General features: G+C 41.0%; 2 protein-coding genes across 2 annotated transcripts; both read left to right on the top strand.

Moving 5' to 3' along the window:
- Positions 1–55,827: 55,827 nt before the first annotated feature.
- LOC311007258 (heparan sulfate glucosamine 3-O-sulfotransferase 5) lies at positions 55,828–58,286 on the top strand (the record flags this gene model as incomplete). The annotated part of the gene is made up of 2 exons (XM_084000375.1): positions 55,828–55,934; positions 57,356–58,286. The coding sequence occupies 2 exons, from the start codon at positions 55,828–55,830 to the stop codon at positions 58,284–58,286; spliced, it is 1,038 nt and encodes a 345-aa protein (XP_083856501.1).
- A 1,950-nt stretch (positions 58,287–60,236) lies between these two features.
- LOC311007019 (histone deacetylase 2) lies at positions 60,237–70,507 on the top strand. The gene is made up of 14 exons (XM_084000101.1): positions 60,237–60,414; positions 61,434–61,546; positions 61,691–61,808; positions 62,696–62,770; positions 63,043–63,181; positions 63,303–63,444; positions 63,590–63,682; positions 64,148–64,256; positions 64,377–64,517; positions 67,074–67,182; positions 67,601–67,731; positions 68,595–68,750; positions 69,376–69,433; positions 70,310–70,507. Exons 1-14 carry the CDS (start codon positions 60,360–60,362, stop codon positions 70,338–70,340), a joined length of 1,470 nt encoding a protein of 489 aa, XP_083856227.1. The 5' UTR covers positions 60,237–60,359; the 3' UTR covers positions 70,341–70,507.
- The last annotated feature ends 1,582 nt before the right edge of the window (positions 70,508–72,089 follow it).

Genomic DNA, 72,089 nt, shown 5'->3' with positions numbered 1-72,089 from the left:
CTTTGGTTACTTAGCTGGGATCACTGAATCCACACAAACTGTGACATAGGATGAAACTGTATTAGTGTTCATTAATGTTATCACCACAGCCATCAAAGAAGCATTGCCAGTCAGTGCACTTAAAACAAGCTTGAAGGGAGGAGATGCTGTCCTCTGTCCAGAGCTTAACAGTTTCCGTCAGCTCAGACGTCACTCTCCTGACGTCTGATGCATGTTGGCAAGAGTAAAATGCTATTATGATACAAAGCCCCCACTACAGGCATAATAATGGACTTATAGTCTTCCATTAACCAACACCTTGAATGTAAATTTTTAATTAAAAAATCCATTCAGTGTTTTTGAATATTGATCCAGTATTGTTAATCAAAATATTGCGATATTTCAGTGTATCGATCATTTCTTACACCCCTACTGTTTACTGACTTAGCAGCTACCTCACTCCACAACAACAACAACTAATATGAGCACTCACCAGCTGCTTGGCAGCCAAGTCAGACAGCAGAGGCTTTGGAAATGAGTGGAGCGACATCAACTGTACAGCCTTGTCTGACTGCCCACTTTTCACAACACTAACTCTCAGGACCCCTGCCAGAAGCTCATATAAAAGAGACCATCACTAATGAGATAGCAAGATTTACAGTAAGGACAGGGAGCCAATTGGCAGTGTTACAGGAGACAGAAGAACTAGGATATAAAAATATAACTTAATAGATTCCTGGTTGTTTTGGGTGTCCAGTTGAATTATTTTGAACTTGAATTAAACAAAGCAGTAGACTTTTATGATTATTTTTGTATCCCCTTTAATACTGTGACCTCGTAGCTCACAAATCCAGGCGCTGTTTGTTAAAGTTGTGAAGTGGTGCTTTTTCAAATCACCATCCAGTATTCTTCTTTTTCTGAGTGAGTTCTGTAAAAAAAAAAAAATAATCCAGCAATGTTCAAATAATCCTCTTTTCAAAAATATACAGCCAACTTGAGCTGGATTCCAGCTCCATCTGAAATATAGTAATAAAAAAAACGTACAATAACATCTTCTGCTGTCAGTTCCCTCCATAACAAGCTGTCACTTTCTACCAAAATCCCATAAAAACCCTCAGTGGTGAAAAAAAAAGATTGAACATTATGCAACCTGTTACAATTCAGAATAGAGAAACAGGTGGGAAATGTTCCCGTGCCACCCCCTACCCCCCTCAGGACAAGATTTTCTCCTCAGAACCACATACAATACATCAAGAGTTCTTGTCATAGGATAGAATGAGGTGAAAATGTGTTTCAAGTCAGGGTACAGAACATCCGCCGGGATGTAACCTAGATGTTTTTATCAGCACAGCTCTGCCATGCCTGCCATATCTCTGACTCAATACTGTTGCTCCGTTGACCTTGGGGGGAACAGAGGAAGACAGGATATGTATTAGCCTGCAAAAAATAAAAAGTGAGTAAGCTCGGTTTGTTTCGGGTTGTATTTTTTTCACACATGGAAAGAAACATTTCATACAAACACCTGGAGACTTTATGCTAGGACGTTGGTCCTCCAGGGGAAGCTATGCTGGATGTTAGATGGTGTAAAATCTCTGAGGCTGCAATTATTAGTGCTGAAGGAAACACAGCCAGGCCACAGTCCTCATTGCTCAGCACTGTTCTGCTGAGTCACCCTTTATATGCTCTCACCTGTGCAAAGTACAGCAGTGAGCCGTTTTGCTCCTTCAGCAAACACCCTACACTTTATCACCTTGATTTAAATGTATCACTGCAAACAAAGGACATTTGGGCACCACTGTGTATCTAAGAAATATTACACAACAAGTAATCTGATTGGACGAGAGACATTCCATGACTGCTGATGTAGAGTACAATAGCACTGAGACTAACTACAAGTATCACTCCACCTAACAGGTGTTTTATGACCCGTTAATTAGCATTATAGAAATTGTTCGTATCTATTTCAGATTGTCTTTGCACAGATTAGAATATTTTTGGAATAATTAGATTGATTCAAGTGATGTTAGGTCATCAGGAGAGGATGGAGGTTAAGGAGAGAAGCCTGGCTACAGCACACACCTGAGGTATTTGTATGTTGCTTAGCAACAGTCCTGTGCCCATCCGGTTGTGAAACTATATCCAAGTAAGTGATGAACTAAATAAACAAATCATATCTGCTGCTTATTATTGTTATCTAATATGGTGCTCATAGAACTAGTATAAAAGGATTATAACAGGGAGCGATGTTGTGAATAATAGCACGGCTCAAAGGAGAGGTAGCATGTTGCGAGACCTGCCAGTCATCAGTGAACAAAAGCCTGCGGAGGAGGAAGAGTCTAATGTTATGAAGCATAATAGCTCTTAATATGCATTAGTTAGCATAGTTGACCTTTCAGCTCTCAATGTGCCAAATTCTGTGACTACAGCTATCTAGGTATTCTAAGACCTTTCATAACTAATAACATCAATTAGTTTCAATGAGGGGAAAGTTATTGTTTAATGACAGCTCCCATTCAGAAACATTTTGACAACACTCCTTAAAAGCTTTGCACCTCCATTGAATGAGACACTAAACCTGTAAATGCCCCTGTTAGTCTCTCAGCAGTCTGAAGTCAAAGACTGAGGCTGCACTGGGAAGCCCTGAGGCATCGGTGTGGGTACCTGTAAGTAGGAAGCACCACAGGACAGTGTTATCTCACTCAGCCTGGCTTGATGACTGAGGGTTCAACCACAAGAGAGGAATCAGTGAGCATAAAAATACTTTACAGGAAGTCTAGAAACTGTGATGTCTGGGTGAGGAGTACCAGAGGTAAGGAGACGGTACAACATACCGACTCTTTGAAACAACAACAACTGACCTCCGGGTTAACAAATGCATCAATCTCCCCTGCTACCCCTATCCATTTGGCTGAGGACCGTAGCATTTTCCATGATTAGGTGCCACTTATGCCTCACAAGCACAATGGAGATGAGGGAGATGCTGGGGGGAGAAATGGGGAGTTGGTGGAGCGGGGTTTGTATCTGAAACACCAGCAGACCCTGAAACTCATTCTGGTTGCACAGTCTTAACCGTAGTTGTCTACCTATGAAATTGCAGATAACTGATATAATCAACTCTGCACGCTCCGTTCATGAGCATTTTTCTCAGTGTCTGTGTAATTACTGTGACCGTTTCATTGGTTTTATCAGCTCTTAACATGACACAGGCTTTAGTGATGATCTGATCTTCACGCGTATGCAAGTGCACCGTGTATAAATATCAATCGGATTATGTGAAGTGTGGATATTTTATTATATCAGGGAAAAAGTAGCAGAATGATGTCAAGTGGCTCTGTCAAGTGGCTCCACTACACTTATGGTGAGACTGTAACACCACAAAAAAGCAACACCATGGGACACTGATAGGTTCTGTTTGTCAATCTCCTCCAATCACAACTCACAGTTAATGCAATTATGGCCGAATGTGGTTACATATGTTAAAGTGGCAGACAAATTGACATAAAAAAAAAAAATAACAATCCTAGGAATAGTGAGTCACTACAGTGTACATTAATGGGAAAATAAGTCAAGCATAAGTACAAACACATGAACAGTGGTGGTTGATATAATGAGCTTTGAGGGTGGGCTGTGTAGAGACAGCTCAAAACCTGACCTCCACAATTTAAAAACATTTAGCCCACATCAAAGTAGCAAAAATTGCAGTTCCATTAATGGCCACAAGAGTTTGTCTCCAACCCTGAGTCAGTCCTCATTGACTCCCATGTTAAATTGTCCAACTTTGCAGCCGAAATAAACATGTTTGCACCCTGTTGCTTTGGTCTCTAACAATAATTTCCTCCTTCATGACAACTTTTATTTAACATTTCTATACAACACTTTTTTTTATCAAGGCTGAAAGTTCTGCATCACCGAGGGCATGTAGCTGTGGTTAGGAACCTTTTGCTTGCCACGAACCAAAGTGCACCAAAGTCTTGCTCCACAAACGTTCCACCTCTTTGTACATCCCATCCCACCCCAGCATTCAAAAATGGAAATGGATTTTTCCAGTGACTGCACCTCAATCCAAATAAACTATATCAACCATTTAAACAAGTAATTTTTAAATGACCTTGACCAAAGTTTGTCTTTATCCTTACCAACAGGTGACATCCATACCATGCTGAAAATCTTAGACCTAAATGGTCCTAGAGGAAGATTAATTAAAAGACTGCAGTGGCCTGGGGGTGATGAATATTGATGATGAATTCCACACCAGTTCTAATATTATACCCTGGACCCTGTGAATCAGATATATGTACTACACATGCATGATACCCTATTTTTCTGAGATGATAGAGAATCACAGTATATCAAAATGAAGTTTACCCTCAACATATCCGCACTGGGTTTTCTCTGAAACTGAGCAGCAGTTCTTTCTACTTGATTTTATTTTTATGTCACCATGATAAATATGTTGCACAGTGAACGCCTACAGTCCCAATGGTATGATCATTTTCCACTCCACTGATCTGACTTCGGTTTAATGAGGCTGACACCTTCACGCTCCACATAATGAACCCACCTGTGACTTCTCTAACTTATGCAGCCTCAGTCTCCACATGTAGGTGGTAAATATGTGCAGCTGCGTTGCATCATTTACACGGGTAGTGCCACACTACATGCTACACAATGGAGCATGTAACTTCAACTTTGTCACATTTATGACGGCCATTAAAGGAGACATGGAGCGACACAGGGATAAATCCTGAAGGCTGTTTTTATGAGTCTGTATCTTTCTGATTTTCCTTCCCTACATTTGTTTTGTATGAGAAGATTAAAAAAAAAACTCTAGGTGACTGAGTTGTCTGCGTTTGGCCGACAGTCAGCTTCTGACAAGATAGTGCTCAACAAGTTTTATACGCAGCTGAGATGTCTCTGCTAATATATTTTCAGCTGAGCCTTAAACTTATATCAATGTAATAATCTTTGACATTTTTATATACACAAATGTCTGCTTTGCCTGATAAAACACAAGAGAGATTGAGGGAGTGATTACCACATGATAAAGGCTTGCTAGCTGTGCAAAGTCTCCCTCTGGCAGACTTGAGCTGCATTGTGCAAGTGTTTGGAATTAAAAGTCCCGCATCGTATAATGGTGTCCATGTCTCCTTTGATTATTGATCTGGTTTAGGTTCCGTATTAATACAGTCAAAGTGTCAACATATTCAATCCACAGAGAAATGTTCACAGCCTGTATTCAGAAAGTGAGCTTTAAAACCAGCTGTCATGACTTCCTGTAACTTGTGATGTCACTGCAAACCAAGCTCCACCCACCTGGACCCACCATCCACTCTTACATGATTTGGTTTCCCTGTCAGAAGACAGTAAAGGCTCCCACATAGTCGGGCATACTATGCGCGTACTGTGAGCGGCGCGGACTGCATTGGGTTCGCTTTGAGTCCGCCTCGAGTATGCACGGACGTCCACGGAGTCAAGTCCGCCCGATTATGTGAGGGCCTTAAGTCAGTCAGTTTTTTAAGTATTTTTCCGGGCTTTTATGGCTTTATTCTGTCGGAACAGCCGAAGAGAGACAGGAAACGGGGGGAGAGAGAGAGGGAGAGAGGGAGAATGCAGCAAAGGGTCACCAGGTGCAATCGAACCCAGGGCCGCTGCAGCAAGGACTATAGCCTCTGTTTATGGGGTGCCTGCTCTCTTGAGTGAGCTTTGTGATGCTCCAGTCACTGAATGTTATATGTGCAGTGTGTGCATCATAAGTCCAAATAACTAGATGGTAGATGAGGTGTCTGACAGTTCAGGTTTTTCCAGGTGGCTAAACCATACAACAGAAAGTGGTTCCCAATCACCAAAACAACTCACAGAACATTTCCCGAACCAGCTCCTCACAAAATAAATTTCATCCTACACTAGCACCCTAGTATGCACAATACCTAGTACTGACAACCCTGCTTGTGGTCAGTGGGCACAGATATATTGGTTGACCTATGTGTTTGCGTTGTGGGCCCTTTAATCACAAACTTTCATCTACGTCAAAGCACTCACAATCTTCAACAGCATTCTTTTTGCTCTCTCCTGCTGCTTTCAGTTTGTACAGTTACTGCAGTCTCTCTGTGCATCGTCCTTTTTCAGTCTAGCTGAAAGAGAGAGATGCAGATCAAAATGTTTGTACACTCATCTGAAGCCCAGTTACTGTGCACTTACAGCATTAAGCTCAGCAGGAAACTGCAGTGGTGAGCTGAGTTTTCACACTCAGGCAGGCTACACATAGTCTGGTCCTAACCAGTCCCTTGCACTTCATTTCATTTGTGCAAAGACACTGGCCAGGCTCCATTGAGACATGTTTTCTTCCTGGTAGGTGGTTACTCTGTTTAAGTCAAAACTATTGATCTGCCACTGTAATGTTTAGTCGTGACATACTGTATGTCATGTGCTGGTACTGGCCGGAACGCAATGAAGCTGCTGCTCGCTGTAAACAAGAACCATCCTCCATCGCAATGGGCAATGAGCAAATTAAGTATGTGCAAGATGTTCGTCAAAGACAGTAGCATTGCCTCAACGGAATGAATGGCTTAGCAAACATCCAGCTCTTCTGCCATTATGCATGAACTACAACTTCCAACTTAGTGTATAACCGCAACGTCATTGTTCTCCGCCACTCCCGCTGTTTCCTTATTGGCTGTAGATTCTCTGCAGGAGAAAAGCCACAAAAGCATTTTAATTCCCGGTGGAGTACTGGAGGAAAATGAAAATTGAGTGGAAGTATGTAGGTGGGCTCAGAACTGAATAATAATATTGGACAAAGAACCCAGAATTGAATGTAGAATTAACGCTGTACAAAGTCAAAAAAAAGTCTAAGAATTGCCATCCTGTGAACTGGAAACACTTACAGTTACAGTTACTGTGAGACAATTATAGAAAATGTAAACTTAGTTAAATATGGAGAGAAACATGGGAGTAAACCCTGTTTAAGTCCAGAAGTGGCTACAGTGCAGCAGCTGCCGAGGATAATGGTTTTTATCGAAGTAGAAGAATCATGTTAGTCATAGCTGCTGTCCATGGTGCTGAATCAGCCTCTTCCCATGGATTACACTGCACACTGACACACAATGAGGGGATAAGAGCTGAGGGCAGCACGCTCATCGGCTTTTTGTCACAATAATGGGTTTTACCTTTTAGGAAAATTAATGTAATGATTCTTTGCTTATCTCTGTTGACAGAAAGGTATTTGTACATGCAGTTAAGGGAAAATATACATAATCCAAACACTGTAGCTCATTAGCATCGTTGGGCAAAGTGTTGTTACAGTTCAGGAGGTGTGTGCTGCATCTGCAGGCTGCAGCTGTTTAATAACACTCTCCATACGCAGCATCATTCAGCGGGATACATGTGAAACACTGCACTTCTGTACCGTGTAGTGTAACACTTCCTGTCAGGCTGTTCTGAGCACTAAGCAAGAAAAAGGAAGTTGTAAATAAATCTGTTAGGATGTGACACAGGCTGCACGTAAAGGGCGCGGCTGTAATATCATTGTATCTGCGGCACAAAGCAAATAGATGACGATCAAGGTCTCAGTTATGAGGCAGAGTTTATATGAGCCCTGTGATCGCTGGAATGCGTTTTTATCCTCTACTGTAAATAAATCTCTTGCAAGAGTGGCCACAGACAGATGAGCTTCTGTAAAACTGTAGAATCCCATTATTTCTTCTCTATGTTTTTTCTTCTTTTCTTTAAAACAAAAGTGACCATATTTTATGAAGCTGACTTGACTCAGTGTTATTGTCATGGTCCAGAGCTTGGCATTGGAATGTGAGTGCAGCAGGGATCCCATTATGATGTGTGTAGCGCAGGCCTGTGCAATAACAGACCATACATCACACGTGGCGCACACATGTAAGCCAATGTTCTGCAGGCTTGTATCGGCTTTCGGCCTCTTTCTGCCTTTTTATTTTGTGGTTTCTGCCTTTCTGTCACACACCGTAACAGATTTTCGTTGAAGAAATAGTTCAACATGTGGGGATTTTTTTTTTGTTTTCTTTTTTTGACAGTGAGACAATAGCAATAGCATTGAGCTCAAACTGGTGTGTGTAGAGTAATAACTCTGGAGTCGCTGGGATATTTGATCAACATTAAATGAATCCTCTAATATACTACATTTATGTCACAGGATGAGTTTTGTGTGTGTTGTCAAAGTGATGATGTTATAGTTTCAGAATTTGCAGCACATTTGTTTAGGCCTATTTGCACATGTTGTTTTTCTGTGCGTTGAGCTCTCTGGGCCACCGTACTGATGTTCACCATTAAGACACTTGTAGACAAATAGGGCTGGAGCAGCACATACCACTTGTTTAACTTGACTGTTTGCAGTGCAGACTGGGAAATAACAATAATACGTAACTTTACTATGGAAATAAGGCCCAGTCAAAACATTTCAGCTTTTGCTACTCAGGATATCTGAAATGGGTACCAGTGACACGTAAAAGAAGATGATCTTTTTTTTAAAGTTTGCTTTCTATTCTATTTTTTGGAGTTGGATACAGTTCCATCTGATGTACAGTGGCAAAGCGTAGGTTGAATATGCTGCATTGGACTGTTTGACACGAAGGCTACACAGCAAAGATGATGATGTTTTTCTATAAACATGGGAAGCCTTTTTGTCATGAATTGGTTTGAATATTTCCACCATTCCATCTTAGCTCTGAGCACTTTGCCTCATTACTTCCTTTTTTGTTTGTTTATTTTATTTTATTTTTTACTTATAGGATGTGGCTCTCTCCATGAATTTGAATCTATGTGTGTATGTGATTCAAAATTGTTACACATGTTCTTGCGTTGTCTTTTAAACATTTAACAAACATACTGTACGTGAAAAAAAAGTCTCAGCTCCGTAGTTGGAGAGATGAGAGGGTGGTATCCATCCTCGAACCTGCAGGAGGATGTTGTCGGTTTTCCTCTACTTGTGATGCATCTATGTACACAACACGCGCACACACACACACACAGGCTGAGCTTCCATCACTGAGGTAACTCCTGATCTGGGTTCAGTGACTTGACGTGTGGCTGCTCATGTTGATGTGATTTACACGGCGCCGCCAGCTGATGCTCCCCACGTTATTTGTCAACACAGCAGAGCATTACTTATTAATGACTTCTTCGTGCTTTATTAAACTCACTGTCATAACACTTCATCGAAGGAGGGTGGGTGGGAGGGAGGGGTCGTGTAGGAGGTTTATTTGCTCGTCCTCCTGCTCCCGCTGGTGAAAAATAACTCTTTAACGCTGAAACCTAAAGTAGTTTATTTCTCGTACTTACTCCATTTTGATCACAGGGTGTGACAGGCCACCGACTGCACAGCCCAGAGGAAGTTAGATCAAACTGTAGGGGGGATAGGATTGAGGATTGAGGTGTGGGGGGGGTTGCCAACAGTCTGCCTGATGTGTGCTGGCCATCTTGGAGGAGGCTGTGTTACTTAAGAGGTGTGTCTGCTTCCGTCAGGCAGGCAGGGTGTCAACTTTGGCTCGCTCGCTCATCACCATTTATCTTTCCTGTTGATGTCCATTTTGCAGAGCTTCACGCTTGATGATTTCAGCAATCTAAAGTTATCACTGCCTCACCAGCAAGTGCAGTAATGCCAAATGGGCCCGGTGCCTGCCAACAGTACCACAGCTTCCCCTGCCACTTCTTATCATTAGCTGCTGCCGTCAGACCCCCCACCCCCCACCCCCACCTCAAACAGCTTGGTCATTTTAGGGCACGTCTCTTGTCCTGTGTCCCCTGCAGCGTCTCCTGCAGGGCCTCTGTCATCTTTATGGATGTCACTCTCTGCAGGAGGACTTGGCTGTGCTCACCTTAGCCTGGAAGTCCTCTGGAAGGGGGAACTCGGTGCCAGGGCCGAGTTATGTGCAACCCCTCCTGAAGATGGGGTCGTGGCTTGGTGCCAGCTCTGCAGAGTCCTGCCCTGTTTTGAGCGTTTTCTAATACAGTGTCTGTGTAATCCACTTCAAAGAACAGAGGGGTTGATAAATATATCCTCAAAGGCATCATGTGTGTGTGTTATCTTTTCTGTTGTAATCTCTTCACGAATGATCACAACAGCACAGACACAGTCTCTTTTCAGAGGCATTGTTTACATACAGACAGGAGATGATGTTGTGTTGTGTTTTGTGTTCTTCAAAAGAACAAATCTTCCGGGTCAGTGAACTGAACTGAATAACTTCTCAAAATGATCTGTTCATTGCTAGGTAACGTCCAGAGAAAAGCGCTTTCACTCACTCAGTGTTCGCACATGGAGGTCATTCTTTTGTTTGAGTTAAGGGCTACACATGACATACATCACAAACACACACCGTCTATTTCAGACTTTCCTGGGACACTCCAGTGGCTCACCTTCTGGAGTGTGTACCATGTACTGTAGGACAAAGCCTACATGATATGTCCTTGTCCTCCCTGACTTTCTTGTGTCCCTATTACTGTCCTATCACAATAAAAGCAGAAATGCCCAAAAAGAAAACTTCCAAAAAGTCCAGCCTGTTTGAGGGCCTTTGTCTGATGCCACCCTGGATATATCACATATTTCACCAATGAATTATTGATTTTTATGAAATTTTGATGGAGCATTTCTATTTGAACTGGCACAGCTTTTCCAGCCTTTACAGTGCTGGCCACAGGACACTACTCAGCCAATCACTGTGAAGTATGACAGTCAGTGAGATACACCACATGACGAGAGACAACGGCAGAGAAAGAAGTGGGGAAAGAAAGAGGAAAAGAGCCATTTCACTTAGGGTTCAAACTTAAATATAAGTTTTACAACCCCTGTGTTATTTAGTTATTATACTTATATTACAGCCGTTATTTCCTTGAAATGCTAAAAGAACAAGAAAAATATAATAACAATAGAGAAGATACTGTATTTAAGTTTCGATTCATTCTTTTTAATTTTAGAATCATCATTGTGGATAGCAGCTAGTGGATAGCAGTTTTGAAGTTCACAAAACCAGTATCTGGCTAATTCCTATCTAATCCTAATGGTTTGTGGCAGTCTTACACTCCACCCACCTGTCACTCGAGTGGCCCGACCCTCAATTATTCACAACTTTAAACCTTCATAAATATAAATGAGTGAGTTATAGGTGGAGAAGGAGGAAAATTAGGTGGAGCGATCCAAAACAGTTTTTGTAGCAGGCTGTAAACATGTTTATTTCTGCTGTAAAGTTGGACATTTTAATGTTTTTCCAGCCCCGGAGGTTGATGCTTGTTACTTCTACAGCCTGAGCTCCTATGTTTGGTGCAGATTGGTTCAGTACTTTATAGCTTAGTGATCCCAATGGCCAACAAATAAAAAAGCAGACATGGGCGAAAGCATAATAGAGGTAAAATTCCTCATGGCAGCTTTTTAAATCTCAACAATTCTCAACAGAGTTTGACGTGTTTCTTGTTCAGGAAGTCAGGATCATAAGAAATACACGCTGTTTGGGTTCTGAGTGGTAGCGTGCAGTCGGAGCTCCGGTCAAGCCCCTTATGACAAACGACTGTTGATGAGGTGATTCTAGGGATTGGGGACACTGAAGAGAAGTGCTTTGAACATCACTAATAGGAGATAATATCATCACCTGAGTGTGGCATGATGTTGCACCATCTCAAGCTCAGATGATCAAAGAAAAGAAAAACAAGCTAATTGGCACTCCCCTGAGACACGGAGCTGCAGGGTAGATCCAGTCTGTCTCAAAACAGTAAAAATATTCTCTTTGAAATTATGCAACGCTTAAGTTTCCAGTCTGTGTGCCATTTAAACAGGCTATTTAAAAGTGAAGCTAAAGAGACAACGCTCTGTTAAGTTCCTATTAAGTTTTCACTGAACTGGCAAAACAAAACAGAAAATGCCAGCCTTACAGAATTACTGTAAAGCTGCGCTCTGCAAGATTTCTGTTCTAGAGAAGAACAGTTGTCTTGTTCACTGAAATCACAACATGTGGCTGCAGTAGAGGAAGAATGTCCCACCTCAGAGACTCTGCTTCCCTGTGTGCTCAGATGAAATGTTTCTGTTTGCTGAGTTCAAACTAACAGGAACAAACTGCTTATTGCGTGTTGTTTCATTGAATATATCTCCACATTGTTCTCCAGATATTTCAATACATCATTTAAAAAGTCAGTTGACAAACAGTGATGCTTATTTGATTCCATGTGCCCACGTATCAATGCAGCGCAGATCCACTGGGCCCCTATGAAGCCTCTGTTCCTCCTCCACTGTGAGAGCTGTGTGGGGTGTTATAGTTATTGGGAATCTGAGCAGAGTACGAGCTTTCATACCGACTGATTTGTTAAATTACTTCCCAAAATGTACAGTATGAAAAATACATACAGTACAGGAGTATGGATTCAGTGATGCTGCAGTACAAGAGGAGAAGAAGGTCGGGTTTGACAGAGAGGGACCTGAGTGTGGATGGCATGTAGCCTTTGCTGACAGCGTTTGTGGATGTCTGTAATGTGTTGGCTAAAGTTCAGTTAATTAAGTGATGCTGAGGTATCTGAAGTTCTCCACTTTTTTTTACTTTGTTTTTTTCCACATTGTATTAAATTACTGACATATTTTTTATTTGCAGAGTTAAATTAATATTGAACTTTGCCATAGTGTCACTTCTGCCTCCATCGCCTACAACAAATGCTAGCAATACAGATTCATGCTGCGCGCTGGCTAAGGATCACAGTGCAAGACTCTACTTGGACCAACAATTAGCAAATCATAATTAGTGTAATATCAAATACAACGCAAATATTTTACCAGTGTGGTAAATATGTTGCCTTAGGTAGATCCTCCCAGAGTAATTGGCATGAATCAGTCTTGTACTCGTGTATGAAATGTTTTGTATAGATCATGCTGCTAGGCTGTTTACAAATGTGAGCTGATTTTTAGTTTTTTTAAATGTTATTATATTTTTAACACTTCTCGCATGCACTCATTAATCCTCTGTGTGAGTGAAACAGGCAAACACACACAAAGACCCTGCTGGCTTCTTCATTATAATTCGCCTAAATGGGTCTAAATGTCAGGGAACAAGAGCAGCTGCTGGAGCATGGCAGGCCGCTGTCATACTGGTAATAGTTGACTGGCACATACAGTCTGCCACAGGAGCCGGGCAATTACGTGGGCAGACAAACTCCCTTATCTCTAATGAACACTTGCAGTTGCTTTAAAAGCTTTCACATCAGTCCTGGCAGGGAGGGGAGGGGAGGGGAGGGGAAGGAGGATGCTGGTCGTCTCTTACCATCATGCAGTCTCCTCTGAACTGCTTCAGCACTTTGAGTCATTTTCAGGGGATGTGGACAAACAGTTGATGGTTACTGTGGAGGGGCGTTTTGGAGAGTGGAAAACAAAGCTGGTTGCCAAGCTACTCTGCAAATTATGGGCTTTCAGGCTTCTAATCTTGGATTGCTTAAAGGTGGCCTTTTCCTGTCCAACCCCTCCCATTACTTCAATTTCTCCTATTAGATCAACTGTTTGCCCACTTTTTGAGCTCTGATTCAGATTCCTGCCACAACACAGATACAACAAAGCCAAAGTTAATGTTAAACATTACTGTTTGCTCTGGTTTTGACATTATTTTCTGTTAAAGCAGAAGTAAGTGGTCCGGTCGCTAATGCTGCGTTCCAGGCAGGCTTTTGAAATCGTAAATTACAGCTTCAAGTCACAACTTACGACTTTGTAGCGTTCCAGGCAACCCACTCGTGTTTTTCCGACCTGTTTTACCGGTGAAAGTCATTATAACGGCCACTCGTAACTTCCGACCGGTGAACTCGTACCAGATCGAACTGGTACGACTTCACGGTCGGAAAAATACGAGTTTCCTTGAACGCACCATAACAGTCCTCGTCCCTACGTCACCACATTCACGGCGTTCCTTGGCTGCACACACAGCCCTGCATGCCGTTCTCTCTCCTCATTGGATAAAAACTGTAGGATACGATAAATGTTTTCTCCTCGGCTCAGAGCAGAGCAGAGTGACTGACAGACTCGTGTTTCAGACCAAACACTCTATGTAAGTGATTGCTGTCGGAAGATATAACTATTTAAGACTTATATTAACACAAATATATCACTCACTTCTGCTTTAACTCCTGCCTCAAATCCAGTTTACCTCCTGTCCTAGAGAGTTCCAGTTGGGTAGGGTGGGGGGGGGGGAGTAGGGGTGTCTATGAAACTAACACACACACATTTACATTCACTCATATTGGCAATTTAGAGTCACCAATCAACTTAATTGGCATGTTTTGGAGGAAGCTGGAGAACCCACACAGACACAGGGAGAATGTGCCTAAGTGCCACAGGCCTGGGAATCAAACCAAGAACCTTCACTTTATACAGTGCTGTAGATATTTACGATATGGCACCCAAAGTGCTTTGACAAAATGTTATTATAAATATGAAGGATCAAGGGAGTTAAAACAGGAAAAACATGCAAAATAATAATTCAAGTAAGAATAATACTATACAATACTATTAGTAGTAGTAAAATAAAGATCTAAGAGCTAATTAAAAAGTAAGTTGGGTACATCATCCATAACTGACAAGCTGTTAGTGACATGTCTAAAACAAGTGTGCGGCATATCAGTGCAGTAGTGGAGGTTGGGGGGGGGGGTGAGTACACAGTGGCATATGCCTTTGATTACCTTGGTCTCCATGATAAGACATGTTGGAAACATTAGTCTCCACTGATTGGCAAGAGTAAAACAAAGCAAAAATAATCCATGTTTGTCTGAACAGAAATCAGCTAGCATGAGCACGAAGCCAGGCAGCATGAATGTGAAAGTGAACTGGAGATTATCAGGCTGAGGCTTGATCTTTTCCTTCCCTATGTCAAGAGGGTTTCATGATCTGTAAACAGCTGGCGGCTGCAGCTGGAAACACGACTGATGAGAATGACAATCCTGACCCAGCAGTGACATGCGTAGTTAAACCAAAACAAGAAGCTGAAAAACACTGAAAAGCTTTGGTGAGAGGGGAAGGTAATCACTCACTCAGCTTGGTTTTATCATCATCAGCATCACATACACCAATTCAATCCATTGTTAGCTAAAAAATATTGATTAGTGCATCTTTTAAATCTGGGTAAACTATCAGAAATACCAAATACCACAGGAGATAAGCGGTCTGATAATTTAGGGGAACTGACCCTTGTAATTAACACATATTCACATTATAATCAGGCTTCTAGAAGCATCACCTGCATGGTAGATGAGGTATTGATTTCTAACAACACTGTGTCCAGTTATTCATCCACTACATCCTCACACACACCAGTATGTAACAATGCTTCCCTGTCCTCTGAAAGGTTCTATATTATAATATATACTGTCCCTGTATTTTATTAGAAATAATGATCCATCAGAAGTTAAACTGTTTTTGTAGTTTAAAACAAAAAAAATCTCGTTTTAATTTTACATCTTCACTCTCAGGCTTCTCCCTGGCGCTTTAGTAACAACATGGCCGGTGGGCCAATCAGAAATAAGGGATCTCTGAGCTTCTCTTCTGATTGTTTTCTGGAGGTAAACAGCCAAGAAAAAAGAAATCCTGCAAGACTGGGTCCACGTGAGCAGGGCTGCTTTCTTTGTCCAATGGCTCATTATTAGAGACACTTGTTGAATATGGACTATGATCATTTTGTCTCTGGATTGAATATTCAACCTAGACCTGCTGAATAACCAACAAACACTTATAAATCTCACACTCCACAATGTGGGACCTTTAAACCTTGTGATTTTCAGAATTCTGTGTGTATATACCTCACAAATTGCATCAGCCAGAATCATTACCATAGATCAGTGTGGAAACTAGGTGGGGTTTATTCTCCACAGAGTCCAACTGAAGGCTGGCTGCATGCCCCATGGAAATTATCAGTGGAGGCTGAGGGGGGAAAAAAAGCAGAATAAGCCTGGTGTTATCACATGTCAGCGTCCCCTGTGTGTAGGAATACACATGTCAGCCGGGGCTGTCGGACTGTCTAGGCAAATGTAATGGTGCTGTCTGAGATAGCGTGGGATTACATTTTTCATTAAAGCTGCACGAGGCAGCTGGGAATGTTAGCAAGTCGGCAGATCAGCAAGAAGTCACATAATCCAGTGGGGTGTCAGTAAATACACACAGCATGCTCAGATTGGCACAGCCAGCCATGAGGACAGGAGAGGTGAAAGGTCAGATGTTGGCCACTTGCTGCTGTTTTAAAGACTTTGTTTCACTCTTCAGTGTGTCATTAGAAAAACTACATTTTCCCTCCCAAATGCTTTGTTTTTGGTCATTTTTCAAATGCTTTTTGCAGGTTGTAATAATTTCCCATGGGTTTATCACTCTCTATTGTTGTGTACAGACAGTTTGACCACAGTGCTTTCCTTTCATCAGTTGAATTGTAAGCTAGTTCCCACAGGACACACTGATCATGTTCAAATCTTTCTGTAATTTCCCTCCAGCTTCTCCCTTCCCTCTGTCCTCTATTAGTGATGTAGATTCACAAAAAATATTCTAACTAATATGGTCACGTGGAGTGGGCTCCAGTCCAGTTTGATAGAGAACTATGGAGTAAGATTATCTAGAATAATGTACTATTATAGAGTTTATTTCCCTCAAAAGGTATTTGAAAACTTACAATTAAAAATTACAGGCTACTACCCACAGCTTATACCTGAGAACTCACCCACTATTTTCAAAATCTCCTTCTCTACTCACTGAAAATGACATAGAGTGATAACAGGTTCAGCCAGACTGTTCTCCAGCACTCACACAGTGCTGTGGAGATACATTTGGGTGTGTGAGACTACACCAATGCATAAAACGTGTTTCAAGTAGTTTAGTAAACCAATTTATTCCAGAACCAGGGAAACAACCAGCTGGTTGTTTTCTGAGGACTTCAGACTGCAGAGAGCAGCTCTGACATCTGGAGACTGACTATGAAGAATCATCTTAAAATGAATCAAGACAGAGTGGCAACTGGTGTTGTAGCTGACAGTGGAGTAATGTGTTCTCCTTTTCTTACCTGTTAAATGTTGAGCAGAAGGAGGACCAAATGAGCTTCCTAATGTTTGTTGGATTAGAAAATAAATCTACAGTTGGCTTGATAAATCATTTAGAAATACAACTGATTTTGTATTTTTACTTTCACTTCACAGTCTTCCTGATGGAGCTGATCCATCACAGTACACAGAAACATACTCCTGCTGTTTACATATTTGTTTTGAAGGAAAATAGTTTCAGTAAGAAATTATTTTTGGAACCTTTGAAGCAAACACTGGATCACAAGAAGATTTACATAAACTGTTTTTGTAAAGGTTACTGCTCACCAGCTCTGTCACCTCAGATTTCAAAGTGTCCTCAATCTCACCCACAGAGGAGTTTCCAATGATCCCTGCTCCCCGGATCTATTCTGTTCTAATTGAACTCTCCTGCTAATTATCTTGATCCTGTTCTGAATGAACTGGGACCATTAGGTAAATGGATGGGTGGAAATCCATGGATGTAGCTCATCATTGCAATGCTCATTTTTGCAAATGTACATGGATTTAATTGTCATTGACGTGGAGTCAGTTTGGCAGTATCAAATAATGAAAGGCTCTTGACCTTCATGGAGAATACTCTTTGAAGTGAATATTATGTGAATGCATGAATACGATCTTGGACCATTACGCGGGACAGTGTGTGTGTCGTTCAGTGGCAGCAGATCAAAGCCCTGCAAGAGCAACACCCAGCTCTGTGGTTAACATCTGCTCGTATTTTCTGCTTCATAAATTAGATTGGACGATCAGAATTGGCTAATCCCCCTGTGGACCAGCCTCACTGATCGCTGGTCCTACCTGACAGGAGCAGATCTCAACCACTCACCTCAGTTACAGAGCACTTAGAAAGCTACAGTGGCTCTGGCAGCTTTTTTCAGTAACTCTTTGACATAGTCTTATTGCCAAGCAACATTTCAGCGTTTCTTTTCTTTCTTTCTTTTTCTTTCTTTTTTTTTTGAGAAAGTCAGAGTGATGTCACTGATGACACTATATGGTGATAATACACCCAGCTGGCAGCCTAATTCTAGCTAAAACAGTAATCCTGCAGGTATTTGATCAAACTTTTTGATCATTTCAGAAGTTGCAGTTTATTATACTGTTTTGTTGTAATGTTTTTTAGGTAGATTGAACTCATTACCAAACATTTTTGACACAAAAACACTTAACCTGAGCCACAATCCGCACTTTTAAATCTGTAGCGGTCTGACAGGTGTCCAGGAATGAAACGTTGTCTTAACAGGCTGGCCAGCATTGAGCAGTGTGAAAATTTGAGAGTGCCATGGGGGCACAAATTTAGGCAGTGACACCACTGCACAAATCTGTTTTTTTCATCTGAGGTCACTGACCTCACTGACCTCCAGAAAGCCCAAGTCAAGCACCATTCTTCAACAACAATGCATTGTAATTAGAACAGAGATCTTAACTCCTGCCTCAAATCCAGTTTACCTCCTATCCTAGAGAGTTCCAGTTGAAACTTCACTCTGGTTCTGTTGTGTAGACCTAGTGAGTGTTTTTTAAATGTATTTATGGGGTTTGACAGACAAAATACAAACAAAACGAACAATGGACACACAAGTAACAAAATCAACATTTTGAAAAAAGAAACATCTGTAACCCCTAATCAAGTGTCAAATTTTAGTTTTTAATTGTGTCTAATCTTTAACTCTCCACATTTTCAGTTGAAACTTTACTTCACACTTATATTTCTTATGTGGATACATGCAGACGTCAGTGGGACACCCTCCTCATGAGCTGTGTTCAACCACCTGAGTGACCACAGTACCTGTACACAGTAGCAACTCATCTTTGTAAAACTTCACAATACTTACAGCATGTACTGTAGAAAGTCCACAGTAACCTGGTTAGAGCTGGTTTTCATTTATTAGTGCCACGGGGCTAATGCCCGAGGCACTGACCTCTGCAGCTCCTTCTTCAACTGGCCTTTGATAGGAGCATCACTGGGTGACTGATGAAGTTGGAAGGTGATTATTGATGATACCTCAGCTGATGGTGAGTTTTGCTTGAAGGCTGTCACTTTTACAGCTTGACCTTGAGCAGAGATCCTCCTCTGTAATTTATGGCCAATAATGCTCTAAAGAGTCCCATTTCCAAGATTCACTAGCCCTCTATGCTCCGCCCTCAAAACACAATCTGCACTGCTGACAGGGCCGTCCTATAAAGAACACTTCACCTTGGTACTCTATCTGTGTGAAGAGGGGATTAATACTTTAAAAGACTGCTAGTTGTTGCAATTTATGCTACCTGCTTCACAGACACATTAAGACTGAATGACTTGAGGCAACAATACACTGCGTGTGGTAGTTAAGAATATTCAAATCCTTCTCCGACATGAGTCTTCTTGCTGACAGGATGTGCAGCTGGAGGAACTGTACTTCAGTCTCTTCTCAGATGTCTGAATGATTCCAGTGTTTTACCAGACTATTAACGCTGTAGAGGGAATTCAGTCTGACAGTATCAGTCGATCCACATTTAAACATTTCAACCTTAAACCATGGACATGGGATTCAGGGAGTCAGATTTCAGCCAGAGGTAGACAAAATATGTTTTTTCCACAGCTGGATGGATATTGACTGTTATAACCAGACATGTGGGTGTTTTAGGTGGCACAGTGGTGCAGACAGTGCTTAGCATCTCATAGCAACATGGTTCTGGGTTTTTCCCATAGTCTGGGGCCTTTCTGTGTGGAGCCTCCCTGTGCCTGCATGGGTTCTCTCTTCTGGTTTCCTACAGTACCACTGTCCAAAGACATTGGTAAACTACCCATAGCTGTGTATGTGTTGCTTGTGTTTTATAGACGTGCGTCCATTGTCATGTCAACCCCATGAAAGATGATCATGTGTCTGCCTGTTTAGCTTGACCTTGAGGTCATTGGTTTGATTCCCATGTTGACGGAGATCACACACTTGGCAGCACCCCCAATGGTAATTTTCTAGTTCATATGACTTCCACACTGCTCAATGCTGGCCGGCCTGTTCGACGTAACGTTTCATGCCTGCACACCTATCAGACAGCTCCAGATTTAAAAGTGAGGATTGTGGCTCAGGTTAAGTGATATTTACTTTTTTGTGTCAAAAACTTTGGGTAATGAGTTCAACCTACCTATAAACATTACAACAAAACAACATAATTAACTGCAGCTTCTAAAACGTTCCAAAAGTGACGATACTACATTGAGACCAACGTCACCAACTCCCACCCCACCACCTTCTATTCTTGACACCGCTATTTTTGTCACTTTCCACATGAATAACCAAATGCAACACTGCAAATATCTTCCATGACATTATATCCCTCCCTGTATTCTCTCTGTTTCCCCTCTGCCTTCACTGACTTGTGTGGCCACGTCCAGTCCTCCTCTACCAGGTCGAGGTAATGCACGTGGCGCCACACAGATGAACCCAGCGAGTCTCGCCCATTAATAATCACAATGGACACAACGCACACAAGGGCACCTGCTTTCCAGGGCTGTATCAGCACACACGGTAACTTGATGCAGGTTGGGGGGAGCTAAAAGTCATGTGGTGACAATGCAATTTTTCACCCGACCAACCTCTCCCTCTCCCCCCTCCCTCCCTCTCAGCCTGATGCCAGGTCACGTTATAAATTAAGGCATTAGCAGTTTTAGTTTGGCTCCCGTGGCCTGATAAAAACAGGTTGCGGAGGAGCGAGATCCCCACAGCTGTGGAGGTGGGATAAGAGCGGGTGGACACAAAAGCTATTTGTCATTGTTAATTATTTTACTGCTATAGCCCCACAAAAGACATCCAGACTAATTAACAAACAGGACTATAGGAGAGCAGCAGGGGACATCATGGACATAGTAACACGGGATTGTTTGTGGCGTTCTTGGCAGAAAGTTTGAATGACTTTCTAAAGTTTGTTTTCAAGTACTTTGGGAACAGAATTTGCAGACTCATAATCCTGTTTTTTAATCTCTAGAGGTTGATTTCTTATGCACTTGGAATAGAGATTAGAAACTTTATGAGATTAAATGCAGTCTGTCATTGTCCACCAGAATATTTGGCAGCTGTGACAGTTTGAGTAGTGTTATTTTCACCCTGTGAGTCTGAGTGTGTCAAAATGCAGTCCTGGACACACTGTACTGTACTACCACTGCAGCTTTAACTACACTGTTTTGAGTCTTTAAACTTCACAGGTGTGTAGTTGAGATCAAAATAAGGCCAATGATAGGTGTGGGCTGACCCATAAGCATTCAGTACATACAGTATGTTAAAATGTACTGTAGAACTGAGCACTAGCATTGGGTGATTTCCAAAATTCAAAATTTATATATGATGCTATCATGGGCAGGTTTTGTTACTCTCCCTCCATCTCTCACATGCTAATCATCATTTATCACTCACTAACATTAATTCGCTGTGGAACCGCTCGGAAATATGTAATGATAGCTGTCATCTCAGGTCCCCCTTTGTTGAGCAGCATGATGCTGGTTAGCACTGTTGCCTCTCATCAAGAAGGTTCTTGGTTTGATTCCCAGGCCCAGGGTCTTTCATCTGGGATGGATGGATGGATGGATGGATGGATGGATGGATGGATGGATGGATGGATGGATGGATGGTCCATCTTTGCAGTTGCCACTAGCTGATAACAAGAAGTCCCTCAGAATTAAACCATCAATGGCCTCTGCTATCACTACAGACCTTTTTTTCCCCTGCACATTTATTCTAAGCACTAGCAGGAAAAACACAGGTGTTACCAACACAAACATTGACTCTGCTGTGTGACAGCCTGCAGTAACAGGAGGTTGAAACTGTTGCTGTGTTCCCTGTTTTCAGCAGTTAATGTGGTGAACACAGTCTTCCACAGGTGATTATAAGCCAAAATGAAAGAGAAATCATCCCAAAAAAAATAGGAAGGAAAAATTGTAACAAATAAAAAGGTCCAAAAAAAACCTAGGTCCGGGCACTCAAAATGGTTTGAAAAAATAAAAGGCCTTTAATTCACAGGGTTACAAGTCAAAATGGTAATTTAAGTTAAAGCGTCACAAAGGAGGGAGAGTTCAAGATGAGAGACCGAGACAGTTTGATGGGAAAGTGGGAGCGGTATAGAAATCAACACAACGTCACAGTGTGAAGAGTGTGGTTGTGACTCAACCACAGGGAATCCTGCTCTCTCCAAGTTCTGTTCTGTTTCATCCAAGTACAACGGTGCTGTTAATAATTAGAGAGGACGTGTCAGACGCCGCCGACGCACCAGCAGAACAATCTGTTGCACATGGAGCTGTCTCATTTTAATAATTAAAATGAATATACTCTTGTGCATATTTGCATAAATTAAATGAATATTTGTTCTGCAAGGCTTGGCAAACACATTGCTGTCGGTGCAGTGGTGTAAGCATGGTCATGATTGGCAGAGTGTGTGGTCCTACAGGACCGGTGATCGCAGTAATCCAGAACAGTTCCACCGCTCTGTGACCTAGTCCTTTGTGATTTACTGGATTTCCACTCCATGCAGCCTTGTTTTTTATGTGAAATAAGAACTGCACATTCATTTTGGGGATGTTGGCCTGTGGGGTTTGACCCTACAGCTACTGACCTCCTGGAGCAGCCTTGAGCAGTGCAATCAAAACATAACCTAGACCATCTCCACCTCTAGCTCCGGGTTCCCCTCGAGGCAAGAAGAAATGAACTGAAGCACAATATAATTCTCATTGATTGTTATTTGCTTTGACCTCAAAATTTATGTCATAATATTCTCATAATTGGGTATTGCTGGACTACATAACTCTCCATGGGGTAAGTTATAGCTTGATTTAAAGCAGAAAATGTGAAAGACGGGCATGAAGGATATTTATGATGTCAGTAATTTCATTTTTTCCCTTAGAGGCAGAATTATTGCCTTATACTTAGTAAGTGGACCTGGAAGGCACAGATTCTTGAAAAATTCACTACACAAGCACTATGCCTATTAATTGGCTCCTGAAAGGGAAGTGATTTTTTATTTTTTATTTTTTTTTAGGTTTTTCCCCAAAGTTCCCCAGAGTTATTTTCATCTCTGAAAATAACTCCAACAGGCATTTTTTGTTTTGGTTTTTGGCCACGATCATTTATTTATTTTATTTCATCTCCATAACCAATATTGAGAAGTAATTGAAAATTGGCAAATTAAAAATTGTTTCATCAATTCATACAAAGAAAGTTGAAAACTTAATTTCCTCAGGCAAGTGAATGTTTTGTTTGTTTGTTTTTCGTCTGTAAAAACACACCCTGAGTAAAGATTGAAAAATCTTTGGGGGAGAATCATCTTTTATTTATTTCTTCCCAGGGAAAATCTCTCAATCAATCTTTTATGATTATGCACTGTATATGTTTTGAAACTCATAGACCACATGAGGTAGGAGACAAAAAGTAATTTCAGAACTGCATCAAGTTAACTGATAATGTCGGCATCATGCTTAAATACTCACAGTAGCACTGAAAAAAGTAACTTTTACTGTTATCTTATGGTCATGATTTGCTCCAGATGTATTCATTTACCCATGCACTAAAAAATATCGAATCCATCTTTATTGGGTCTAACCGTCCGCTGTAAATAAACTGCCATGAAGTGACAAAACTGATATTATAGTATCATTGCTCTGCTCACAGGCTGAAGACATGTGCTCCTTTCTAATGTGCAATGTGCAGAACCATCGGTTGAACGCTCTCAGCGTCATTGATCCCAGTGGGGATCGACCTCGTAACCTTTACAGTGTTAGTGCTTTGCTCCTTCAAGCAGCACAATTAAGGTCAGGCCACTGAGCTCTCACGCTTTACTTTGTACCACTGGAGCATGTGCTGCCTTTCTCCTGCGGGACAATTACTTAAGGACTGATTGTTTTTGATGTGAAAGTTTGGTCGCCAGGTTCTGACTTCCAGATTTAAAATTCATCGCTTGCTGGACGTCTACTCGCCCAGTGTGTGTGGTTTTAATTAACTGAAGAGAGGAGCCAATTTTACACAGATGAGTTGTGTTTTATTATTTATTTTATTATTTATATTACTCATTCTCATTTGTGGGTCTATTTTAACTTAGCACACAGTTTCCCCACTGGATGCTGAGCACTGCTTCCCATTTGTCATGTAAACTAGAATCTGGATGAGACTTTCCTCCGGCTGAGGACCTATGAAAATTAGGGGTGGGAGGTGGGGTGTGTTCAGACATTTCCATGGTGTGATGATTTGTAATTTTGAATGGGCGGAGGCAGGACATTTTTCCATCAAAGTTTCTGCTCTATAAACTTTTGAACACTGTCCTTTTTCTTTCCGGAGCTAAAATTGCTGATTGCTCATTTGGTTCTTGTCTGATTTTTTTTTTTTTTCTACGTCACAGATACTGGATCTGCATGTGTGCATGAAGAAGCATCCAGGTGCTCAACTCCACCTCTGGCAGTCATGAGGAATAGAGGGTATGTACTGGACTGTCATTCACCACACACCCCTCCCTCCTCCATAGATATACTACCGTATATAAGAAGACTATATGGCTCACTCAATGCTGCTGCCCAATGACATGGCGTCGCCACACGGTTGCCAGTTTGCGTCAGTCTGCTCGCTCTTTCAGAGAATTATGCCCATGGTGCATGTTTTACTAAAATAACCAGACCGATTTTCAAATGGTTTAGATTTTTATGGTCAGAAATGCAACTATGATATTGCATACTTAAAATTACAAATACATTTAATCATGTACTTTTCCGTGAAAGTAACATTATGCAAATAATTAATAGTAATAGTAATAGTAATAGCCATACACTGTCAAAATTTCGGAGCGAGTGGACCGACACAAGATGGATGCCTTGAGTTACGTCAGCGTGTCTTATCCACCACCTCTGTGCTGAAACTCCATATTGCTGCTCTCTGTTTGGACATCATCATTCTGCACAAGTATTATGATTGGTATTTTGAACTGACAGTAAATATATCAAATGTGCAGAGGAAACTATAAACAAAAATCACCTGTGTAATAATCCTTGACATATTTACTAGTAACTGACATTGACATACTCCCTTCACAACATAGAATCCTGTGTTTTTCTTTCTCAGTGTCATTAACCTTTCCTGTCTCATAGCCCAGACTGTAGTTATGACAGGGGAGGAGAGACATGGGAACTTGCTCCACTGAACTGTGAAACATCTCAAATTTCCTGTTTATCTTTCACAGATATGATAAATCAGCGTAATTATGCACAATAGTATAAAGTACAGCTTGGCAAGCACACACAAGTACACAGTCAATGATCTTCAACGCACATGCACAAACATCCCAAAAGTGCTTCCCTCACCTTTGTCAATGACTCATGGTAGCACCCATTAAACTGAACGACTATAAACTACTATACAATAGATACAAACATCAATATTCAAGCAAGCGTCCAGAGGTGATACTCTGCTGCCACCACATGTGGGTGTAATATTCAGGTATAAAGCTGTGTCACTGTGTACTGTAGGCGGACACCTTGGACTAATATACTGCTCTCAGATCAGCTCTGCTCCCTGACCAACTGAGGCTTTTGACTTTGTCCTGTTTCTCTGTCCTGCTTCAGAGACCTTAGTTTAGCACCACCCTCAGCTGGGTGGGGGTGGAGCTGAGTGTAGGTAGGCAGGGCAGTAAATCCACACAGAGCTCATCCATCACTGTGCCCATGTCTTTGCTCTCTCCCTCTCCCTCTGTCTCCCTCTCTCCCTCCAGCTTAGCTGAGCTACGTCCCTACTTATACACGTTCCGTGGCACATGATTAATCCTAGCTCTCATATCTCTTCTCATGTGTCAGCACCTTCGCTGCTTTATAGGCTTATTCTGAAATGAAGTGACACTTCTGTGTTGAAATATCACCAAATTAAGACTGCTGGCATGTGTAAACAGAGCAAATATACACCGAAATCCATAAATCAAATGAAGGGCAGTGTCTAACTCTCCTATTAAAACTTTGTTGACCCTGTAATATTGAAAGGTTGTTTTGTGTGATTGAGTCTTTTTAGCTGATCCTATAGTCATCCTTCAGCTGGCTGTACTCATTATTGATGATATTTGTGACATTTGTGATGCATTAGTGCCTCAAAAATAGTTTTCATGAGTCACATGTTGATTTATTGTGATGTAACTTACAAATAAATACAAGCTTTTGATAAACAGTAGATGTTAACAGGTCGTTTCACTGATGTGATCGCATTTATGGCCAGGAGAATATTGTACACTCCAAGTCATGAAGTTATCAGTTGAAAATACAGTTTGATTGCAAAAACAAAATACATAACAAACACCATACCCCACTTTTACAGTCCACTTCATATTTATTAGCTTTTTAAATTTACACTTTCCCTGTGTTTTATTTTAGGTGCAAGAGAAAGTTGAATTTGTGGTTTAAAATATGATATCATCTCATTTTACTTTTACATTCAGGCTTCTCTAGTCACAAGTGAGCCAATCAGAAGAGAGGAGACTCTAATCCTCTCTTCTGATTGGCTTTCATGAGTGATCAAATAAAAATAGAGAATACTTCAGGCGAACACTCAGAGAAACCAAATCCTGCAAGGTTGGATGATGGATCTAGGTTGGTGGTGCTTGGTTACACAAGTCCTAACGGCTGGTTTTAGTGCAGTGTCTGTGTGTGGTTTTCTGTGGACTGGGGCTTTGGTACTTTCACAGTATTAATAGGCTATAGAACCTTGAGCTGCTTCATAAGAAAAATGTCACAAATGGACGTCTACCTTTATACCTTAAAAAAAAAAAAACCTTTCAAAGGAGGAGAAAACTGCTACTCCCATCCACACAACTCCAAACTCTGGAGTCCTGAAAATAGAGTATTTTGGAAACGCTGCTGACCCCATTTCAGTTTGTAAACTCTGGAGGTGAATTGTAGACGAGAGGGGTGAAACCAGAGACCTTTGGAAATAAAGTTTGCTGATTTGGTCTCATCAGCCTCGAATACTACCAGTGATGAAAGCAACATGGAAAAAAACATGTGTTAATGACCTTTGGCCTTTCAGCAGCAGGTGTCCAGTAAATTTTGCGTTTGCATTTTAACACTGCAGCTCTTCAATGTTTATCATACAAAGTTATCTATCTCACTCTCACACACAGAGAACTAACCATATGCATTTAAAATTGAATAAGGACTGCAATTAATCCATTATGGCGTGTTCACACTGGGCGCGAGGCGAATTTTTCGCGCGATAAGATTACATACAAAGTCAATGTACAGACGCGAATGGACGTGAATTTGTGCCGGCGGCGCGAATGACATGAATGGCGCGACGCGAATGAAGCAAACACGCGAAATTCGGCTGTTCATGTGAGTTCAATATTTTGAACTAAATATTCGCGCGAATGCCGTAGGGTAAAAATAAATATTCCAGCGGGCAAACCCGAGCGAGTAGAGCGAGGCGAATATTACTGTAAAACAAAGTGCTTCGTTTTAGAGAATGACATAAAAAGTGAAGCTGTGTGACTTTTTGTTCTTTTTCTTTTATGGTCAACTCAACATTTCACATTTTGACAGTCTAAACCAGCAGCGTGTGTGTGTGTGTGTGTGTGTGTGTGTGTGTGTGTGTGTGTGTGTTGTATCTCACTTGCTTACTGTGACTCAACTTAGCCTGAAAATATAAGATGGGTAAAATAGGATTTTTCCCAGGGCAGAATGTAATAATCCTCATTAGTCTGGATCCCAATATGGCAGTATCTAGATCTGGATCACTACAGATCACTACAGATCACCTATAGTGGCTTCAGAAACCATTTTATTCTCTGTTAATTTAGTAACTGATGACTTTCCCATACTCAGTGTTTGTTCCTCATTATTACAAAGGAGGGAGGTCCAGCTTGCAGAGCAGTAAATCCACACCATGCTCATCAATCACTGTGCCCGTGTCTCCACACCCTCCCTCTCTTGGTCTCTTTCCCTCCAGCTAACATGTTAGCTGTCTCTCCTTCATTGATCCAGTTCAGTCTGTGGCAACTGTTCAAACTTATAGCACAAACCAGTCATGTAACAGCAGCGGCTCCAAGCTGCTAAATTGCACCTTGAGCTGTTGAGCTACTGAAATGATGAATAATTTCAAGTGCCCACCCACTGATACGTTGCATCAATCAAATTACAGCACTGACAGCATCAGCCAGAGTCGGAGTCAAACTACATGGTGTGTACTGATTGATTGACTGATCAGAAATTAATTTAAAAGGTCCATCTTTCACACTTCTTCTGTGTTTTATTTGGAGCGTTGACCCATGAGAAGATACAAAACCGTGACTTTTACATCTCCTCTGTCAGGAGTCTCTCTGAAGCTCTCATCACATCAGGTCAGTGAACCACCTGATCTGATCAAATACAAATACACCAGATTTCAGGTAAACAGTCAGAGAAACATTCAGTGTCACCATTGGAAAGGTCAGCCAGTCCAGACGCCTTGTTTTAAAGCTCAGTTTCTGAACACAGGCTGTGTGCATTTCTCTGTAGACTGAGGCTTTGATGCTGAGCTGCTTACTGTAATCAAAAAACACATGAACAATCCTTTACAAAGTAGGACTTTTAATGTCAGGTTGCCTTTCCAATAGTAACATCTTCTTGACATGATTCATGTGTAGTTGCAGGAGTTCAGCAAAAATATCCTTCTTACTTTGAAGTCACTGAAAGTTTTGCGGGTTTATAGTGGAAGAGAGACACTTGAATAAGGAGGAGGGAGAGGAAAAAATCCTCTGGAGCTGTGCAGATATATATATGTGTGTGTGTGGAGCCAGAGAGTTCTCTGAAATCCTTAACAGGCTGCTAGCTTCTGAGGCTGCGGCTCCTCATGCATATGCATGAAGTGGAACATCACGAGTGGATGGAATTCACTGAAAGGAAATATGACAGGCTTCATGGAACGAGCAGGCACGTATGGGCTGGAGATATGTACACAGTACACACACACATAGGCGCAGATGTGAGGCGCGGCTCTGAAACCAGCTGTTTCACTGTGTTTAAATTATCACCTGTCAGCACAAACTTAGCCCGCATCTGAAGGGGCTGGAATCTAAATTTTTCAGATTTGCCATAGAAACCCTCCTCCTGCTGTCAGCCATTACAAAGCACAGGCAACGGAGGCCTAGCCATCAGTTTCCCTCATTTCCTTTCAAGATCACAGATTTTCAGTTCAGTCTTGCAAGAGAGACAGAAGATGGAGTGACAGACACAAAGGTGCCTTTTCAACTAGCAGCTACAGTATACAACTGAAAACTTAAAGGGATAGTTCAACATTTTGGCAAATTGGCCCATTGCCATAATCCCTATAGTTTTAGGAGTAGGTTTGTTACCTTTAATTGTTGGTGCAAGCTTTTAGAACGGCGGAGCAGAGCCGCGAGCTGCTCAGAGCTACGCTACAGAGGCTATTTCTTGGTTTCCCTCATCAAACAAAATACACAATCCAACAACTCCAAAACACTCTGGTGGACAAGTTGTGACCTGCACATTCACCACGCTATGAGATAATAATGTAACGTTGTGAGACAGAGTTGTTTTTGAGTTAAATTCATGCAAAACAGCTGATGTGCGTTCCCTTCCGGGCAGTTTTTCGGCAAGCAGTCTCTGCATTTACCTCGAAAACAACTCTGTCTCGTAACATTCCGTTATTATCTCATAGCGTGGTGAATGTGCAGGTCACAACTTGTCCACCAGAGCGTTTTAGAGTTGTTGGATTTTGTATTTGTTGAGTTTGATGAGGGAAACCAAGAAATCCCATTAGCCTCCTTAGCATAGCTCTGAGTAGTGTCTTTTTATTAAAGGTAACGAACCTACTGCTGTGATTATAGGGATTATGGCCAAGGGCAAATTTGCCAAAATGTTGAACTATCCCTTTAAGTTTCAGACACTTGTACAAAGTCAGCGTGAATATAGTCATGATTTGTGTGTCAGAGTGGATCATCTTAGTGTTAATACAAGTTCATCTCAGTGTTGGTCCAGGGTGACACATGCAGGAGTGGATCTCCACTCCTCTCCCTGCTGCTTATATACATAAACTACGCCACAAACAAACTGAATGTAAATTAAATCTACTACTACTACTACTAAATAATAATAATAATAATAATAATAATATAACTGAGAAAACAAGCCACATATTTCTCGACATTTGCTATGGCACATCATCTCAGTGAATTATTATGATTAAATCACCAAAATCATTGTCCAACACTTCCTCAATCCACACACGGCATAAAGACTGCCATTATGTTCCACACTAGGAAAATTGCATTTATTCATGTTAGAACTGCATGGAAATAGAGCTACTGTAATTATTCTTGTCTAGTCTTACAGTAATCCCATAGGATTCCTGCAAAATTCTCAGCGTCTACTGCAGAGCTGTGTCTTTTCCTGACAGTTTGACGGATGTCCTCTTGTGTTTTGATGCAGCACATGCTGCATGTTTTTGGGTGCTGTCTAGTGGCAGGGCTTGAGACAGAATTGCAACCCTCCATCTTCCTGCTTCCACCCTGGAAGTTGTGATTTGTATTTGTCTACCACTTTGAAATGTTTGTCTGCTCACTGCCATTCTTCATCACCCACAGTGGTGTTTACACATTGTCTCACAACCACTCACACCTGTTGCTAAGTTCATAGAGTAGGCTATTTGTTTGGTTTGTTGCTGTTATTTATTTATTAGATGACAGATGCAAGGGGTTCTGATTGGGTCAGTTGCTGCTCACTCTTAGTCCACCATCTTCGACTGCATGGTGGTGATGGTGCTGATGTTGTCTGCTTGTGTCTCAGATGGACAACTGGTTCATGTCTGTCTACAAACTCATAAAGGCTGCAGAGCAGACAGATTGTTGTCTCCAGCTACAGTTAGCAGCCTAGCTGTTCTACTGTTGACATGGTCTTCAGAGACTTTTAACATTAAAATACACAACATATCTGTCCTGCAGCAGAGTGCAACCCTCATTCACTGCTGTGCAAACATGATTTAGATCTAAAGTTAAATTATTCTGCAGCTGCATTAGTGATTTAGTTTGACAGTACAGACATAATGTGTTTGTCCACTCAAGAACTAGAGCTGCTTGATGACAAAAGTCATAGTCATGATTATTTTTGTTCAAAGAGGTCATGATTATTCAACATGATTACTCACTCGTCTTTTTAATAGCAGATTTCCTTAAACTGAAATAAAATTGAATAGAATAGACACAAAGAGAGAAAAGTTGAAAATGTCATATGGCTGGAGCTAATGAATAATTTTCCTTTTATATTGATTATTAATGAAGAATAATATGAGATGAATGGTTTAGTCCTATCAGTTCATGTTGAAAGTAAGAAGTGTCAAAGCTGAGCCACACTGGCCTTTAAGGAGTAGACTAAACTCAGAAGAAAAAAACTGTCTGATGGGTTGCCATGCAGGTTAATTCTCTCTAGTCATTCAAAGAGTGAGAAATAGAATTAATTTATCCCTTTACATGTCCTTCTGCCGTATTAACATTTCTAATGAAGTGATCAAGAATCCAGGAGGAGACAGGCCACTGGTCTATGGCCGCCTGATGAGTGAGGGGAGGTCTGCGTCTTTCTCCCAGCAGCCCCCGGGGGTTGAAAGCAGATCAATGACGGCAGGTTCCTCACAGGAATCGTCATTTTGATCTTGGTTGTGACACCGACTGCCCGTCCTCACTCAAGCCTCTGCCTTTCCCCCTGTGTAGGCCACTGGTAATAACTATAATGATACAATTACCTCTTATTCAATGCAAATACCGACCCATGGCAAAGCTCAGACCCACCACGCTCTGTCAGCCCCACGGCCGTCAGAGGTGTCTGTCCTGCTCTGCCTTAAATGTTCCAGAGTAACAATAAAAGGCTGAACGCTCACTGCTCACACACCTTCAGGCTTCCAGATATTTCACCCCAACACAATAGAAGATGTTGTGTAGTCGGCTTATTTATGGATTGATGCTGTTCCCTTTTAGCTTGCAGGGCAGAGCTCTGCCACGGTCTAATGAGGCAGAGGACAACCTGAAATCAATAGCTGCTCCCCGGCACCATGCAACGAGAATGGCCCCAACAGAGGACTCCAGTAATTAAATGTATTTCAGCGTGTGTAACGGCTGACTGGTTAAAGGTTGGAGCACAGGAGAGTTGTTGTGCAGAGTTTGTCTGTATGTAGGTTAAGTCTATTTTTTCTTGTCAGACCTTATCTAGTACCTTTTCCAGCTGTGAGGAGCTTTTAGTGTGTGGGGTAATGTGTCTTCTGGCCTTGTTAGTCTTAAAGTGCAGAGGCTCAGTGCCTTCCCTACACTTCACTACATTGGCCCAATTGTTTGATGTAGTGCAAATGACTGCAACAGTGTAGTATTTACCTTGACGACTCCACAGTGGACAAGAACCACTCACCAGTCTGTTGATAACAGTGTTGCAAAGTGGACAAAGCGGTTTCCTTTTACTGCTGTATATTTGAGTTGTGTTTAGGTATGGTGCCCTATAGGCACATTATTGCTTTGTATGTTATGACAATAAGTTACTGCAATATCCAAAATGAGCCTTCTGATTGGATGTTGCCTTCTCCAGAGTGCACCACACCAGATCAGCTGACAGGTCAGCAGTCTGTTAGCATTTAGCTATTGACTTTTTGTTTCAGGGGTTCATCTTGTATGACTACATTAAACTATACTATCATACTATATTTGAAGTCTCAGGTATAAACAACAGTTTAACATTTTATATATCACATATGGTTGTAAAGTGCACAGGAAGCATAGCTGTGCAATGAGGGGGGGGCTCAGCAGCAGAGCAGACTGTAAAAACTGTCAAACAAAACTATTAACTAAACTTCACTATGAAAAATATTCCATATGGAATTATTAGTGTTATCTGATGACACTGAATATTACACACAAGCCAAGTTGCTGTATATGTCACAGTTAGAGTTCTCAATGGGCCTGAAAATTATAACCTGACTGCCGGGTGTTGAAGCCTGGACCCGACGCGGCCCAACTCGCTAGCATAAATTCTCGGCCTGAACCCTGCAAAAAAAGACACACTTGATAATAATAGTGATGATAACACTATAGTCTACCATAATGACGTGATGAAGCTTGAATGAAATACCAAAGTGGACCGGACATACAGGCAAGCATGAGAACCATGTAGAAGCCATCCCCATTGCAGCATGACATGTGGTTAAAGACATCTGCCCGTCCATTATCCCAAATTCTCAGTATTACTACTGAATTAACTTATACATTTTTCTGTTGCAGATAATCATCACCAAAATGAACACTGCCAATTTCACAATTAACAACACACAGTATAACCAAAGAGAGGATGTTTTATATAGAAAGAAAAAAGCCTGACCCGAGTCATTCGTATACATTTTCGACCAGAACCTGATCCAGTCTGAGCTGCAGACTAGAACTGGAGCAGATTTTCACCGCTACACTGTTTAGGTTGGTGAAACACGATGTTGTTGCTAAATTCATTACACACTGTCCTTGAATCTGAAAGTGAAGGTATTTAAACTGATTCACTGTTCTGTTCATCATGATACAACCATGTTACTATTTGCATTGCTATAATTTGTAGTTTCATTAATCAGATATGAGTCATAGATGTATTTCTATATTGCTACATTAAAGTCATTGTACAGAGTCACTTCAGGCCAGTCCTCCAACTTCCCCTCTCTGAAACTTCATCAGAAATAAACAAAATCCTGCTCAGAGAAACAGACAGTTATTTTTAACCAGCACAGCGGGGTAAATGAGACACATCCACGAGTGTCACCCAGGAAGACTAATCTCATCCTTGTTGTAATTTATTCAAATTATTTATTCATGTTTGCTTTTTCATTTTCATTTTATTGGGAAGATGATCTATGTCCTGCAAATTTGCAAAATAAATGGCATAAATATGGTGATGGAAGCCACGCAAAGTGATACAGCCTCAGGCTTTGTGTGTTGTGTATCACTGCTGGGCAGTTCAGACAAGCTGCTGCTGCTGGGCCATTATTGAAGCTGATATTAAAAGACAGGAGCAATGCGTAAGTCATGAGAGGAACGCAGCAGGGTCATCTCAGCCAAAATGACATGCCGGTGCAGCTGCAGTCACCTTCCCTGTATACATGACAAACTGCTGCCACCAGGCTACACAACAGACACATAAACCACTGCCCTTGACTTCAGCACTCTGGCATAATGACATTAAGATGCGTTCGCAGGACAATAACTTGAAGGGGAGAGTGAAATGCGAAATGACATCAGCTTCACCTCGAGCTGTTTGTGTGCTGCGTGAAGGGTAACTGCTGCATCACCGAAACACCTGCTGGGCATGGAGCACATTATAGCCCCGCCATCATTATTTTTCAGCAACATTAATTTTTGGCTGTGCTGATTTGCGCTGATGTGCACGATTCCTGCATAAAATAGAAAATAGCATAGCACCCCCCAAAAAACAAACAAACAAAAAAAAACCAGATGCACAACATCTGCACAACTTCCTAATATATTTTTTAAAGAAGTTCCTAATCTATCATGCTGTAACTGTAATCCCTGCAGACACACTCTCACAGCTTCAGAGAAATATCTCCATCTTCTTGCATTGCAGCATATGGTGCTCTGACTCAATCTATTTCTAGGATCGTGCGCTGTTAGACTGGTGGAGCTGCTCCACCGCAATCTGTCATAGCCAGCTACTAATGTGACTGGCATCATACTCCAGGAGCACAACTCCTGATGCACCACTGTCGTCTAAATATGAACAATGCAAGTTTTTTTTTAACACCTTATCAAATCTGTAGTCTTAAGGAGTGTAGTTGGACTTCTTTTGAGTAGCTTTTTTAAATCAAATTACAGCCACATTAATTTTGTAAGTGGTTGGATAGAGTCATGTACTTATGGGCAGGTTGGTGGTTCGATCTCCAGCTCCTCCCGTCCACATGTTGAAGATGCTGAACCCCAAATTACCACTGATGCCTTTGCAGGTGAATGTGTCTGTATGGTACAGAAACACCATATGTAGGGAAGGCACTTTAGGAATGTGTGTGAAGAGAATATGACAGTTCCTCGCATTGTCTTTTCTGACTGGTGGGTAAAACATTCTCCACTAGAAGTCTTTTCAGAAATCACTTATAACAGCAGAGCAGTATTATTAGAAATGTGGCCCAGAAAACATGAAAAGCAAAGTTACTTGATCTGCAGAATAACATGACTTATAGAGACACTGATAAAAGATTAACTCAACTCACCTTTGTTCAGGCTCACCAGATAAAAGCAGGCTGGGGTAAATAAGTAGTGTGTAAGTCGAGTCAGGCAGCAGCAGAGAGGTCGGTGCGAAAAACAGGTAAGAAAGGCAAAAGGCTGGAAGTGAAAACAGACTGACAAAAACAGGTGAGAAAGGCTGGGAAGAGTGTAGGAGGGAAGATATAGCAACTATAGCCCTGTGGTTCAAACCTATGTGGTGTGCACTTCCAGGGGTTTTGTGAAATATTAAATGACTGAAAAGTTTAAAAGGTCAAAACTCAAGGTCATAACTTTCCTGTGAGTGTGCAGGAACACTCAGCGGGAATTTCAGTAGCCTACATCTGACACAAACATTAACTTGGACTCAAAGATGAAATTATATGATTTTGGTGATCAAAGGGGGTTAGCACTCTCACCTCCCAGCAAGAAGGTTCTGGGTTTGACTTGACACTAGTGGGTGAATGTGAGTATGTGAGCGTCCGAATGCAAATGTTGCTCTGCAATAGACTTACAACCTGACAGTGACTGCCACTGCAACCAGAGTTTACCACACCCTCACCCTGTATCAGATGGCATTGGCTCCCCCTGCGACCCTGTATGGATAAGCAGTAGACGATGGATGGATGGATGGATGGATGGATGGATGGATGGATGGATGGATGGATGGATGGATGGATGGATGGATGGATGGATGGATGGATGGATGGATGGACGGATGGACGGATGGATGGATGGATGGATGGATGGATGGATGGATGGATGGATGATCAAAGGTGAAAGGTCACTGTGACCTCACGAACTGCACATCATTTTCACAACAAAGCAGTCACAGGTCTCAGCCACAGCCCAAGCCCCGCCCACTCAGATTATGTACTTGAAATGCTAGACTTTATGAAATTGCATGGAAAACAGTCAGCCAATCACAGGAGAGGTGCAGAGTCTCAGAGAGAGGAGATATAAAACTACACTGGGATACAGCGTTTTGGTTCTTAACATGACAAATGTCTCTTCTCACGACACACAAAAGGAAAACATTGGATCTTTCTAAAACAGCACATGGAGCTTAGCCATGTTTAGTCAGTTTAGTGTAAACACACAAAACAACACAATTAAGAGGAGTGGGTGGGTATGGTGGGGGGGTCTTATCATTCAACATATCCTATCTATTATTCATGGTCTATGTACTTGCTGCAGTCTTCATTGGCTGTAACAAAGCATTTCGTTTCTGTCTCCCTCTAGTCTGAGGGCAGCGCCCTTCCCTCCCTCAAAACACACACACATGTATGTCCATACACACACACACACCGTCTGCCATGTGAAATTCTGGATTTCACTTAGTTAATGCAGTCATATGAATTATTAATTGTAATAAGTGGAGCTTCCAGGCTCTGCGTTTTATTGCGTCCTCCTTCACTGCTCTCTGACATTACAGAAATGGCAAATGTGTCCGAGACAGACTGAGCCCATTAATAACAGAGCTGAGCTTTGTTTCCTCCGTGACTCCAGACCTCTCCTCTCTCCAAACGAGGCTACCAGCGTCTGGCTGTGTGAGATCCGGAGCATTTTAATGGATTCCTCTCCATCCCCTGCATTATAATCTTATGAAGTGTTTACTTAAGGGCAACGAGAAAAGCTTTGCAGAGGACAAAGGTTCTTAGTAAATTATACAGAGGCAGTGCGTGCAGATGAAGCCACTGCAAACCTGTGAACTTCTTAAAATGTGACCATATTTCTGCCACCACAGCTTTAATTGTCTTTTAGAAAAGATGCATCATCATCCATGGGCTGAAGAGCCGGCTGTTTTCTTTCTTTCTTTATTTTTTTACTTTTTTGATGGATTTTTGCCCTTCTTTTAACATAGATAAATGCTTTCTCATAAGAAATTATAATTAACAGAGGGACCTACTCTTCATGTCCAAACTAACTAGGGATCAGAGCACAAGCAGGGCAGAAGCAGCATCTGTGATTTATTACCCTCCTCTACTAAATGAGCTCACGGATGCTAAGGTCCCCTGAAGGTAATTAAACCGTAGTAGAGAAAAGTCCAGCCTATTCATAAAGACACAGAAAATAGGACCCGTATGGATTTTTGCTAACTCTTTTCAAACTGTTCCAGGGTCAGGTAGACACAATACAGACTGTGAGTAAGTCTAGGTCCCTCGGTAGTTGCGCAAACAGCCAGGATGAATAAATATTTCATTGTGGCTTGAGTGGCATTCCAACAAAAGCAAAGCAGAGGTGTACAGTACCTATATTTGGATGCATTATTAATCGAGAATCAGTATTTGAAGCATGTAGTGAATTGTATACACTGAGCTTCAGGCTTTTGTCAATGCACAATGATACGGTGCCATGAGGATTATCGATTAAGTGGTCAAAGTTTTTTGAAACAACAGTTCCATGATTCAAAACAGAAACTTTACAATTCTTCTAACATTGGCTTTCGATGACTACTGTCATAGCAGAATAATTGTAGCTGAATCCCATGAGATCCCATTGAAAATAGCAGTTTAATATTGGTATTGGTAGAGACTGAGGCTAAAGCTTTATGTTCCATACTGTCCTCATCCATTGATGATGATGCACAGAGAAGACAATCAAACAGAGCGATACTGTCCTTGAATTGCAGGTAGTAGTAGTAGTAGCTGCAGCAGACACACACAGTGTACATGATTACACTTGGAAAACAAATTTGCACCAGTAATAATCACACATCTCATGCGTTACTGTTGATGGTGTGTTTCACTCCTAAGAGAAAACTTAAAGGGACAACGAGGAGTTTTGGAAAGCGAAATGTTTTCACACTACATTTACCATGAGCCTCCGCACGCACAGTGAAATTCGGCGTAAGACGGACGTCTTGCCAAGAATGTTTTCATTCCTCAAGAATGAAAGTCAGAGGTTCGAAGACGATCAGATACCGTCGTAGTTCAGACCATAAACAGCGATTCGGTGGCGTTATTCTCATGACCCCGCCGGGCAGCGTCCGCAAAACCGAAAGTAAGGAAACGCTGGTCGGCTCGCCCGGCATTTCCACCATTAATTATAATAACGATAGAGACAAAACGATATATTTATCGAAAATGGAGCCATTAACAAGTGTGGGTAGCGTAGATTCATCCACATTAATGTGAGACTTTTTTTATAACCAAATACAAACTCCTCGTTGTCCCTTTAAAGATGAGGTCGAGATGATGAATTTATAAATCTCAGGTGAAGAGACTGGCTGGGGTTGCTGAAGATTATACATCACTCATCATTAGCATTCATTAGCATTCATTTGGTCCTGATGAACTTTCAGTTTTCTTGTAAACAAACCAATTTACATTGATATTATTCTGCATTTCTCTCAAAATGCTGCTACTATCTTTGAGTCCTAACAAAGGTAGTCGATTTCCTTTCCCATGAAATCAGACGTGTGTTTATACACAACTTATATTCTTTATATAATTTATAAAAAAATGTTAGATTGCTGTCTTGTTGTGTGCTCATGTGCATTAATGAAATATTTAGTCTTGTCCTGTTTTGTTCTCCCCTATGAGTCTACCTGGTACAGGTTGGGCGCCTGTTAAAGTTCCGTAGAGCTAAGGGGAAGCGTAGACATTTTCATTATTTGTGTGTTTGTCAGTATGAGCTACACCCAGACAGTAATCTGAAGAAAAAGACAATTAATGTTGTTTCAAACCTCACAAGTATCAAATTCCTCACCAGTTAATCTGTCTTCTCTTGACACCTTGGTTGTCAAACTTTCATGCACTGTTTTTCTTCTTTCTCTGCTGTGGGCTGACGTGGACATGTCAGGTCACACCTCACTGATGCCAGGCCTTGGCTGTGGAGGGAGACTCAGTGAATTGGACATGTGAGGAGGAATGTGCCTAACCAAGCACAGCTTCCTGCTCCATGTGGCAACAGCTGAGTGGCTCCCTGAGCAGATGATGGGCACCTCATTGCTGCTTTCTCTCCACTCTCACAGCACTGAAGTGGGATTCTGAAGGACCTCTCTGTTTTTTTTTCCGAGCCACCTTTACATTTCACCTTCCGTTCAAACCATTTTAAGCGACTCATCTTTCATCTGTAATGGTTTTATGGGCGGGTAAACTCCTGCTTATATCCTTGTGGTATATTTGCAGGCGTTTATCCATCCGAGCACCTTGGATTCTCTGCTCACTGATGCAGAGTGGAAACAACCACATCCTGATGTTTAGTGTCTTTCCTCAAGTTTGCGTCCAGATGTGTGGAAACTCACTGCCAGTCCTACTCGAGGATGTAAAGGAGGATCCCGTAAAAAGAGATGCTCTTCCCTAAATTCTGAACTTTGAAAACATAACTCTTACAGGAGGAAGCTGAGGCCTTCCCAAAACTTTTGTATGGCAGTAATATGGTGCATACTTTGTGTGCTATGATGTAAATCCTGGCTGATACAAATCCAGTGGATTTCAAAAGTTGCACTGCTCAAAGAGGCTGGGTATTGATTGTCAATACTTTCTGAGAAATGATCAGAATGTATCTGCAGCATCAGCTTTGATATTTGGCACCAGCTGATTGGTGAGATTCTCAGCCCTGTTACACTGGAATCAGATATTTCTACATCTAAATTAGGAATTAATTAGGACTACAGCTAAAATGTGATGCTTTGTGTGGCTTGTATTTCACAAAAACTTCAACAGATCGTGGAAACATACTGAGTAATATGGGCGAACTAACTATGTGAAATGGGCGTGAAAAGTGCAAGTGCAGCACTTATCCAACCCTCATCAACACTACTCGGTGGTTGGCTGTATAGATAAAGGTTAAAAAAAGAAAGAAAAATGTGTTTTAGTTCAGGGGTTTTTAATTAAACTTCCAAGTAGTTGGGTGGATGAGCCGAACACGAAAGTGCTTAATTATTTAAACAAATGAAATAGAGAGTGTTGATTTACTTCTTCCCTTCTCTGTCTGTAGCTCTTTCTTTGTGTTTCATTGTCTCATCTCATTGACTGACACGAGGACCAGTGATTCACAGCATCACGTAGCATGACGTAAAGGCTGGAGAAGCTGCACTAGCTGGAATAGAAAAATTAATAATTTATAGATGGTGCTTATATAGATGTCTGGGTATAGTGAGGCATCTGTGTGTGTAACAAGATCCACCTGACCTCTGGTTTAGTGATTTAGTAAACAGAAAGGATTACCATGCCCAATTTCATCCAATTAACATGAACAAATGGTACAACAATAAATCAAATTAAGGCAATTAAAAAACAAATGATATTCATTCTTAAAGGTGGGGAAAAATGATCAAACCTATATACTCAAAGGTATTAGGTTCTTTATCTTACATAATGGCCAATATCAAAAAGCTATTGCGTTGTATTATCCAGCAACCAAACGTCTAACCACATCAGCTATGGTGATTAAATGATGAGCACAGACGTAGTAATCCTGGAAGAGTCTTGAACACACATTCAGCTTTTACAAGACTAAGTAATGTTATGTTGTTACTGTGTATCAGTGATAAGACAGGTTAGCCCAAAAGGCGGAAGTTGTGAAGCATATACTCAAATTGAGTTGTAGCAAGTCTTCAAACAGGTGTGAAGGGCAGGACCTTCCCAGCAAGGTATCATATACAGTGTCTAATGTTGATACAGACCAGAGGTCAGTGATTTGATTCAGAGACAACACATCCATAAACAGCTGTGGGTCTTGTCTCAGTGGCCTTGAGCGGGACACTGCTGAATGCTGCTTCCTTTTCACCTCACTGTTGTTGTTCTCAGTGTCAGCTTATTAAACTGCAACACAGCTATCAGGAACATTTGACCATGACGACTACCTTGGAGATATGTTGAAATATTGATGATGAAAATACCGATGATTAGAATTGTATTCTCAGCTTAGTTTAGCGGAACTGCGCTGCTTACCTGAATAGGAAAGATACAGAGTGCAGTTACATCCAGTGCGACCCTGCTCAGGCGGCATTGGTGGCACGATTTATCCAATTAACCGTTTTGTCACTTCAATGAGTTTAGAAACATTATTTGAAGGTCGAACAACTACATAGTGTTGCTTTAACTGAACTATACTAGCCTACTCACAAAAACGTAGGGATATTGGGCTTCCAGATGAAATTTCAGAATGCAAAATTGCAAAATTCTTGGCCAATACCGATTCCCGGTCTTAAAGGAGGTCTGACCTGGCAAAACCGTTTTTTCCCATACCGATTTTCTATCTACGAAATAATTATTATCATACAATAGACACCATATTTGTCGACAAGCGCTTCTGCCCCTCAGCTCTGTGTGTGTGTGTTCATCTCTCGCGCTCTGTTTAGATTAATAAACACAAATAGGCTACAAACTGGCCTCATGTATTTGTCAATCTCAGTGTTTTAATTTGAAAATTGTTTTATTTTGAAAATTGCCCGAATTCTGACGGTCCTGTCACTATGCCTCCAATTGATCAGGTGCCCTGGCTACTTGGCCACATGGATATCCCTTTGGTCAAATGGTCAGCACGCATGACTCTTACCCCGGAGACTAGAGTTCAAACCCTGCCCGGGCCATCACGCGTCCTGCCACAGCATCAGTACCAAAATGGAAAATATTTGAATGATACCAGCAATAAGCTGTATGCTACCCTCCACTGTTTCTAGATATTGTCAGTGTGACATGAAACAACAGTGTTGGCGCACTGCCAACCTAAAGGTGGAACAAAAACACTACCTCATTGCTTGTTTACAACTTTTATACAGAATGACGAGATGGTGCAAAATGACACAACATTCCCTGAACAGGCAGTGTAGAAAGGCACTACAGATGATAGCTCAGCCCTGCTGTGCTGTGCTACTTGCCGGCAGCATGATTGGAGAACCGATCCTGGACAGTGATTGGCCTCTGCTGAAGATGAGGATGAAATTTTAAAAACCCAAGCTGTCGTCTCTATGCAGAGCAGAGCAGAGGGCCTGTCAGAGGGAATCACAAGGTGCTTGATGGCTGGAAACAGTTAAAAGGTTTTTGCATAAGCGCTCCATGGCTAATTAGCTCTACGCATATGTCGTCTCCCACCGCAGGGCTGCCCCTACGCCAGGAGCCACCCGTGGTTTCACTTCCTCCCGTCTTGAGCTATCCCCAGGACATCCACACAGACTACCAAACCCCCACTAACAGCCTATCGGCGTCAGTGTCACTTAACAGTTGAGCGAGGCGGACGGATGCACCTTGGCTCTTGACATGGTTTTCAAAGGGTGCGAACATAAAACATCCAGGACTCAGTCTTTGATTGAAGCTACACAGCAAGGATGGCCCAAGGTTGCTGCATTTCAAGGCAGCAGAGAGGAGCTGATCAGAGGCCGAGCTGACAAACAAGGAAGTGAACGGGTTGTGCTGGCTGTTAGGCAGGGGAGATATCCCAGCAGTCCCTGCAGTGTTTTCATGACTCAGAGACTCCTAACTTACGTATTACTCAGCTTTAACCTCAGCCTACCACTTCCCCTCCCTCCCTCTGCCTCTGCTCTCCCCCAGGGCCGCTGCTAGTTCAGCTATGAAATGAGATGACAAGGCTTTTCCTGTGTGGACAGGCTGTCCCTGCTTCAGCCTTAAAGGAATGGTGGAATATGTTTACCCCTAGTGTGTGTGTGTGTGTGTGCATAACAATATGCTGATAAAATCTGGTCTATTGAAAAGCACCTAGCATGTTTCTCTATCTGCTTTCTGACCTCAGAAGAGGTTCGATGCATCTCTACACTACTGGTTTATTGTGTGAACTGTAAGAATGAAATATCAGTTAATGTATATCAGTTAAGCCACATGGGTGTGGTGTGCTGTGGTAATGCACTTTAAAACTAATGTATTTTAGTTTTAAAAGTATCTCTTAGTATGTTGTCTTTTTTTTCAATATGTTTAATTCTGAAGTCAGTTGATGGAGATTTATACACACAACCTGTATGTGAGATCAACTCTGTAATTACTGACACTGAATAGGTATTCCAGTTTCAATATCCAGAACTATCATGACAGTCTAGACGTATGGGTGTGTTTTGTAATTTTGCTAATAGGTTGTAACTGTTTTAAAGGGGACATATTATGGAAATATTGCTGGAGGCTCTTTACCATATATTTGCATATAAAAAAATCTGTAATTTGCAGACTCCTTAAATTGAAATCCAATGAGGTTTTACGAGCTGTTCCCTCAGTTGTCATACAATTATGTCATTAGTTTTTCGAATTTGCATAATACCACCCCTACTTGTGAGTACGGTAGGGATATTTTAATTTGTGGAAAAGGGGCATTATGTCTCCTATAAAGCCTCCTTAATATGTTTGTTTCAAGGTCCCATACAGTATAAAAGTAGATGTTAAAGCCACATACACTATAAAGGTAGATGTCCATGTGTAGTGTGATTATAAAGCAGCTCCAGGTTCTATATTAATACTGTGAGAGTATCAAAGCTTCAGTCCGCAGAGAAACACTCACAGCCATGCATTCTGGTTAGAATGAGAGCCAATCACGCTCAGGTTGAGTTCAAGTTGAATCCATCAACAGACATTTCAGAAATACTGGAGAAATGATAGGCTACTCATCTGAAAATGTCATAACAGTTGGAATTCAGCTTTTCACATAATAATCCTAAATGTGAGAAACACGTTGAGTAACACTTTTCACAGAGTATCTTCAAGATGAAGCGGAACCCTTGTGCAGAAAAAAGATGCAGGTGGTAAAAAAAAAAAACCTGATTTAGAGCTCACTGTGTCTAGACCACCGAGTGTTTGGCTTCTGCCACAAACACGGTGAGTATAGGCTGCGTGTGGGGAGCGGCATGTCAGGGTAATAGAAGAAAATCAGATGAGCTGATGCCACAGAGGCAAGGTGCTGTATAGGGACGGCTGGCATAAAAGTGAAGACACTACAGGCAGCGCTCAGTCCCGACAGCACCGTCTGTCTGTCTGTCTGTCTGTCCGTCTGCCTGTAGGCCCACAACCAGGCCCCTGCAGCTCCCTGCTCCCTCCAGAGCCGAAGGAAACAGAGGAGAACTGAGAGCTGCTTGGTTGAGATGATGCAGCCTCTACTCTAGAGGGGGGGTGGGGTGGGGTAGGGGGTGGTTCACCAGCTGTTAGAGCACACAGCTGCTCCAGAGACTGCTCTGCTAGCAGATGTTTCTACCTGATGTGATTCACGATTACCCAAGAGGTGGAGAGAACACACAGTGACACACACACACACACACACACACACACACACACACACACACACACACACACACACACACACACACACACACACACACACACACACACACACACACACACACACACACACACACACACACACACACACACACACACACACACACACACACACACACACACACACACACATCTCTGATGCCCCCCTCTTCATCATAACACATGCCCTCCTCTAACAAATCCCATTAGTGCACTTAACTGTAAAACTAAAAACGGGCCTTCTTCCTTAATCTTGTTAGTTGTCACCATGATGGCGGGTTGTACAGTGATACAGGCAAAGATGTGACATGACGCACGCCATCACTTCAGCCTCAAAATAGAACATCACAAGACAGGTGGAGTGGTTTGGAAAGGATGAGCAGAGTTGATCTGGTTACCTTGAAAAACAGATTCAGATATATTTCACATAAGCATCAGACATGTAAAAAAAAAACACAAATACTCTACTTACTGTCAAAATATAGCAAAATGTGAAAAGATACCTGACTGAATCACCTGAAGGTCTAATATTTTACAAAGTCGATTTCCATGTGTTCATTGATTATAAAGCAGGTGTAGGTTCCATATTAATACTTTGAAAGTTTTAAAGCCTCAGTCCTCAGTGTGTGTGTGTGTGTGTGTGTGTGTGTGTGTGTGTGTGTGTGTGTGTGTGTGTGTGTGTGTGTGTGTAGTGCAATACGAGATATAACTTGAATATCTTGTACATCTTGTTGCTAAGATGATATATTCACTTGGATTCAATGATGAACTGATAAGGCCATGACTCACATTCATTATGACACACATTAGACACTGTAAGATCATCTTCTTACAGGATACAATGAAGCCAGGTCAATGGTCAACTTCATTCAGACTTCATAATATTCTGCAAAAACGCTGGCCATTTTTCAATGTGTTTAACCCAGAGGCATACATACAACCATGAGGCTGGAATTCTATAGTTTGTGTTATTACAACACACAATGCAGTTCTGGTAACTCACTCCTGGCCTATTTTTGAAATGTTTTTATTCCCCCTTGACACCGGCTCAAAACTACAGAGTGTGATGACACCAGGAGGTTTAGTGTTTGAAGTCATGTACTCATATCTTTTCACACCTCTTGAAAGGCTATGTCTTGTCATTCACCTGAACCTCTCAAAGGAGTGTCTTGGTGTTTGTCTTTGTGTGTATAGGGCACATGTATACAGTATGTGTGTGTGTGTATTTGTGTGAGATAAAATCCTTGTGGGGATACGTCCTCCTGTTTGTCTCCTGCCTCTTTGTCTTACGACTGCTGTCTTCTTCGGTCTTTAAAGGTCACACATCAGTCGGTTATTTGTCTCTGAGTTGTTGGGTGTTGAGCGCTCTTCAGTTGTTGAGACCCACTCACAGGCTCCAACTTCACTTCTCTCAGAGCTGTGAAAGCTGCACACCTAGAGAGCTAATGAGGTTTGAAATTTTGGATAATTGTCATTAATGGGAAATTACCTCACACAAAAACTTACCCCTACGTTCATGCCAGCACTCATTTAACTACAAACTACTCTGTACAAGTTTGGCATATACTCATCTTCAATTCACTCAGGTGAAATCTGAGATAATCAATCAATCCTCCCAGGGCAGAAATTCACATGAGTTTGTGTTTAACTGTTAATCTATTGCCTGCAATGTCATTACTGGCCAGTCTTATCCATACATTGATTTATTTATGACAGCATGCCATAATATCAGCATTGACCACCACATATTGATTTTCTATCTTTTTTATTATTTCAGTTGGGTAAAAATGTTATTTTACTGTAGAGCTGTATACAGCATATTGATTAACTTTGATTCCCTCTACACCTTACTCTCTCTCTCACACACACACACACACACACACACACACACACACACACACACACACACACACACACACACACACACATAGACAATGGGCAACACAATATGTAACCAGTATGTTTGAATTGGTGGAGGTCCTGTGGTGTCCTCCTCTCCTCAACACAGACATGGTGAATATCAGTTAAATCACAGTTTGACATTTAAAGTCAATGTTTTGGTGACACCACTGACCTGAGACGTCAGGACAGAGCTGAGAGCTGAGATGAGCCTACCTCTAACCCTTTGTTTTGATTGTGTCTGTGATAACATATGAAGCAGACATTCAGCAGGTTTCTACCAGCGGTCAGATTCTACACTGAGCTGTCCTCCTTTCAGTAACAAACAGAGAAGATTTGTAAAAACACAGAATAAAATTGTTTCACTTTTTAAAAAAATCATTTATTCACTGATGCCGTTCAATGAATGGACATATGTTTCCAGCTGGGAGCTGAGCTGTATAATATTTACTTGTTTTTTTTTCCCTCTTGATAACCTATGATCCAGATGACTAAAATCATTGATCTGGTTGATATAGCTACCAGTAAATACACAGTTGCCCATAAAGTTGGAAAACTTTCGTTTTCACTCACATATTTCTTTTTTATAAAGGTTAAATTGTGGTTTAATTTTCACAGTGATATGTTTGGAAAATATTGATCAATAAAGTTGTGAGAAGATATACACTTTAACAGTGTATATAGTGAACACTACCAGTACCATGTAAAAATTGTATCTTAAAAAGCTGATCCCCCTCACTGACACAAATCACAGAACCCTCTGGTTTGAGAACTGATGGAAACATTTTGGAGAATCTAAGACCACAACTTAGCAACTTGTTTCTGACAAATTTATTTGAACACAAAATATAAAATTCAAAATACTCAGTAAACTCATAAACCAGTAACAAACTGAGACACCACCCTAATGATAATTTAAAAAACTTTTGTAAATAAACTTGGCATATCTGAGCAGTGTCATTGTGACTTTAATGGACCTCGCTGCATGTGCAGGAAAATACATCCACGTGCAAACACGTACTGTACATGTGCCTGTATTTCCCGTCTCAGTCTTCCTTATAATACACAATGTCAGGGGCCAGGATGACAGCAGAGAAGACTTAGAGACTGAGGGATCTGTAGCAATGGGTGATAAATAATGTAGGTGTAATATCATAAAATGGACGCGCGGTTTAGAGGAGTGGAGTGGAGGTCGGCAAAGGTTGGAGCTCTAAGCCGAACAGCAGAATCATTCCCTTGTGCATCAATAACAATAATAAAGCACATAGTGGTGAATTATTCATCAGCGCTCTGCCCTCTCTCTGCCTCCCTGTCTCTCTTCTCCCTCCACAACATCCTCAGCTGACTCTAGTCCAGCATTAAGAGCCGTGGTGTACTGCCTCCGCTCCCCTGTCTGTCTCTATCAAACTTGAGCCAAATGCATATATTATTTGTTTTGTTCTGTTTTTCTCTCCTTACATGTAAATGCTTTGGAAGACTCAATAACTGCATCTTTGATGGCTTTGGAGTGTGCACCAGTTCTGTCAGTGGATAACAGTAGTAAAGCCGTGTGAAGTGGAAGCTGTGGTGGCTGCCATTTATAGTTACTGCCTGGTTCTCTGCACAAATACAAGATGAATGAAAAAGTCTGACATTTTTAAAATCTGGGTCTTATTCTCACAAGTTTCTCCCTCGCATGTCTTTGGGCGTGATAACGTAATCACCCTCTCTGTTCAAACTTTACAGAAACATAAATCTGTAGAAACCTGACCAATCAGTGGCTTCCCTCTGCAACTCAACCTATTCCTTCTTCAAACAACACAGGGATGACAGCTGTCCTGATCTGAAACCAGCAAATACACTTGCTTTTTGGTGTAAGATAGGGCCTGAAATTTATTCCCACAGAAAATCTTCTTCTTCTGTTCACCTCTGCATTGTCCCTCTCCATCTGTTCAGACATTGTGTGCCTCTGATAACATTAAAACGAGCAGCAGTACAATGTTACAGCAACAGCACGGCCTCTGTGAGTTATGTGAAGTGTAGAAAATAGCACTAAAGTGTTTTGATAGATCTGGGCACAAAACAAATGTTTTTCTGTCACACCGCTCAGCTGTTTCTGCTGCTGCTGTGTCCCCTCGGCCACACAGTTTATAATATGTGTGTGTGTGTATTTGTAAGAATGAAGGGATTGGCTGTTTTCAGTAATACAATGAATGAACAGTATAGGAGGGAATCTAATAAGAGCTCAGCTGCAGTGGTCTATTTTTACCAGCGCCCTCATGCACCCGTCTAAAAATGAGAACAGAGCAGTGGAGATTATTAGCGCTGCACAGCCCGTGCTATACTGACTAAACAGGCTTTTGTACAGTGTCACTTTTTTTCCTTTTTTTTTATCAAGCTAATGTTCCACTAGTTGGAAACTAATTATATTTGTTATCGGGCCTGTAAACAGCAGTGCTTTTCAGTGTTTTAATTACACACAATAAATACAGTCAGCATTTCTGTAATTGCTCAGTGTCTTTTCTGTGGCAGTGGTTTCTGCTGCACTCCTTCTCAGCCCATCAGTCCAGAAAGCTGTGAGCTGATACACGATTGATCAGTAATGGCACATGCCAGTCAAAACTGTGTGTGGGACCAGGGAAAAAGCAATGGGCCTGCTTCTCATTTCGTTCCTGCTGAGCTGAGAGAAAGTGTGGACTAGACTGTTAAATGTTGGGAGTGGATATTTTTTACATTTTTTGACAAGCACAGAAAGTGATGGTGATAGTTTGTCAGACTGTCTTCATCATCTGATTACTACAAATTCTCTTGATCCCCTGAAATTCTTAAGGATTTTATTTGCATGTGGTCAGGACCATATTATCATTTCCATTCCATTTGCCATTTGCTATAAATGTTCATGGTCCTCAGAGGATGTGGTCTAACCTTTGCTAAGAATTTTAGTTGATGTCAGAAGTTATAAGACATAAGAATGAAACTTAACAAAAAGAAGGTCGCGTTCACACCAGCCTTGTTTAGTCTGGTTGAACCGAACCCTGGAGCGTTTACCCCCTTGGTGCAGTTTGCTTTGGTTGGTGTGAACACTGGCCTCGAAACTCCGGTGCGGACCAAACAGCCGCTCCCTGGTCCACATCAAAGGGGTGGTCTCGATCCACTATCAAGTGAACTGAACGGTTTATTTCTGGTGTAAACACCATCCGCACCAATAACAGGAAGCACGCCATTTTACGCATAATTTCATTCATTCACTCAAGGAGATGCATGGATTCTGTAAACAACAGCTGCTGTTATGATGAGCCAACTATTTTATTTTTACATGTTTGTGATAATGAACTTATTATTGTCCACTTACGTCACTGGTCCCGCTTGTACGCAAAAGAAAAGAAAGTTGTGGTAGGCTCTCATTACTGCCTCTTCTTCTGTGATATGACCGTCTGATTGCAGAGCGTCTAAAGCTAAATGTATGTGTTAATACATTATTTAATGCCCACAGTATAGCCGTTCATATGCGCAGCGCATTTAAGTCTGCTGATATGCAGTCTAGATTTGCACCAACATGAAAATAAGCCGACAATGCACTTGTAATTACGAGGACATTGTTGTCTACTCGCTTAAACTATATGACTAATAACCAAGCAACATTTGTCACCATGTGACTTTTGTGTCTTTTTGGACCGTTTGAGTCCGCCTTATGTGAAAGCAAACCGGACCAATTGAAAATTTGCAACAATGTAACATCCTTGCCTTGATTCGAATCAGATAACCTGATAAGACCTTTAGGTGTGAACTCGCCCTGAAACAGGTCTGACAATTGAACATTAATGTGCATGAATGTGTGTATTGTTTTGACAACTAGCTATGAATTAAGTAGGTTACCATAGAGCACAGTGTCATGGTTTGTGTCTCTCGTCCCATTTTTAAAGTTCCATTATGTCTTCCTGTCTTCTCCCTCTTGTGATTACCTGATGTGTCTCACCTGTGTGATTGCACCACCTGTGTCTCGTTCCCTCGTTAACCTCAGTGTTTTCCATTGTCGTCTGTGTTTCATGCTTGTGTTCCAGTGTTGTATGCTCTCCACACCCTGCAGTGTTTTCCTTGCGCGTTTCTGCTCCTTTGTTTCTCTGTGAGTTAAATAAAATATTTTTGTTGCTCAGTACTAGTTTTTGTGCTGTGTCTGCATCTGGGTCCAGTCCACCTACATATCCTTGACACACAGTCAGGTACTGCCAATGTGTAGTGGTCAGACTTATGGGTTGGAGTCAGCAGGGGATTGTGCAAGACTGCAAAATATATATATACACTGCATTGCATATATTGGGAAATGTTGTGATATTATTGCATGGGTAAATTAATATCATAGTCATTGCGTACATTCATGGTCCCAAGACAATCAACCCATCTCATTTTGGAGAAACCAGTTAGGTTAAAACTAAAAACATAGGTTCTGCAAAAGTTGCTAACTTGAGTCCAGCAAACCAACTCAGTAGCAGTGTCATTCTAAAGTTAGCTAGCAGTCGCTACATTTGCTGTAAACTGGTCAAACTTCGAACTGAGCAACACTGTGTTTAATTGCTTATAACTTCAACCTTTCGCCTGTAAGAAGAATTAGTGATTTCCTCTTTGTTAAAGAAAAAAAAAAAATCTGTGTAAGATGGCTACAAGAAAGCAAGGTGGTACACAAATAGATTGACCTGACGGTTGATGAACATTTTGAGTTTGGTGACCTTAAATGGTAAATGGTAAATGGACTTGCACTTATATAGCGCTTTTCTAGTCACTCGGACCACTCAAAGCGCTTTACAATGTAATGGTCGCTTATTGCTGGTGCAACCCTCAGGACAACATTTTTCTTGGCATGTACAAAACCACAACCCAGCACACACTACTACCTCTGCAGAAAAAAATATATCCACACTGTGAAAAACCTTTCATGTGGTATTTCATTTCTATGATCAGAAACCCCATGTCCATCTACTGCTGGGAAAATTCCCCTCCAGATTATTCCTGACAGTGAACTTCAACCTAACCCATCTGCAGACCTATTTTATTTCATATATGCTTAGAACTTCTGTGCTCACTGTGTCATGTCTACCATTCGTGCAAAATATTTCCTTTCCCCTCCTTCGGCGATGCTCCTAGCCTCTGGTTGTTTCGATCAAAACCTTGCTCTGTCTTGAAACCCTGGGAGGAGGAAACAGCTTTAGAGTTTATTTAGGTCACAATGTGTGAGCATCTGCTTTATAGACAAGATAAATAACTTCTACTCTCCTGAGCGATCTTACCTGGCAGGAGCAGGGGTATCATTTCTCAAGTACTCCTCTGAATTACTATATACGTATAATTCTCTCTGGTTGTATGGCAGAGTTAAATATGCAAACACAAAGTAGAGGCTTTTGCCCAGTGCATAGTTTATGAAAATAAACTGCTCCATAATGGATCATTCTGTACGAGTGCTCTCTTGGGTTCTTGCCCCAGTACATCGCTTTTGGTTGTAGGTCTCTGACAGGGCAAACAATTAATTTCTATGTATGCCTATAAATAAGTCATGAAGAATGCGCAAAAAAATGGTACTCACTATTTATTAGTGCACCAGGGATCTGCTGAGAGCTGCTCTGAGCCTCTGGAGGTCAAACACTCACTGCACAAGAGTTTCCATTTTAATGAGTTGCACTGTTGAGTCTAAAAAGCGAGGCTATGTAAGTTTTGCTGAACATTACTGTGGCCTTAAATGACATTACTGTCGGCTAAACCGTGACTATCCTATAGCGTTTTAAAGGTCATGTGGGGTTTTTTTTTTATCACCATTCAAAAGCTCAAAGTATGAGAAAAAGCGTAAGGAACAGATTAGAGCAGTGATTCCTAACCTGTGAGCAGGGGTCCACTGGTAGACCACAAGCGTATATCAAGTGGGCTGGCTAATGGGTGAATTAAAATTTTAAACGTTTTTGAATGTTCTAAAGCAAAAATGTATTGAAATATATATTTCAGTTCTTGTTTTGTTTTCTTCTCATATTAAGGCCTAAGTCAAATAATACGAACTTCTATGTTGTTGCCAATGAACTAGCTTATCTCAGTCTAATTTTGTGCAAAAAGATTTCATTCAAATCATGGCAAAAAGTGAAGAATCAGATGAATAAGTGGTTAGCAACAGGAAGAGTTAAAATGAAAGAGGGTCAAGGGACAGATGCTGAATTGGCAACTGATCCTATAACTTGTGAAGCCACCAAACTAAAAACCCACCGAATTTGGGATGAGGGAACCGCAAGTGCAAAAACATTGACTCACTTCCTGTTAAGACTCATTCTTGCAGTGTCTTAACAGATAAGAGTTTAGTATTAGCCATTAAGCCACAAAAAGCTACTCTGGCTGGTTTCACAGAGATGTACTAATGCCACCAAATAGGCCTAACCAGACTTCAGATAGACTGGGTCTAAATTTGGCAGTTGCACAAAGCACTTTAGTTCATGACTGAGTTATACAGTTAATTTTGGTTAAATTAAGACTTATTTATTAAAGGTCTGACTGAAGAGCTGCATCCAACCACTGAGCTTTATTTACCCATGTTACAATAGTGTATGAAGTGTGAGAAATCTGGGGGGGAATATGTCTGTGGTCTGTAAAAACTATTTCCTCTCTCATCATTATTTCTATAACAGTATTACAGCAACAAATGATCTCGTTTTCTGTTTTGTTTTTTTGCTGTTGAGTGATGGTTATCCTGGGTATCTTTATTGTTTCCATGGTAACATACGTTTTAGGCATAAGTTAGTGGCAAATGTTTTTGGATTAAAATGAGTCGGCCTTTATCTTCGTGACAAACATCAAATTGATCAATGAACAAATTAATAAAGTTCATATTCATAATAGGACTGTAGCAGCAAAAGCATCAGAGTATTGAATTAACCAAGGGCACAAGCTTTGATTAGTATATGAATTAAACTCTTTTTAAACTTAAGAAAAAAAAATGTTGTCACAGTTTCATGTTAAATCTGAAAAATGAAAGAAAGCCATTCTGGATAATATGATCTTATTACTTTGATATAAATGACACTCCATGAAAAGTGGATAACCTAAAAATCTGAATTAGTGTCTCTCAACATTGAAAGAGAATACTGAATAGACTCCATTTCCATTGAATGTATTGCTCCCACTTGTTTCAGAGATACAGGATGTAATGAAAAACATTTTTCCTCCAAATGGGACTCCACGAACGCAGGGCCAGCCCCTGGCTAACTGGCTTTATTCTTCTGCTTTGTCAGACTGATGAAATTGCAATTGCTCTGCTGGTCTCCCTTCAGAAGATACCACGAGGCAGAATGAGTGAAATGTTTTCCAGTCACACCGGGGTCAGAACCTCTCTCCACTTGTTTATGAGATACTCTGGAGGATCTGCTCTGCTGGTAATGGTAGGCAGTTTTAAAGGCTGGATTAGAGTGGAATTGGCCCTTTTGTAATAGTGCGATGACTTCTGTATAGATCTGTTATTCCATAATGTAATTTACCTAGTCACACTGTGGTAAGCTTGCAGATGCAAGTATCGATCTGCAAAAACACAGACTTTTCTTTAATTAGAACGAGACTAACATTTATCCATCTGTATAAAAGGGCACGGTGCCCTCTCATGGAGAGGAGATTCATTCCTGCATTTTCTCTGAAGGTCAAAAGAGCAGGAAATATTAACATAATGTGACTATCCATACAAGTTTTCCTAATTTGAACCTTTTGTCTGAGGATACCAGATTTTGAAGTCTACTTTCATTGGGTTAGAAAGACCAAAAAGCCAGCTCATTTCCTCAAGAGAAAAACATGATTAAAATAGGGTATATGTTTGATGGTGCTAGTTGACCAGTATATGTTTAGAGCAGAGACAGTAAATAAAGATGATGACACACACAGGTTTCTGAAGAGCAAATGTGAAGCTCATTGAGCTGCACTGCTGCCATCTCAACAGTGTCTGAGCTGAAACGTTGTTCATGTCAGTGGTGAGCACATGCACTCCCACCTGTTGGAGATGGGAGTATTTATTGTTCAGCCTAAGGTTGACGCTTGGTTTAGTTTGTTTTCGCCTTCTAGGTAGGTGAACAAATCATGTTTTGTCATTACTTGTCATTTCAATTCTGTGTTATTTCACTGTCCACACAGTCAACACAACATAGTATTAACCCTAGCCCTAATAAAGCTGTGCAGAATTTTTAAACAAACCTTTTTACTTTTATACTCGTTTCCTGGGAGACAAAAAAAAAAAACATCTGGCTCTTTGCACAACCAAACACTCACTGGAACTTTTTCTACCAAAAAAGTTGTAAAATATTGATACCAGATGTTACAGCTAATATCCAAGTTTGATTCCAAAATGTATACATTTTATCATTAAAAAAACACTGTTTTACTACATCACAGAATTATAGGTGGCAAAGGTTGATTGCTTTTTCTAGCATTGCATCAAAGAACAACGCCTGATAGTTCCATGGAGGTCACTAATTGAACAACTCCACTCTCAGTGTAACATGCTTTTTCCTTGAAACCAGAAAAACATAAAGCAGTCCTCCAAAACAGTAACAGCATGTAGTTAGTTTACAAATGGATGACATTTGTAATACAATGTATTTATTCTTGTCATGTCACCAACAGAGCATGCTGGGAAATCCCACACAGACTCCTGGAGGAGCAAGTTGTTGTATGTGAAGGAAAAAAGCAAAAGGATAAGCTGGAGGGTTAGAAGGGTTTGACAGATGGGCCTACATGGCCTCAAGGAGCGGAGTCCACAGGGTTTTCCAATATGCCTGACGGCGTCAGTGGCAACAGGCAACAAAAAAATAAAGGTGTGAAAAGGGGGAAAAGAAAGAGACAGAAATGGTTAGATTCATAAAAAATACTAATAGCAAGCTAAAATAAAAGAGCAAAAGACAAAAGGGTGCAAAGAAAAGACAAAAGAAAACATGTCTTGAAGTGAATACAGCTAATTTAACATAAATATGTAACAGCTTTAGCACCTTTGTATTTTCCCCACCATGCAGAACTATAACAAATAGACAGAAGGAGCAGGAGGGGTGGTGTTGAGCAAAGGAGGGGAACATATGTCGTTGTTGTTGTACTGGAGAATCAGGTATGTGGAAGCTATTAAGTGGGTAAGAATAGGAGAGCAGATTCTCTTATAGCTAGGTCATCGTATTCATGAAAGGCAATCATTTCTCCACAGAAATGTTTTCTAATAAAAGATTTTGCCACTGAACTGCTTCAGTGGGAAACTTTATGACATCACAGGCTTCTGTCTCAGATCTAATCTGATTCTGGTGGAGTTGACGCAAATAAATAAATAACTGTAACAGTGGTGGTTGGTGGGTGAGCATTTCCTCTAATGGCACTGCAGCACTTTTCAGGCGCGCGAGCGTGGCTTAATCACTTGTAAGACTTGATTGAGTGTGTGTTAATAAACATTAGGCTGTCTCTCTTCCCCCTGGTGATTAGTGGTTTATGTGCTCTGCTCTCTGCAGGCTGAAGACGCAGTCCTGAAGATTGATGGAGGGCCATGCTATTCAAACAGCAGGCATTGCTGAGACAGAAGCTCTTCGTTCTGGGCAGCCTTGCTATTGGAAGTGTCCTTTATCTCGTAGCCAGGGTTGGGACCTTGGATAGGTAAGTCATGGCAGTCACATCCTGAGAAACATGATGTGGTTATTCTTTTCTTTTTTTTTGGGGGGGGGGGGGTATTTATTTGGTGGTGGTCCGATATAAAAACAATGTATTTGTGTTAAATCTCTCTCAGGCTTTTCCTGGAGCTCTAGTAACAACAGGTCAGTGAGCTGTCATGATCCCATACAAATATAGGAGATTTCAGGTAAAGCACAGAAGCCCCCTTTTCCCACTGGCCAAGAAACAGTTTAAACCCGCTAACAATTGGCTTCTGACCGCAGTGGGAAAGGGTCACCGAACCGCATTGAACCACGTTGACATGCGTCACACAACCCTGCAATCAACGCGGGTTTTAATCAGCTCGCCTCTGATCGACTTGCAATGGGAATGTCAGACCCTGGTCAACCCGCTAATTTACGTGACGTCATGCCAGGCGCCACTCGTACACGCTTTGCTCGCACATAATCAACATGGCACAGCACTGGCAAGACAGTGAGATAAGAGAGCAACTCATGATCAGTGGGGAAGAGGAGGTTCAGCGCCAGGGAACGGGAAAAAATAAACTGATCACCGCTGTAGTGTATGGACTAGGCCTATATTTTTATGGTGGGCTACATTAGATGTTGTATAAACACGTAGTGATGGGTAATTGTTTTCATGTGCGTAGTGATATGTGTGCTGTTACATTCTGTATCGATGGCAACGTGCAAAGCACAGACGAACAGCAGTTGAGGTGAACGGCCACGCAGCTCGCCAGCTAGAGATCAGACGTGGGTTTTTGGGCCAGTGACATCACAAAGTGACAGAAGTCCTGACAGCTGTTTTTTTAGGGTTAGTTTCTGAATACAGGCTGTGTGCGTTTCTTTGTGGACGGAGGCTTTAATACTTTTACAGTATTAATATAGAACCGAGTTGGCTCGTTTTATAGTCCAAGAAGACATGAAAATCTTACTTTAAACAAGATGGGATCTTTAATGAAAAATAAAACACTCAGTAATAAGTATTTATTATTATTATTATTATTATTATTATTATTATTATTATTATTATTATTATTATTATTATTATTATTATAAATAATTTTTTTTATGCTAAATTCTTGATGTTTTGATTGTTTGTCTGTTTTTTTTGTGTGAAAAATTAAGAGTAATGTTTGTTTGATTTTGAATAAATCAGGAAAACATGCTGCATTGGGGATAAAAAAAGCCGGGGAAACGGGCAAAGAGCACAGCACCTAGAAACTCTGACTTGATTTAAATTAATCTTCAAGGCAAACCGTGTGTTTTACTCTTGGCTGTTTCGCAAAAAGCAGTCACCCTAAATAAAATCACTGCGGTATTTTAACCGAGCCAAATATTCCTTTGCATATGAAGTTAAGAATCCTTGTTATTATAAGTTATGGTGTCCTTTTTTTTGTCTTTCAGGCTACAGCCTATTTGTCCTATTGAAAGGAGACTGACCCCCCCTGAGCCAGAGCAGATCCCTCTCCGCACCCTGCAGTTTAAGCGTGGCCTGCTCCATGAATTACGTAAGGGCAATGCCACCAAAGAGCAAATCCGCTTGCACAACCTGGTCCAGCAGCTGCCTCGGGCTATCATCATCGGAGTGCGCAAGGGGGGCACCCGTGCCCTGCTGGAGATGCTCAACCTGCACCCAGCGGTGGTCAAGGCCTCACAGGAAATCCACTTCTTTGACAATGACCAAAACTACGCCCGGGGCATCGACTGGTACAGAGGGAAAATGCCCTTCTCCTTCCCTCATCAGATCACCATTGAGAAGAGCCCCGCCTACTTCATCACAGAGGAGGTCCCTGAACGCATCTTCAAGATGAACTCCTCCATTAAGCTGCTGATCATCGTCCGAGAGCCCACCACCAGAGCTGTGTCTGACTACACACAAGTTCTGGAGGGCAAGGAGCGCAAAAACAAGACCTACCACAAGTTTGAGAAGCTGGCCATCGACACCAACACCTGTGAGGTGAACACAAAGTACAAAGCTGTCCGGACCAGCATCTACACCAAACATCTGGAGCGCTGGCTGAAGTATTTTCCTGTGGAGCAGTTCCACATTGTGGACGGGGACCGCCTGATCACGGACCCGCTGCCAGAGCTGCAGCTCGTGGAACGCTTCCTCAACCTTCCCTCAAGGATCAGCCAGTATAACCTGTACTTCAACGCCACCAGGGGATTCTACTGTCTGCGATTTAACATTGTCTTTAATAAGTGCCTGGCAGGCAGCAAAGGCCGCATCCATCCAGAGGTGGACCCGTCCGTGGTGACTAAACTGCAGAAGTTCTTTCACCCCTTCAATCAGAAGTTTTACCAGATCACTGGTAGAACATTCAACTGGCCATGATGAGCTTTGAACTTCACTGAGATTCCTTGTATTGGTGTTTTTCTGTTTGTTTTTTAAACGCCACGCTATGAGATCTCACAAGATATTAATAGCACTTTGACTGAATTTAATACAAGAATGCCAGTGTGACCAAATATAAAAAAGGAACTTGATGTAAGTTTGTTTTTATGTGTGTGGAAAATAAAACAAAACTGTTTGACTGGTTTTACTAAAAGATCCAGTTCAAAGCACTTGATCTTGCAATTTCATCCACCTGTCTGTCAATGTTCCTCATGAAGAAAAACAACCAGTACTGAACTGTGATTAACTAAAGAGATTATTTTTGTTGCTTTTTAAAGGGACGATCAAACGTTGACATTCATGCTGTTAAAATAAGCTTTAAGTGTGGTGTTTTTTCCATGACAAAAAGATGACAAATTTACACCTCATAAACAACAAAATTGTTCATTTGTCCCCTATCATGTTGTCATTTGATCAAAACTTGCATGTGCAATCAAGATGTCATTATACAGTTACATTATAGGATCTTGTATTAATTAATTGTCTTCCGTTAATATTGTTTTTTCACCACAATTTCTTTCTAGTTCATACTGTGATGCATCACTGAGAGGATGAGCATAAATCCTCACCCCAGATATTATCATTATCCAGAAAAGGATCATCAGAGTGAGTCTGACTTCAATGCATTTCAGACTTACACTCATGTTTTATTGTAAGTATGTTGTTCCTTCCCTGACAGAGTTCCCATTGGATTGCAAAATAACTGGCAAAAGCCATATTGAAAAAAAAAAGTTGTTATCTTTGATTCTTGTCAAACCAATTGCTTATTCTAAGGTGATTAACAAAATCTGTCTGTTTCCGTGCAAATATTCATTCTGTATCATGTGTGTTGTTAAAATGGTTAAATTAAAAGAACATGTAAACATGTGTCAACCAATTTATTTGTGTCCTGCATTTTGCTACCAAATGGACTAATTTAACATTTTTGGAAATAGATAAGATTGATGTCACTCTCGTGTCTGTGTGTTAAGTGCATAGTGTGAGTCTTGGGCTAGCTGTTTCCTCCTGATCCCAGTCTTAATGATAATCTGTAAGCCAAACACCTCCCAATTTAAATATTGTGCTGTAAACAGTGACTTGAGAGTAGCAGAAAACTTCCAGTCAAAAGGAATGCACACCTCAAAATGTTAACCTGTAAAACTGTAGCCTACATCACATTCATAAAAGGGAGAGGCAAGACTGGTGATCTCGATTTGCGGTTTTATTTGCCATTTACACAGGTAATAGGGTAACTTGATACTCGTGACAAATCACGCTTCCCCCTTAATGCCCTCAGAGGAGGTTTAATTTAGGTTTTGACTAGCCTACCCTAAGGACTCTTACAAAAAACCCTCATGTGCTCATCCTGAACCCCGAGAATTGCTCTACAAGGATAAAGTGGAGATGAGGTGAAACTGTAACACATTATAACCATTAGATGATGCCTGGCTGCAAGTAGACACATTAGCCTAATGTGAAATTTGAACATTGTATTTGTTAAAAGCCTCGAGTGTTTGTTTGTGTCACTTTGTTACTAGGGGCAGAACAGAATGTAACAAAGATAATGCTGACATCTAGTGTTGTATCAGAGCAGAAAATAAAATGCTGCCCTCCTTTTGTTGGACATAGGCTACCTGCACAGGAGTCAAAATTATTTTTGCACAATACCATGATGCTTTAAAACAGCTTATCTGTGACCCCCCATGAGTTTGACAGTGTTTCTCTCAGGAATTTTGAACCCATGTTTTTCTAAGTTTTAGGCTACATAAAGGCTACTTTTAATCATGATAGCCTATTAGGCCTACTGTTGGGGCAGTGCAAGTGACCCCATGTTGCCTGCCTCCAGGGGCCAGAGGCCACCTCTGACGTGACAGCCCGCCCCGCCCCCGTAGTGGTTGCGCCTCCCATCCGACGGCGCTCAGCCGCTGTGTGTGTGTATTCATCTGTGCTGGTGCCGTCCATTCAGTTTTCCATCCACTGAAGCCAATTCAAACCAACTTTTTTATTTTTTTTATTTACAAAACTGCTCCAAACATGGCTTACACAACCGCCGGTGGGACCAAGAAGAAGGTCTGCTACTACTACGACGGTACGGGACATCCGGAGTGTCTCAGTGGGGAGCCCGAACCTGAGACATCTGGCCAGGCTAACGCTAGCCGCTTAGCTAGTCGGTTTAGCTGCTGGTGAATGAATGGTGTTAGAGTTAGCTACCGAGCTAGCCTTAACTAGTGTCACCTTGCGTGTTAACTCGTTAAAAAAAAGCACTTTAAACGAACCAAATGTACAATTTACATCTAAAATTTACCGAATGAGAGTGTAAAAATCAACGTCATGTCTGGTTAAATTAATGTTTAATGGTTTAATTAGCTAAATGTTAACGAACGTGACGGAGGGATTGCGACACTCATTATCATCATTGTTTGCTTTGTGCACCGTCCTACTCACACGTACCCTGGATGAACGGGAAGTGATGAGAAAGTGTTGACCCAGTGTGACAAAGTTGGTTTTTTGAAGTCACAAAACGAAATGCGCAACTATTTCACGCAGTGTGCTCAGGTCTGATTGATGCGCAGAAGTGTTAAATGGCTCTTTGAGGCCAGATAGCACAGTTTCAAGTTGAAGAAACCCACAATATGCAGGTCAATGAAGACACAGTAGTCACAGTTACCTGCTGAACTGGTGTTCTTATTCATGTACACCGACTGAAGCAGTGCCATGAAGTGACACTTGGTGGCATCACAAACGTATCTAATGATATGAGGTCTATATGCACACAAATATTCACTGAACTCACCAGTGTGATAATAAGCCTGGTTACCCTCTCATCATTTGGAGGTTCACTGAATTTAAATTCAGATTTGTGCATCATGTTCATTTCCATACACTAGAAAAACAAACATTTTACACAACTCTTTGTGTGGTATATTGTAGGGTGAGACACTACTGCCATCATAAACTCAAAGAGTCATTATCATTGTGATATGAATTAACATAATATCAACAAAATTGGATAGATAGTTGAATAGGGCTGCTAGTCATTGTTAGACTGTATATGATTAAAACACATACTGTTGCTTTTTGAATGCTTTAACCTGTGTCCATTTGCAGGTGACATAGGAAATTATTACTACGGACAGGGACATCCCATGAAACCACATCGTATCAGGATGACCCACAACCTGCTTCTAAACTATGGACTTTACAGGAAAATGGAAATCTATGTATGTTGTGAATCACACATGTATTGTATATATGCTGTACTGTTGTAACAGGAGCACCAACGTTAATGAATTATGGAAATTGCAGCACTTGTCTTTGTCCTGCCTTGGTCTTCATCCAGCTGCTTTATTTTTTGTGTGTTTTAGAGACCACACAAAGCCACAGGAGAGGAGATGACAAAATATCACAGTGATGACTACATCAAGTTCCTCCAATCCATACGGCCAGACAACATGTCTGAGTTCAGCAAGCAGATGCAGCGCTGTAAGTTGTTCTCAATACACATGTAACAAATATTTTTTTTAAGTATTAGATTTATTTGTTAATTATTTGTTCACACAACGGCCAACAATCTTCTTTGGTGGGTTTCACCCAACTGTTTCATCAACATCATATTAGACTTAATGTTAAATGAATTAGTTTGCAACACTTGAAGGTCTATGTTTTATGGGGTGTCTCGGGGCCCGGCGTCTCGTGCATCCTGAATGGTTAAACACCTGTGTGTGTGTGGTGCTGGTCCTGTTCCCACCAGACACTTGATCCTTACTTGGTGGATCTTCGCAGCAGAAATGGGAGACATTTCCAAAACAAAATTATATAGAATATTTTTCACTTTGGGATGGACACGGTAAATAAAAACATTTTGATAATATATTGATTATATGAAATGTGCCATGCTCAATGAAAAGGTGTGGGAGAGTACATATTGCGTCTCACCTTTATTCATTGGAGTTGTTGAATTTAGTTTGCAGTTGACCAGCTGATAAAGTACAGTGCCGCCAGTTGTCTGAAACTGGGTCAGTTTTGTGGCATCAGACCTTTAACACACCACAGTCCATTGCAAAGTTTGTTCAAAGGCTGCTGCTACTAAAAACTGCAACATGACCGATTTTTTCAATATCTCAAACGGAAGCAGCAGCTGAGTGGGAGAAATGTCTCACTACAAGTTGCAAAAGAGACACTACAGCTCACAAACACATTCCCCACATGGTGGAAAACTACTACTGAATCAATCACTGCATATTGCTGACGATATGGTGACCATATGGAAAAGCAACAACTCCCAACTCCAAAACCTTCACACCAAGCTGCTGTTCCTGTTTTGTTATTGTCCCCGTAGTAACATCTGTATTTTCATTTTTGTGTTACAGTCAATGTTGGAGAAGATTGTCCTGTATTTGATGGGTTGTTTGAGTTCTGCCAACTCTCCGCCGGTGGCTCTGCTGGTAAGTAACATGGAAGTGGATTGTTAGATTATATCACCTTATGTTGATGTAAACATTACCTCTCTGAAGTCTTTGTTCAGAACTCTGAACACTTTGTGGGCATTGTTACCACATGCTACATTTCTACTCACTCTGGGCTCATTTGTCACTGCAATAACATCACACGTCATGTCTTGACCACCGGAAAGTTTGGCGTCCACAGATTCTTGTGTATATTTTTGAAGAGGAATCTGTAAAATATCATGAAACCATATGTTTTCTGTTGTGCTCAGCTGGTTCAGTGAAACTGAACCGACAGCAGACTGATATCGCAGTGAACTGGGCCGGAGGACTTCACCATGCTAAGAAGTCTGAAGCCTCTGGGTTCTGCTATGTTAACGACATTGTGCTGGCCATCCTGGAACTGCTCAAGTACGTTTCACCTACAGCTTCAATAAAGTCATGATCTGCAGGAGGACACATTTACATTGTTAAGCGAATTTCACATAATTTGTGTTTTTCTGTCTCTGACTGTGCCGTCCCTCTCTCCAAGGTACCACCAGAGAGTGCTGTACATTGACATAGACATCCACCATGGGGACGGAGTGGAGGAGGCCTTCTACACCACAGATAGAGTCATGACTGTGTCCTTCCATAAATATGGGGAGTACTTCCCTGGAACCGGAGACCTCAGGGTGAGCCTCACATCTTCATCCTCATAGTTCATGTATGAACCGACACAGTAGTCTAGTTGCGGGTAACTTTTCCACCTGCGTTACTGCTCACATAGTTGGTGATTTGTCTTCTTTCTTTTGTTCTGTTTCTCGTCTCTGTATGTAGGATATTGGAGCTGGAAAAGGCAAATATTACGCTGTCAACTTCCCTCTGCGGGATGGTATTGATGATGAATCCTACGAGAAAATCTTCAAGCCTGTGAGTCATTATTCAAATCACTGAAATGACAAGACCTCTTTGCATTCCATTGTAAATATTATTTACACAATCTTTTTCAGACATCCCTCTTGAACAGAATCAGTCCTGTTATCTCAGCAGCTCACATCAACGGATACTAGAAAACAGTTACATGCCTAAAATGTTTATACCTGGCCTTATTTAATGTAATGAGACTTGAAACTACCATAAACGATAGTTAAATTTAGCATTGGAGTAAGTTTCTGTGACAAATGACAAACCCACAGATAAATCTGCTATATAACTTACAGCTACAAAACAGCACAAAGAGTAGCATGAGATTTTCCAGTGTCATCATGAATCAGAGAGTCCATAATGAATACACAACATGCCACAAAACTTGATTGCTGACAGAAAACCGGTCTTTACTCATTAAAGGGGTGATGATGTTTGAACACGTTCTTAGTGGTATGCTTTTTTGTGCAGGTGATGGCCAAGGTGATGGAGATGTACCAGCCCAGTGCTGTGGTTCTTCAGTGTGGTGCAGACTCTCTCTCAGGAGACCGACTTGGCTGCTTTAACCTCACCATCCGCGGTTTGTAAAACACACAAACATGTATCAAATAAACCTACACATTCACATGTCAGGGGGTTCTGAATGCTCTGAGAAGTCTCTAAAACAAGTGCGTTGCATCGTGTCTCTTGTTTCTCACAGGACATGCCAAGTGTGTGGAGTACATGAAGTCCTTTAACCTCCCGATGCTCATGCTGGGTGGAGGAGGATACACCATCCGTAACGTGGCCCGCTGCTGGACCTATGAGACCGCTGTGGCTCTGGACACAGACATCCCTGATGGTTCGTCATGATCACATTTCAATGAATATCAAGGATGCTAAAAAATACTACTTTTGACCAGGCTGAGTTTAAAACAAGGCCATGATAGGTCAGAGCAGTATGACTAGAGCTTTATGTATATTATATGAGCCTTTAAAGTTTAAACAATTCTGTGTGTGATCGTGGGAATTGTAGGATCTAGGGGACTGAGTGCTCGTCCAATAAGATGACAAATAATCTCATTTTATTATAAATTAATTATATGTAACCACAGTGTTAACACAAGTTTAGTTTAGTTTAATAAGTTTATTTGTATCAGGGACAATGTACAAAATAACATTAGTCTCGAAATGAGACGAGATGCCTTGTACCGGATTTAGCTTACTAGCTACTTTCCATCCGTAGTCCCTGGGCAGGTGAATAAGAACAATAGAAATATAAGAATTATCAATTTACATAGCATTCTAAACATCCATACACATATGCATATACACCCTCTCACACATCACAAACACTCAGGACATAGTCATATTTCATATCAGTTAACAAAACATACAGTTATTAAAATACTTCACACTTTGCCAAGGTTAAAAATAATTTAGGCTCATGATTAATGCTGACATGTCTGATTTCTTAGGATCCATTGTTTGACTCCCCGGGAGAAAACATTGAAGTCTGTACAGAGTTTCAGATTAGTTGTAAGATTGTTCCATGATTTGACAGATTTAAAAGAGAAGGCAGATTGAGCAAAGGCAGAGCTACGCTTAGGGATGTTACAATCTCCACTTGAGACAGATCTTAAAGCTCTGGTGGAGTGCTCAGAGCAGAGTTTAACAAAGGTTTTCAATGGGGGAGGGGCAACATTATGAATTATTTTGTACACTAGACGGACATTAGAATACATCATTAGATTATCAAAGCTAAGCATTTTATATTTGTTTAGTATTTCACAGTGATGATACTGTCGTGACTTTCTGTCTAATATTTTCAGTGCTTGTTTGTGTAGTGACCTGATGGGTTTCAGGACAGATGGACTTGCCTGAGACCAACAGGACATACAGTAATTATAATGTGACAAAATCATGGCATTGAAATAAGTTTTCGCGGCTTCAACTGTTAATGAGTTCCTGATGTTTCTAAAATTTAACAAGTTATATTTCAGCGTGTGGCTCATTTTCTTAACATGGCCCTTAAATGTAAGAGTGGAATCTAGTATCACACCCAGGTATTTGAACTCATTGACATTTTTTATTATTTCTCCATTAACATATATATTTGGGAAAATAGTATTTCGTTGTTTATTTGAGAAATACATGGTTACCGTTTTATTAGTATTAAGTGTAAGACGAGAGTACTGAAGCCACCGTGTAACTTTTTCCATTGCCATTGACAGCTTCACAGCTACTTCTTCGGGATCTTTCCCAGCAGTGTACAGGACCGTATCGTCCGCATACATCAGGGTCCCTACTTCATCACACACAGATGGAAGGTCATTAATGTATGTGCTAAACAGCAGCGGTCCTAAGATGGAGCCCTGCGGCACTCCCAACACACAGGCTTTAGAAGACGAAGTTTTATCAAGTAATGTGAAGTTCACAATATCTTATCAATCTGTTAAAAGTAAGGCACTGAAATAGGTTGTAAATCATCAATTTATGTTTGATCATTGTTGGAATGTTCATTTATGCAAATAATTATTCACAATAATAGAAACAGGTTTACTTAACACCTCCTCTCACTGTATTAAGTCTTATTAATGAAGTTTAGTAAGTGATTACTGGCTGCAAATATTAAGGTTCATTACCATATTATATAAAGTCATGCACAGGGGATATCGAATGACCAAATACCATGCTAAAGCTTCTCATAACTGTGATCTAATTACGGTATTTACAATAATCCAATAATTAAAGTTTGAAATGTTAAACGTACTTATGAAAAAGTATGCAAACGCTCAGCAGCAAATAAAGTCCAGTTGTATTGAGACTATAACTGTAAGTCTGTCTCTTCATGGTTTATTAACCTCTACACAACAGTAGTGTTCTGAAGTGGACTAAATATAGTTTCTCAGACAGAGAGGCACTGAAGATACGTTGGAGGTGGTAGCTGAATGCAGGCAGCACCTCCCTCTCTCCTCAGCCTGGTCCATGTAGTGTTGGGATGTGGGATGGATCTGGGGGGGTCAGCAGTGGGTGAGTGTTATATGACTTCACCTCTGGAAAGCGACAGCCTGCCTGCTACCTTTGCTCGCAGGCGGCTGAGTCAGCAGACTGTCTGTTCCACTGAGTGTGTGTAACATAAAAAGAGGGGATGTAATCACAGGCTGTCGAATGGGCCAGCAGTCGCCTTAATGGAATTTCAGGACATTAACTGAACTCCTCACTCTCCTCCATTCATCCTCCTCTCAGTGAAGCTCAGTGCAGGTCCTAAGGCCCCAGTAAATCAAATTAACAGGTGTGTTATCACTCCTTCATTCCAGACGACTGATGATTTGACGCTTTGTTTTATCTGCAGTATATATCTTCTACAGCTGTTTGTCTTGGCCTAAGTTTTCACACAGTCATGTTTCCGTTGCAGAGCTGCCCTACAACGACTACTTTGAATACTTCGGGCCTGACTTCAAGCTGCACATCAGCCCCTCTAACATGACCAATCAGAACACACTGGAGTACATGGACAAAATCAAGTAAGAGGAGTTATTTTATAGACCTATTTTCTAGGCATAATTCTTATCAATGCTGATTTGTATGATGTATTTATCTGTAGTCTGCGTATCACCTCCAGTAGAGCTGGGTCATGATCACAACCTAGATGTACTTACAGCCCTAGTTTTTAATTTTCTTTTATTAACAAAATATCAGTATTTTTTTTCCATTGAGGCATTTTAAATATTTGTGTCATAACTCTTGACAACACTGATCCTCACTGGGCTTTAATAGGTAAATGAAGAGTGAGTGAGGAATAAACTTTATTTTCTACAGCACGAACTGTAGTCACAGCACTGTAGTAATCATTGTAACAAATATTCCTGTCAGTGTGAAAGTAGATGTCATGGTTAGTTAGTTCAGCTGATATGCATTGTTTTTGTCTGTCTGACTGTTCAGGCAGCGACTGTTTGAGAACCTGCGGATGCTCCCTCACGCGCCGGGAGTTCAGATGCAGGCCATCCCAGAGGACGCCATCCCAGACGACACTGTGGACGAGGACACAGAGGATCCTGACAAACGCTTGTCCAGTAAGCACCGCCTCTCATTTTAGTGCAGTGAAAATGGGCCAATGTGTCCATGTTTATTTACAGTATTTTAAACATTTTAAACATTTTAAACTTAATTTACATCCTCCAAAGATGTGCTCCCTCAAAACTCAGGACGTATTAACCCCCTCTAGAAAAAGGACATTGGTGAATTTCCAGGTTCCCTTGGATGGAAATTAAACCTCAACAAAGTGATTGACAAAGTCTCTGCCTGTACAAACTGACAGGTCAGAGATTCATCCCAAAGCAAAATAATTTACCAAAATCTTAATGGAACAAAATCAGATAAAGGCAAACAACCTGCAAGTGCCAATACTCAGTGGCACCTGGTAGAATAGATACCATTGGGGCATTGGGTCCTAATCACAGTGGCCTCCCCTTTCACCCTCTTCCCAAATATCCTGACTCTCTCTGTCCCTCTAACAGGGACATACAAAGCCAGACATAATAACATATTAAAATTAAATAATTATATAACAGTTAATTGTTTGTATAAATATATTACTGTGTGTTGGATATCCTATAAAAAAAGTCAAAGTAAGATCAATTGATGGGAACATAGAAATAATAATAATAAAAAAAAATGATGGGAACATAGAAATAATAATAATAAAAAAGGAAAATCTCCACCAGATGAAGTATTCCTGTGACTTTATCCGTCAACTCGATCTATAACAATAGAACTGTCAAACAGATTGGTTGTTAACACAGATGTCACAGAAATTAAGTTTCTTATCAGCTGCAGCTGTAATGTCACATCTAGGTATGTACAAGGAAGACATGACCGTGTCCACAGGATGTCCACCTCTACTGTAATTAATCAGTGTCCTGTGGTGTGGTTGCAGTCCGGGCCACAGATAAGAGGATAGCCTGTGATGAAGAGTTCTCTGACTCTGAGGACGAAGGGGAGGGTGGCAGGAGGAACGTGGCCAATTACAAGAAAGGAGCAAAGAGACCAAGAGTTGACGAAGACAAGAAGGAAGGAGAGGAGAAGAAAACTGGTGAGTAGTCTCAGTGAAGGCTTTTTCTTTGGCCCCCCACCACCTCTCTGTGGAGGTCCACTCTATTTTTAATTCAAGTTTTTATTTTTTATTTTTTTCATTTTTTTTTTACAAAAAAATCTATAATGCAACATTAGTACAAGTTAACGGGGGACATGCAGACAGGTAAACAACCAGACAGACAGACATACGATGACAAAAACACATTTGTGGACAAACAGGCAGAGTAACAGACATAAACGTACAGGGTAAAGTTTGGGAGGGAAGATATATTGTTTTTAGGGAGAATGAGGGTTGGTAAGGATTGTACATATTGAGAGTCCAGAGTTAGTTATGTTGATTGTGTGTGTGGACAGACATGTAAATGGCTTACGTTGTGACAGAGTTTTGTAAGAAGAGTATGAATGGATTCCAGGTTATTTTAAAAGCTCATTCTTTTTGATGAGGTTGATCCAGTGGAATATGGAATAGGTGGGATATCATGTGGCAGATAACTAGAGAGACTAGTTGTGAAGTTTTGTAATTTGGCATGAGAGTTACATCCAAAGTGTCTCAGTGTAGGCCTTGAGGAAAACAAGTAATGTTATTCTTCCATTTCATTCATTTGTTCTCTTTTCTATCTCAGAGATTAAAGAGGAGGAGAAAACGAAGGACATCAGTGCTGAGAAGACTGACTCAAAAAGGTGATGATTCTCTTTATTAAAATTTCCGCTATACTTCTTTGTTTTCTCCCACCTAAAAACTGATATTGCTCATTTACATGAGTGCTTAAGGAGAGAAATTGGACTTTTTTTCCAGCAGGTGTGTTACAATACTATGTAAATTTGCCATTTGAAACAGTCTCTACATGAGTGATCAGATCTCACTTCCCTATTTATTTGCAAATATACCGTACATTGTTGTTTTTGGCCTCTCCAACTGGTGCATTATAAGTGTGTTTACAAGACAGGGGAACAGGCACAACAACAGTTCTTTGAAATGGTAAAATATCTTCAATCTATGATGAAACTGTGTCAGGACCAAAGAGACTGTGTTCACACCTGTACTTAGAACAGTCCACTTGTGACTGGATCACCTGAAACAAATGTTAATACCAGGTCTGAACAGTGCATGTAAATGTAATAAAGGTCATGTAGACGCAACATTAAAAATGCGTCGTACATTGCTGTTGGACAGTTGCTGTGATGCTTCATATGATGACTTTGAATAGTTTCTCAGACTCTGCTCCTCTTAAACTTTGTGATCACCAAGACAACCTTACTTTTGTGCTGACTTTATAGAGAATGTAGCTGCACTGCGCTTTACTAATTTTTAATTAAAAGGAAAAAGGTGTGAAATTTTCCGACAGACATTTTCTGCCTTGGCTTGGATCAGCAGGTGTGACATTATTAGATCATTAGAACTTCTAATGAAATGAGAAGGGTAGTTACTTTTTAGTCTTGCATCTGCAGTATGCAGTTCAAATATTTAATTAAGCCAATTAAAATTCTGCCTGTTTCCAGAAATTCCACATTTTCCTTTCAAACCTCGGAATAATGAGAATAATTTGTCTCTACCAGTGTGAAGACTGAGCAGACCAGCAGTGCCTGAATTGTCCCAATACCAACACAACTCTGCGGTGCTGTCCAGCCTCAAAGATCCAACTCTTCAGCCAAACACGTCAGAAGCATTATTTATTATGACTTTTCTACCTGTAAATCTCTTAACTGTAAGCATCTCCCTATGTGTAGTGTATCAGTGGACTTCCTGAGACCGACAACTTGTTTTTTTAATCATTATTATTATTTTGTCATTTGATAACCATGAATTAATTTTATTCCAATGTGCTTGATCTTCTGAATGAAACAACAGGGACAAAAACAAGCAAGTCCCTGTTGTTTCATGAACCCACAGTGATTTGATGTCTAAATTTTGATATTTTGCATTTGTCAATAAAACTTTTTATACTGTTCCATTGAAATGTGTTACTTTATCTGTGGTGTTTGCTGTACAGAGCTGTGGATAATGGAGATGTGTGGCCACAAGGGGGCAGTCTGACCCAACAGATACTGTTTACATCTGATGATGCGGGTGCAGTGATGATGGCACACAGGATAACATTTGTGTTTAGAGTTGAGAATGTGGTTTCTGAAATATATGAGGTTGCATCGTTCTTATTATCCTGTTAAAATGGACTTGTTATATTTGATTATTTTTCTCACCTCAGGTTGTTGAAGCCTTGCAGACATTTCACAAGTTCATATTTAATGTGAACTCAATCCTGATCTGGTGAGTGTTAGATCATCTCACACCACCAGTACAAAATAGGATGCATCCAACATAACTTCCCCTGCTTAAAATGACAGTGTCCTACATAATAAAACACAGGTTAAAGATCATGATGCTCTTGAGGTTCACTGTCTACCATCTCTGGTTTGATGGGAGCAGATCATAGAGAATAACAGGGAACTGTACAGAGATGTCTGTCAAGTGATGTCTTATGTTGGAGGAATGGCAAATTGAGAAGAAACATTTCCTCTGTAACTGACAAAGAAACTTAAAATAGTCGTGTTTAAAGAGGGAGCACCCCAGGCTAGAGCTGAGCAAACTAACTTTCATTTTACCGTTAGACAAGTTTAACGTCAACCTCTTTATGTGGAGTAATAAAACTTAAACTGACAGGCATACAGGAGGAACATGAGCCCTGGTGGAGGTGGGGTGATGTTTGGAAATATAAGGTATTTTAAGTGAAATGAATGTGTCTGCTATAACACAGCTGATTGAGGCACCTGCACTGGCTTTAGTGTCTGAGACGCTGCACCTGACACCTTCACCACAGGCTTTGAATAATTGCTCATATTTCTCTTTCTGCTGAGGATCAACACTTCAAGGCTTGGTCACTGACTTAAAATAGACCAACGCTGCAGTGCGTCTCTTAAGTGGAAATATTTACACCAAACTGTAGGAAGTTTTTTTGCATCAACTTTCAATACTCAATTTACTTCCCCTACTAAACAGGAAGTGAATCAGTTTGGCAATCCCTAAACAATCTGTGTTTGCTCTGACATTTCATTACTGACCAGTTACTGCTGATCGTCGTAGTAGTTAAGGTCACTGGACTTGAACTGCTGAAATTTCAATCACCCCTGGAAAAGTGTGAGCTCTGAAGCTTTTGACTGGTAGTTCTTGTGGAAACCTGAGTTTGTAATCCCTGATTGTTGATTTTCTTTCCAACTCATCACCTTAAATCTTAGTTTGAGAAATTTGTACAAGCTGATTTCATGACATACCACCTAGTCTGAAGCCAGTCTCCATCACATATATAACTCTCCAGCTCATAAACTTATGAAATGGACAATG

This window comes from Trachurus trachurus, assembly GCF_905171665.1.
Source record: "Trachurus trachurus genome assembly, chromosome: 24".
Lineage (NCBI taxonomy): Eukaryota > Metazoa > Chordata > Actinopteri > Carangiformes > Carangidae > Trachurus > Trachurus trachurus.
Note: the sequence above shows the minus strand (reverse complement) of the source record. Positions and strands in the feature narration are given on the sequence as shown.

Excerpts from the sequence above, each read along its gene's own strand:
- LOC311007019 (XM_084000101.1), top strand. The coding sequence starts at position 60,360 with ATGGCTTACACAACCGCCGGTGGGACCAAGAAGAAGGTCTGCTACTAC. Across the intron at positions 60,415-61,433 it reads GGTCTGCTACTACTACGACG|GTGACATAGGAAATTATTAC; the intron begins GTACGGGACATC and ends GTCCATTTGCAG. Across the intron at positions 63,445-63,589 it reads CTGGAACCGGAGACCTCAGG|GATATTGGAGCTGGAAAAGG; the intron begins GTGAGCCTCACA and ends CTCTGTATGTAG.